At 31.3% G+C, this 72,089-nt stretch overlaps 3 protein-coding genes across 3 annotated transcripts; 2 read left to right on the forward strand and 1 right to left on the reverse strand.

Annotated features, from left to right (window-relative positions):
• Window positions 1-34,631: 34,631 nt before the first annotated feature.
• Window positions 34,632-38,061, reverse strand: LOC139896731 (uncharacterized). Its single transcript, XM_071879371.1, has 7 exons — window positions 37,926-38,061; window positions 36,377-36,468; window positions 36,169-36,248; window positions 35,656-35,711; window positions 35,456-35,568; window positions 35,274-35,332; window positions 34,632-35,125 (listed from the first exon to the last, which is right to left on the reverse strand). Exons 1-7 carry the CDS (start codon window positions 38,041-38,043, stop codon window positions 34,828-34,830), a joined length of 816 nt encoding a protein of 271 aa, XP_071735472.1. The 5' UTR covers window positions 38,044-38,061; the 3' UTR covers window positions 34,632-34,827.
• A 1,585-nt stretch (window positions 38,062-39,646) lies between these two features.
• On the forward strand, window positions 39,647-47,442 carry LOC139896732 (gamma aminobutyrate transaminase 1, mitochondrial-like). The gene is made up of 20 exons (XM_071879372.1): window positions 39,647-39,803; window positions 43,350-43,453; window positions 43,542-43,626; window positions 43,767-43,839; window positions 44,004-44,101; window positions 44,188-44,280; window positions 44,363-44,436; window positions 44,539-44,577; window positions 44,672-44,760; window positions 44,837-44,913; window positions 44,991-45,065; window positions 45,198-45,245; window positions 45,329-45,412; window positions 45,640-45,727; window positions 45,811-45,889; window positions 46,364-46,454; window positions 46,541-46,619; window positions 46,718-46,833; window positions 46,909-47,019; window positions 47,130-47,442. Exons 1-19 carry the CDS (start codon window positions 39,771-39,773, stop codon window positions 46,978-46,980), a joined length of 1,497 nt encoding a protein of 498 aa, XP_071735473.1. The 5' UTR covers window positions 39,647-39,770; the 3' UTR covers window positions 46,981-47,019; window positions 47,130-47,442.
• A 1,563-nt stretch (window positions 47,443-49,005) lies between these two features.
• LOC139896733 (increased DNA methylation 2-like) lies at window positions 49,006-51,713 on the forward strand. Its single transcript, XM_071879373.1, has 3 exons — window positions 49,006-49,095; window positions 50,107-51,129; window positions 51,312-51,713. The coding sequence occupies exons 2-3, from the start codon at window positions 50,112-50,114 to the stop codon at window positions 51,575-51,577; spliced, it is 1,284 nt and encodes a 427-aa protein (XP_071735474.1). The 5' UTR covers window positions 49,006-49,095; window positions 50,107-50,111; the 3' UTR covers window positions 51,578-51,713.
• Window positions 51,714-72,089: the final 20,376 nt, after the last annotated feature.

Consider the following 72,089-nt stretch of genomic DNA (forward strand, 5'->3'; position numbering starts at 1 on the left):
CATTTCCGCAAAGATAGATGCTGTGGAGAGACGAATGGAAAAGATGACTAAGGATATTCACTCAATACGAATTAGTTGTGAGCAGTGTGGAGGACCACATTTGACAAAAGATTGTCTAAGTATTGAATTAACAATGGAACAAAGAGAGAATATTTCATACATAAACCAAAGGCCTGGAAATAATTATCAGAATAATTATCAACCGCCAAGACCGATTTACAATCAAAACCAGAATTATAACCGAAATATTCCATACAACAACCAACAAGGTCCTAGCAATCAACAAGTATCCAATAATACTTATAATCAGCAAAGACCTAATTTTCAAAACAAACCACCACAACAAACCGATGATAAAAAGCCGAATTTAGAAGATATGATGACGAAGCTAGTTGAAACTCAAACGCAGTTTTTCACATCTCAAAAACAAACCAATGAACAAAATGCTCAAGCATTTAGAAATCAACAAGCTTCTATTCAAAATCTGGAACAAGAAGTAAGTAACCTAGCAAGGTTAATAGGTGAAAGAAAACCGGGAAGTTTACCTAGTGATACAAATGCTAACCCCCGGAATGAAACAGCTAAAGCTATTACCACAAGAAGTGGAACAACACTTAAACCACCTGAAATACCTGTAACTTCTGATGAAACTATTCCTACTCCACAAGAACCACAACCTGATAAAGAAAAGGAAAAAGAACCAGTAGTTGAAAAGATTAATGAAGATAACACAGTTAAGGATAAACCTTATGTTAAACCATACCAACCACCACTTCCTTATCCGAGTAAAATGAAGAAAGAAAAACTAGAAGCCGAGCAATCCAAATTCTTGGATATGTTTAAACAGATAAATGTAAATCTTCCTTTCATTGATGTGATTTCAGGAATGCCAAGATATGCTAAATTCTTGAAAGATCTAATCACGAATAGAAAGAAAATGGAAGAACTCTCGGCTGTTACTATGAATGCTAATTGTTCAGCAGTGCTGTTGAATAAGATACCAGAAAAACTATCTGATCCAGGAAGTTTCACAATTCCATGTTTTCTGGGTAGTCTTAGTTCAATAGAAGCATTGGCAGACTTAGGTGCTAGTATAAATCTAATGCCATATTCACTATACACTAAACTAGACCTTGGAGAATTGAAACCAACCAGAATAAGCATACAACTAGCCGACCGATCAATAAAATATCCTAGAGGGATAATGGAGAACATGCTAGTTAAAGTTGGTACTTTAGTATTTCCAGTAGATTTTGTTGTTCTGGACATGGAAGAAGATTCTCAAGTTCCTCTCATATTAGGAAGACCATTCTTAAACACGGCTAAAGCAATGATAGACGTGTTCGGTAAGAAACTGACCCTAAGTATAGAGGATGAGAGTGTTACCTTTTCAGTTGATAGAGCAATGCAACAACCGCAATCTGCAGATGATACATGTTATTATATTCAAACTATAGATGCACATGCAGAATTGTTAGAAGAATTTCCAGAATTGCAAGGAACAGGAGAATGTTCTTTAGGAGAAGGTAATGAACCAATTGATGAAGCTGAAATGTTAGCTACACTTATGGCTAATGGATATGAACCAACAACAGAAGAAATTCAAATGCTAAAAGAAGAAGACAGATATCGATATAAATCATCGATAGAAGAACCTCCGAAATTAGAGTTAAAGCCACTTCCAAACCATTTGGAATATGCTTATTTACATGGTGAATCTGAATTACCTGTAATAATATCGTCTTCTCTTACTGAAAATGAGAAATCACAACTCATTTCTGTGTTGAAAGCTCATAAACCAGCCATTGCATGGAAGATTCATGATATTAAAGGAATAAGTCCTTCGTATTGCACACATAAAATCCTTATGGAAGAAGGTCATAAAACGTATGTGCAACGCCAACGAAGACTAAATCCTAATATGCAAGATGTAGTTAAAAAAGAGATTATTAAGCTGCTAGATGCAGGTTTGATATATCCAATTTCTGATAGTCCATGGGTAAGCCCAGTTCAATGCGTACCTAAGAAGGGTGGTATGACTGTCATTATAAATGAGAAAAATGAGCTTATTCCTACTAGGACTGTAACAGGATGGCGTGTATGTATTGATTATAGAAAATTAAATGACGCCACCAGAAAAGATCACTTTCCCTTACCTTTCATAGATCAAATGTTGAAAAGATTAGCCGGAAATAGTTACTATTGTTTTCTAGATGGATTTTCCGGATATTTTCAAATTCCAATAGCACCCGAAGACCAAGAGAAAACCACATTCACATGCCCTTATGGTACTTTTGCTTACAAACGCATGCCATTTGGACTTTGTAACGCCCCTGCAACCTTTCAAAGGTGCATGATGGCGATTTTTCACGACATGATAGAAGAATGCATGGAAGTATTCATGGATGACTTTTCAGTCTTCGGTGATACATTTAAATCATGTCTAGTTAATCTGGAACGAATGCTAATTAGATGCGAAAAATCAAATCTAGTACTTAATTGGGAGAAATGCCATTTCATGGTTAAAGAAGGCATCGTTCTTGGACATAAAATTTCAAAAGAAGGAATTGAAGTGGATAGAGCTAAAGTAGATGTAATTGCTAAACTTCCACATCCCACCCATGTTAGAGGAGTTAGGAGTTTTCTAGGGCATGCCGGTTTTTACCGACGTTTCATAAAAGATTTTTCTAAAATTGCCACTCCTATGAATAAACTCCTAGAAAAGGATGCGCCATTCATCTTTTCAGATGAGTGTATCAAATCTTTTAATATTCTTAAAGAAAAACTCACTAATGCACCGATCATGATAACACCAAATTGGAATCTACCATTTGAACTAATGTGCGATGCAAGTGATTTTGCAATGGGAGCCATTTTAGGACAAAGGATTGAAAAACGATTTCAACCTATATATTATGCTAGTAAGACATTACAAGGAGCACAAACGAACTATACAACTACTGAAAAAGAACTCCTTGCTATTGTCTTTGCTTTTGACAAATTTCGATCATATCTCGTTCTAGCAAAAACGGTGGTCTATACCGACCATTCTGCTCTTAGATACCTATTTTCAAAACAAGATGCTAAACCAAGATTAATCCGTTGGATCTTACTCTTACAAGAGTTTGATATTGAAATCCGAGATAAAAGAGGAGCAGAAAATCTCGCCGCTGATCATCTTTCTCGTCTTGAAAATCCCGAATTAGAAGTTCTAAATGAATCGGCCATACAAGACAACTTTCCTGATGAATATCTATTGAAGATAGATTATAAAGAAATCCCATGGTTTGCAGACTATGCAAACTACTTAGTTTGTGGATTCCTTGAAAAAGGATTATCGTACCAAAGACGAAAGAAATTCTTCAGTGATATAAAACACTATTTCTGGGAAGATCCACATCTGTTTAAAAGTTGTCCCGATGGAATAATACGCCGATGTGTATTTGAAGATGAAGCTAGTAAAATATTAAACCATTGTCACACAGGACCAACAGGAGGGCATTATGGGCCTCAACTAACAGCAAGAAAAGTTTATGAAGCTGGATTCTATTGGCCTACAATTTACAAAGACGCACACCTTCTTTGCAAATCCTGTGATGCATGTCAAAGGACCGGAAAAATAAGTCAACGTGATGAAATGCCACAAAATGTCATCCAAGTATGTGAAGTATTTGACATTTGGGGTATTGACTTTATGGGTCCATTTCCAAAATCTCATAATAATCTATATATACTCGTAGCCATTGATTATGTATCTAAATGGGCGGAAGCACAAGCTCTCCCAACTAACGATGCACGAGTTGTAGTCAACTTTTTAAAACGTCTTTTTGCAAGGTTTGGAACACCGAAAGCTTTAATAAGTGATCGGGGTACTCATTTCTGTAATAATCAACTTGAGAAAGTTCTTAAAAGATATGGAGTAACTCATAAAATCTCCACCGCATATCATCCACAAACAAGTGGACAAGTTGAAAATACCAACCGAGCTTTAAAACGTATTCTAGAGAAAACCGTAGGATCAAATCCGAAGGAATGGTCCATTAAATTGGAGGATGCACTCTGGGCTTTTAGAACAGCCTACAAAACTCCAATTGGAACCACACCTTTTAGACTTGTTTATGGAAAAGCATGTCATCTTCCAGTAGAAATTGAACACAAAGCATTTTGGGCTTTGAAGACATGTAATCTTGATTTACATGAAGCCGGACGTCTACGATTAAGTCAACTAAATGAATTAGAAGAATTAAGACATGAAGCATACGAAAATTCGTTAATCTATAAAGAAAGAACGAAGAAATGGCATGATAAAAGAATCAGAAGTTCAAAAGAATTTAAAGAAGGAGACAGAGTTCTTCTTTTCAATTCACGATTCAAGCTATTTCCTGGAAAATTGAAATCAAGATGGTCTGGACCATTCATAGTCAAAAGAGTTTTCCCATACGGAACGATAGAATTGATAAATTCAAATGGGATTGAATTTAAAGTTAATGGTCACAGAGTTAAACATTACATACATGGTCCGATGGAAGTCGACAACGAAGTTAATCACAATTTCGACACCACAGCTAACTAAGTGTGGGGAGAATCAAGTCTTTAAAGGATAATATGTATTTCTGTTAGAGTTAGATTGTCTGTTTTCGTGTAGTTCTCGAAAATGGAACACGTATGGTCTTTCCCTAGCAGACCCTAAAGAACTAGTCTTCTCCCCCCATTCTGAATTTTTATTTTTTTTAGGTTTTTACGATATGAAGACTGCCTGTGAACTAAACCATGGTCTAATGCTACACGCTTTGATCACTAAAATAAATAATGACATACTACCGAGCGAATTAGTATCAGTAATCAGAGAAAGAATGGACGGAGTTAGAAAAGGATCCAGATGCGAAGATAATAAGTTACAATTTGGTAAAGGAAAATCAAAATCCGCAGCGAAAAGAAGAGCACGACACCAAGAACGATGTCACAAATGCGGAAAATGGTCACATGGAGGTAAATGTTCAAATAATCAAACCTATTCAAATACCGAATTTGTTACTTTATGCAGAGACGGACCGTTCATATGTTTAGAAGAAAAGACACTGAATGCTCGAGGTTACGCCTATGCAGCCATGGAAAATCAATTAAACCGACTATCTTATGAATGGAATAGATCATATAACTAAGAAATCTACTTCACAGGTATGTCTGTACAGTTTTTATTTTTATTTTTATTTTTAACCTTTTGATAATAAACGCTAATTTGTTCGCTAAAAAGTATTAAATTGGTATTAAATAAAATTAGGTTTGGCGACCGAAATTATTGATATCATTCAAAAATTTATTACATCACTGCGAAATTTAACGTTTATTCTTAAGGTATAAATATCTTTAAACAATCAACCCAAAATATTTCAAAAATTCGTCAAGAGTTAAATTAGGTCTTGGAACCGAAATTACTTTACCGAAAAGAGGGGCGCATATTTTTGATAATATTTGATTGATTAAAGTGGGATAAAAAGACAAAAAGATTTTTAATTTTATTTTTACCATGTTTTTAAAATTAATATTTAAATCTTAAATTAATATTGTAAACTTTGTAAAAACAATATATTTAAAATTGTAAAAATTAATATAAGTTTGGTATGAATTTATAATATGAATTTTAAAATTAAGTTTGGTGTGAATTTTTAATTTTTAAAATATGAAATTTTAATTTTATGCATTTCAAATTTTAAGTTTGGTGTGAATTTTTAATTATTAATTTTTAATTTTGAATTTTATATTTAAGTTGTGTGAATTTAAAAACAAAAATTTACTTTATCTCATTAAGTTAAGAATATGATTTTTAAAATTCGTCGTAAGTTGAAGACTAGGTCTTTGAACCGAAATTGCTTTACCCGAGGGAGGGACGAGAACTTTTATTATCATTATTTTTAATCTTATTGAATTAGAGTATGCCAAAAACATTGAAAAAACCCAAAAATCTTAGCTTTTAAAACAATCGCTACAAAAAGACAAATTTTAAAATTTTGTCGAAGGACGGACTAGGACATCGATCCGAAACGACCTCGTCCTAAATAACAAGGGAAACAAAATTTTAAAATTAATTACTAAATTGTTTTAATAAGTTAATGATTATAAAAATAAAAAAAAAAAAAAAAAGACCAAACTCCGCGAGTCGCGGAGTTTGGAGGGTAAATCCCCGCGACTCGCGGAGGGACCAAAACCCAGAAAAAAAAAATAAAAGAGCTGCACGAACTGATCAGCTCCCACACACAAAAACAACTCGAAAACACTGCGAAAAACCCCGAAAAACCACCCAAAAACACCCCAAAAATCCCAATTTTTAACCGTTAATCACCAAATTTTTTGCTAAAATCATGTTGAGAAGGATGCTATCTAAGAATTACTCAAGAAAAACGGTAAATTTCTACACCTAAACACCATTTAATTCGAAATTAGGTGTTCTTGAGCTATTTTTTTTCCCCAATTTGATTTTAATGCTTTTTAGTGTAATTAGACTTAAATTGTTTATGTATTATGCTTGTATAACCTAGATTGATGCTGTTTAACATGATTAGAAGCCTTAAACTTCAAATTTTGAATAATCTAGGGTTTGTGTTCTTGAGCAAATTTGGGGCTTTTTGATATAAACAGGTTATGGCCGATTTTTGTCATGAATTGTTGCTAAATTGAGTAGTGTAACATGTCTAGGTAGTTAAATGATCCAAACTTTGAGCCTAAACATGATTTTGAGAATTAAAGTGGACTTTTTCAAGTCTAAAATTCATGAACTTGATTTTTGAAAGATAATGCCATTTGAGACTTGTTTGATTGCTAGTAATGATTATTTTGACATGTTATTTGAGTTGAATGCTTATGAACTTGGCAAAAATTTTCGTATATGCTTATTTGAAAAAGTGTAGATTTGATAAAAATGTGAAAATAAGCTTAAGTTTGATATAAATTGATAATGTCATTGTAATTATTTTGATTGATGATTTTGCTGACACTAATGCATATTTGGATGCACAAAATTTGTGTTTGATGTGTTTTGCAGAATGAAAGGGGTGAATCTTCATCCCAAGCCCGCAATGCTCCTGCTGAGAATTTGGAACAACAGGAGGTAGATAACTACTACAAGCAGGATGTACCTCATCCAGTCATGACCTTTTCCGATATGCATTTGGAAGAGTTGCACCCGAACCTGAGATTTGACAGACTTTGGATAGATTATCCAAAATTTCAACGGGGTTTGCATACTCTTCATTCCAAGGTTGTTGAGGTACCGAGGGTCATAGAATGGGGACCCTTAGAAGCTGTAGAATTGGCAGGGCCAATTAGGGAATTACTTGTACAGAGGTATGGTAATTCTTCTTTTAATGACTGGATATGTTTATTCACCATACGCAGACCTGTATATAAAGTATGGTGTGAAGAGTTGTTATGTAGTATAGAATTGAATGATCGGGTAGCTAGTTTAACCGATCGTTCTTTTATTAGATTTTTGTTAGGCGGTTCGATGCGCCACATGTCTTTACTGGACATGGCTCAGGCTTTACGTATATATACGCCTGAGGAGTTAGCGTCTGCCGATTGTAGAGGATTGATACTAAACGGTAGAAAAATAGATGAGAATTTTGATACACACGGTGTGTGGAGTCAAATGACAAGCCATCACCATTTCAAAGGGGGAAACTACTCTTATTTGGATATAGATAGAGCCGAATTAAGAGTAATACATAGGTTTTTAGCTAATTCGATTACACAAAGGGGTAAAAACAAAGAAAAGGTAAATGAACAAGATTTGTTTTACCATATGTGTATTCGAGACCCACAGAGCGCTGTAAGTATACCATATTGTGTGGGTTATTATTTATCAGCTATGGTTCGGGGGATGCGACCACATAGCATAATAGGAGGTGGTATTTTTATTACTTTGATTGGTGAATATCTCGGTGTGGATATAAGTCGGGGGGGATTATTACTAGAAGAGCCGGAACCCCGCGACACTATAGGTTTAAATGTATACCATGGTGCGAAAGTTTTGAAGAGGCGAAATAACGCCGCAGTACGATACCATGGTAGACATCCACAGGTGGAGAGAAACCAGGAGCAAGGTAATGTAGGAGGGGGGAATGAGATGCAAGAAATGCATAGGTTTATAGCTTCTCAGGAATACGAAAATGCTAGACAGAGAGCATTTGAAGATTGGCAAGTTCATCAGAACCAGATCATAGCTCATTGCCAACATATAGGTAGAAACTATATTCCTACACCGAAACCCGTCTTCCCTCCTTGGTCGATAGAGATGCAGCCACCATATCCTACGTATGACCCTGCCGAAGCATTCTATAGCACTTATGGTTATGCCTGGAACCCCTATTGGTACCAATATCATCCTTAGTATACTTATTTTTTTTTATTTTGTAATTTGTAATTATTGATACATTTAATATTTTTGTTAATATTGTAATCATTTTTATAATTATCTAACTTTTATTCTTAGATTTTAATAATTTTTGAACGTGGGGTAATATACCAAACTTCAAAAATATGTATATATGTTTGCAGTTTATCTTATGTACACAACAGGGTAAAACAACGTATTTTCAAAGACTGGCATTAAGTTCAGCAAAAGCAAGTAATTTTGACGACAAGATGCAAAATATATGTTAAATAACAACAAGACGGAATGAACAAATGATGTGCACCATTTATCATTCAGCAAACAAACGCCAATATATTTGGAAACTTTGGTAAAAATTTAATCATTTTCACACAAATCACCCTCAATAATTTAAATTGTTACTGATTTCTTGCAAATGAGGGCATTGCAAGATCTTAAGTGTGGGAAGGGGTTAAATTCTTTCGGATTTTAAAAATTTTTATATTAAACACTTGGTTACCATTAAAAATACTAGTAAAGCAGTAGTTGTATTAGAATCTAGTGCTCTCTGATAAAAAAAGAACAGCCCTAGTCTTATATACTGACTACCCAATTCTAGTAAAAATTTTCAAAATTTTCAATTAAATGAATTCAAAATCATGTTTATACATATTTATGAACGATAAAACTAGGTTTTAACACCGAAATTATTGTTGCCTCGGAAAGGACATAAATTGAGAAACAAACTAAAATGTTAAAATTCATTTAAAATGGAATAGAGGACGATAAAAAGGAAAATAAAAGCCAAGTGTGGGAAAATTTACCAAGTTATCTTAACATATGTCACATATATCTGTAACAAATAACTGAAAATACTTTTGCTTTGGACTAAACTAAACTGTTTTACCCGATGAAAGAAAAGAAAAGATGGATCTACACGATGAATCAATTCCATCATTAAAAGGAAGTAAAGTCTTCCGAAAAAGACACGCGCTTCTTGATTTAGGTCATGAAGTTGTCGTTCAGACCAGCTGTAGGTTGACGAAAAATCTAGAAAAGTCATCACTAAAATCAGCAGGAAATCCACGGACCTCAGCATTAAACAGGGTCGCCAAGTGGTCAGATTTATCCTAACCATGAGAAGGATTTATCTCGTACAATGGGGGGGCACCATGCAAATTAGCTGGATAAGACTAATGAATCAGATCCCCAGAAAGGATAATCTCCTTAAAGATTAAAAATCAGCTTTTAAGACTGATATTACTCAATCCTAGAGATTGACCTTAAAGATTGAGAATTCAAACTCATGGAATTCAATGATATCTAAACTCGAGCTTGAACGAGAAAATATTTTGATCAAAAATTACAAACCGATTTGTTTTCTGAAAACCCTATTTTCAATGCGTTCATTACCATTGAACGTAAAATCCTAGGAATTCACCTGGAATTCATTAGGTCACCTGAACTAAATCGGGTGTCAACCGTAAGAACGGTGGTTGCATAGCATGGTCAAAGACAGGACCTTGTGCCAGACCGAAAAATTATAAGGGTGAGCTTTACTATTGCTCCTACCAAGGATAGTAATTGCGTCCGACACGTTATAGACCATAATCAAAAGCATGTCACGGGACATTGCCTTAAACAGTTGCTTGTTCAACGCTTTCCTTTACAACCGGACGGTAGTTTGCCGAAAGGTAATATACGGGACAAGTAAACTGGACGTGTTGCTTTCCAAATACAAGGTTAGCAAGTGGGTGACACAAAACCGCAAGTTTGAGCTAAAATTTTCAAATCTGAAACCCACCAAACCCACAAAAATACTTTGCAAACACCGGTAAAGGGTTATCCCAGAAAACTTATCTAGGAAAAAAAAACTAGATTTCAAAAGATCAAATGTTTTCATAAAGATCCAATTTCCTTAATGGATCTAAATTTTTATAGTCATGTGGGACTGTAAACCATATCGTTACTACCATTGTTTATACCGCCGTATAGAAATCACTGATGTACAAAGTGTGAAGAATAAAGAAGTGATTCTAGTATTTCAAGACAATATTGCTTGAGGACAAGCAACGCTCAAGTGTGGGAATATTTGATAATGCTAAAAACGAACATATATTTCATAGCATTATTCCTCAAGAAAGACAAGCTTTTAGTTGCAATTGTTCTATTTACAAGAGATATTCGTTTAAATAATAAAAGGTGAAGACAAAAGACAGATTCGACGAATTGAAGACGCAAACGACCAAAAAGCTCAAAAGAACAAAAGACAATCAAAAAGGTTCCAATTATTGATAAGAAACGTCTCGAAATTACAAGAGTACAAGATTCAAAACGCAAAGTACAAAATATAAAATTGTACGCGAGGACGTTCGAAAATCCGGAACCGGGACCAGAGTCAACTCTTAACGCTCGACGCAACGGACTAAAAATTACAAGTTAACTATGTATATAAATATAATATAATATATAATTAATTATATTAATTATATATATATTATATATATATATTAAAAACCGTCGGCAGAGAAAACTCCAAGGACTGAGCTGTAATTTCTATCTCCGCGACTCGCGGAGTTTGGAGAGGCTTTTGCCGCGAGTCGCGGAGCCCCAAATTTCACTTCTGGCTATAAAGCAAACCGAATTCTGATCAAATTTCATATTCTATTTCTCTCATCTCTCAATATATACGATATATATATATATATATATATATATATATATATATATATAATTTATATTTTAATTTTAATTTTAATTATAATTCTAATAATAAGGGTATGTTAGCGAATGTTGTAAGGGTGTAAGTCGAAATTCTGTCCGTGTAACGCTACGCTATTTTTAATCATTGTAAGTTATGTTCAACCTTTTTACATTAATGTCTCGTAGCTAAGTTATTATTATGCTTATTTAAAACGAAGTAATCATGATGTTGGGCTAATTACTAAAATTGGGTAATTGGGCTTTGTACCATAATTGGGGTTTGGACAAAAGAACGACACTTGTGGAAATTAGACTATGGGCTATTAATGGGCTTTATATTTGTTTAATTAAATGAAAGTTTGTTAATGTTAATATAAAGATTTACAATTGGGCGTCCCTATAAATTACCGTATACACTCGATCGGACACGATGGGCGGGGTATTTATATGTACGAATAATCGTTCATTTAACCGGACACGGGAATGAATTAATAGCCACTAAAATAATTAAAACAGGGGTGAAATTACATTCAAGGGTAATTGGTGTAATTGTTAACAAAGTAGTAAAACCTTGGTTTACACGCAGTCGATAACCTGGTGTATTCATTAAACAAAGTATTAAAACCTTGTTACAATTCGAATCCCCAATTAGTTGGAATATTTAACTTCGGGTATAAGGATAATTTGACGAGGACACTCGCACTTTATATTTATGACTGATGGACTGTTATGGACAAAAACCAGACGGACATATTAAATAATCCAGGACAAAGGACAATTAACCCATGGGCATAAAACTAAAATCAACACGTCAAACATCATGATTACGGAAGTTTAAATAAGCATAATTCTTTTATTTCATATTTAATTTCCTTTATTTTATATTTAATTGCACTTCTAATTATCGCACTTTTATTTATTGTTATTTAATCGCACTTTTAATTATCGTACTTTTTAATTATCGCAATTTTATTTTATCGCATTTTTATTATTGGCAATTTCATTATCGTTATTTACTTTACGCTTTAATTTAAGTCTTGTATTTATTTAATATTTTACATTAGGTTTTAACTGCGACTAAAGTTTTAAAATCGACAAACCGGTCATTAAACGGTAAAAACCCCCCTTTATAATAATAATATTACTTATATATATATTTGTATTTTTATAAAAGTAAACTAATATAGCGTTGAGCTTTGTTTAAAGATTTCCCTGTGGAACGAACTGGACTTACTAAAAACTACACTACTGTACGATTAGGTACACTGCCTATAAGTGTTGTAGCAAGGTTTAAGTATATCCATTCTATAAATAAATAAATATCTTGTGTAAAATTGTATCGTATTTAATAGTATTTCCTGCTAAAATTTAATAGTATTTTATACCCCTTAGCTTTAACATCAAATGACGACGATAATAATAATCATTTTTAATAATTATACAAAAATTCAATTGACTATAACTTCTAATCCGTTCATCGAAACCATTCGAGTTCTAAATGAAAAGTTCTTAATTTTTCGCTAGCTTTCCAACGACACGCATATCATATACCTTATCTCAACTGCATATGTAACTAATTCAGGATTCAACATAACCTATCTAATGGTAATATCAAAAGTACAAGCATGCATAATCCTATATACTCGAGCACTAGTCAGGGATACACTATTAGTATGTAAAAATTAAATTATGAGTACTTACATATCAATATTGAGATTCAATATTGCAGGAAAGGTACGTAAACGCAACGGAGATGATAAACACTAGATTGACCTCACAAGCATACCCATGAACCATACCCATCACCTCCATAGCTATAACCCATAATTTCCTTAGCCCTATCCTACTCGCAAAACTCATTTTGAAAACCCATTTTAGACCACTCGAGCAGCATTCCGTCGTAGTATTTTATGTATAATACCATACTACTACTACTAATAATAATAATAATAATAATAATAATAATAATAATAATAATAATAATAATAATAATAATAATAATAATAATAATAATAATAATTAGTGAGCATAAAGATATGTATGTGAGGTTTGTGCAAATTCGCAGAACGAGAACTGAAGTGTATATATATATTATAATATCTAACGTGCAAATAAAAAAAAAAATAATCCACAACTTATTCCCTTTTACCCACGTGGAGATAGCAACATTGCAATTTGACACTTTGTTTCTTTCACTCATGAGAAAAAGATATCAAGCCCGTGACAATTTGTCTAAAATTTTAACCCGTGATTTCACGAACTGATATTTTATACTCCGTACTAATAATTAATAATAAAACTATAATTAAAAATTTCATAATTAAGATAATGCTAAAATATTTATCTTTGTCATGACAGTTGAAAAACGAGTTGTAAAAAGTGTGCCCAGGTCTAAAATACTTTATACTCTTTTAGAAAAACTGACCACCCGAAATGTAATATACAAAATTTACAGTTTATACATCTAAAATATAATTATATTTTAACAAAAAAAATTAAGTTTTAGAATTAGTGACTAACCTCCGTCTCATATATATAATAATTAATAATAATAATAATATATAAAGAGTGATAATTTTGTACGGAGTAATATCTCCTCTTATCTCTATCTCACAACTAAAACTTGAACATTATATATATATATATATATATATATATATATATATATATATATATATATATATATATATATATATATATATATATATATATATATATCTCAATCAACAAAAAAAAAATATCCACTACTTTGGTCCTACTAGACCTCTCAAGTCAGCAAAAGAAGAATTGGTTTAAATTTTAGTTGCCGACACATTTGATTAATTATTATTATATATAAATATATTTAATTTAATTAATTAATTATATATTATATTATATTTACATGCATAGTGGACTTGTAATTTTAGTTCCGATGACTCGTACATTGTCACTCGACTAATGTACCACTTTCGATTTTTCGAACGCATTTTCGTACGTTTAGAAAACTAGCCTTTTACGTTACGCGACGTGTACCCTTATTAATAATTTGACTTACTCATCAATAAATTACCTTATAAAAAATGTAAATTATAAAATTGAGCGTTGTGGTCATTTGCTTCTATAAATCAGTGACTCGTTGTTTATCAAAATATATTATTTTAAATCAGGACGTTTTATGACTAAGTTAAAATATATATATTTTTTTATTTAGAATTGTAAATTTGTACATAATATATATGTTTGAAATATTTATCTAATGATATAATATTTAGTCTTTCAAAACCAATTACATTTCAAAGTTCGTTTTATATAATTTAACTCGTTTTAAATAATAGTAGTTATTTTACCAAATAATGTTTTTAATATGAAAACTAAATAGTTGATAAATAGTTGATTTATCAAGGGACACAAGTTAATCAAAGTAAAGTATACTTTTGAAATTTAAATGGAAATGATTACTAGCTTTTGACTAACTCTTGTTAATGACACTTTTGTAAATCACTTTTACCAAATATTCCGGATACCGTTAAAAAGAAAAAGTTTTCTAAATCAAAGTGGACCTCTCAATAGAGACTCAAAATCATAATTCAATGTATCTGATATTCCAATCTTTTGATATTATCTTTTAATTCCATCGATAATTATATTGAAACAAATACGTTCGTGTAAAGTATTATACATTTAATACTTTATTAATATTCTCAAGTTATAATATATATACATACATATATATATATATATATATATATATATATATATATATATATATATATATATATATATATATATATAACAGTTCGTGAATCGTCGGAATTTGGTCGAGGTTATAATGAATGTATGAACACAGGTTAAAATTCTTGAGATTTAACTTAACAAACTTTGCTTATCGTGTCGGAATAATATAAAGATAAAGTTTAAATTTGGTTGGAAATTTCCGGGTTGTCACATGACTTTTTTTAAAATAAACTTTGACCTAAAAATTCGACTTTGATTTTGAGAATTGAGAGCTAAAACTTTAAAGATAGTTTGAGTAATCGATTCCTAACAAGACTGCGTCATTACATTTTGAAATTTGATTCGTTCTTGAAGCTTTTGAAAAATAAAACTTGAACAGAGGTATGAGCAAGATATATAAAAAAAATTGATTAATTTATCAATGTGCTTCTGTAATTGATGTAAAGGACTAATTTATAGTATGATTGTGTTTGCTAGATACAAAATCATAACCAGTAGATGATTTAAAAAAATATATCACAAGAAATAAACATGGCGACAAGAATTATATATATAAAAAAAATAAAAAAAAATAACACGATTAATAAAAAAAATAAAGGCTGGATCTGATAAATAATTAAAAGAAGATTATCCTTTAATAATGCAGAATTTATAATAAAAAGAAATCTATCGTGATCTGGAAAGAAAAAGCAGATTCCTAATTTTTTTGTTATATGCATTTTTTATTTATTAATATTAATAATAAATATATTAATAATAATAATATTGTTAAAAATACTAATAATAATAATAACATTAATAATTGTAATAATAATTCTTAATATTATTAAGTATAATGTTTAAGAGTAAAATATATTGATAATATTAATAATAATAATACTTTTAATATCATTAATAATAATAATAATATTAACAATGATAATTATTATTAATAATAATAATAATAATAATAATGTTATTATAATAATAAGTTGTATTAATGTAACAACAATAATAATACTAATAATAGTAATATTAGTAATGATAGTACTCTTAATAATAATAATAATAATAATAATACAAATAATAATTATACTTTTAATACTATTAATAGTAATAATATTATTAATGGTAAAAATAATGATAATAATATTGATATGATGATATTAATAATAAAAATGATAATTTTAATTATATTTAATAATAATGATAATAATCATTATAAATGTTAATAATACTATTAATAATAATAATATTATTATTAATAATAATAAGTTGTATTAATAATGTTGATATTAATAATATATTAGTTATTATATTAATGATATTAATAATATCAATAATACTGATGATAATAATGATTAATAATATTGTTTAAAACAATATTAATAATAATACTAATACATAATTATTTTCAAATAATTGTTCGTGAATCGTTGGAATTACATATAAATTAGGTTTAAATTTTGTCGAAAATTTCCGGGTTGTTATAGTACCTACCCGTTAAAAAACTTTCGTCCCGAAATTTAGTTGTTGCCATCAATCGGCGTTGTTCGTACATAGACGAGGATATTTACGTTTTATTTGGTCTTCACGTTCCCAGGTATACTCGGGGCCATGCGTGAATTCCAACGGATCGAATATTGTTCTGTTTCAAGCGTTTAAATCATACGAACCATAAATTCTACAGGTTCTTCGATGAAGTGCATTTTATTATTAATGCGGAGATCATTCAAAATGATGATATTATACAACTCTTTTCAGTAAATTGGATACATAAAATGTGTTATGAATAATATTGAGCTCATTTAAAACTTTGATCGTTTATGCCACAATTTTAGGGCGGACAAAACAGAGAGTAGTTCATGAAAATTATAGTCATGAAATTTGATAGAGATCATCTTTGTTTACAACAAGAATATTGTAATGATTAATATAAGTTGAAAAATAAAGTGTTATCACTATTGAATAATATGGATAAAACGATTCGATTTTAGGAAGAGTATAAACGAAGCTATCGTAAAAGAGTGAATGAGAAAATTAATTGTTCGCCTTAACTTTTGACATAGTCATGATTGATTTTCGAAATTCAAGGAATTAGAGAAATCTTCGAAATCCTTGTAAGATTTGATTCTCCGGTAATTAAGGAAATTTTGAGATTTCTTTGATTAAATGCAGTGAATTGTCTCGATTCCTGTGTTTGAAATTTTGCTATAAATTAGCTTCTTCCATTTTATTATCTTCACCACTTCTATACTTTCTTCCTCAATTCATACTTCCAAAGATTGTGAAAATGCTCCATCCAGTTCTTATCCTGGATATTTTTCTGACTACCGTTTCTGTCATTCTTCTTTTTCATTTACACCCAGAGGAATCTGTTTACTTCTATAATTACCTTGGGGTTATAGTATTTTTAATTCTCCCATATCTTTATGTTGCTATACGCATTGATATACACGGTTTGTAATTTCCGTATTGTTATTGGGCTTTATATTTTCCCTTATATGTCGGAGCTCTTTGCCTTTTTATTCTCTTCTCGACTCTAAGTAAAGCGAGTAATGGTCCATAATTTGTAGGTATGAAGTTTCGAACGAACCTAATGTTCTAAGTAGAAAGGAACATAATATCATGATTTGATTTGTTAAATTACTAGAATTACTGAGGATAGAACTATCAAGAATATATTTTCTTGATATGTTCAGAGGTTAAGTAGAATGTAAGAGTCGTGTAATATGGCAAATGATGATTATAAAGTCTATGAATCATCATCTTCCATTAAAAATTTAGCATGACTTACTGTAATATAATCACGTTGGCCTGACGTCATTATATTATACTAACTCATACTTCAATTCCCAACACTTCTTCAAAACATTTATAATTTAAACTTGAATTTTACAGAATATAGAAACTAATACATTTTCCTTTATGATGTATTAAAGATATCGCAAAGAGACAATTAATTGCGAACAAAAATCGTTATGAAAATATCTTCAGAAATATAGAGGATATTTATAACGACATTTTGGAATTTCTAAGTTCGAAAGTTGATGAAGAAAAATTTTCCGCAAGCTTTTAACATAACTTCGGAGCAAGATATTCTCTAAAGATTTCATCGGATCCAGAATTACCTGGATTCTTTGAATATAGGGTTTAGTCCTTGTATTTGTCCTTGGTCTCCTCCATGGTTAGCTCAATCCGTTTTTCTTTTGAGCTTTTTCAACGTACCATTCTTTATTATCAAACTGTTGGCCCTTAAGACCATCTACAATTTTTCTGTTTCCTCTGCATCTAATGCAGCCATATTTGAATCATCTGTTATCAATCCGAGATGGTTTCAAGAAATTTCATTTTTAGATGATTAAACGCTGATTGTGATCGTCAAGATTCAAAGGATGTTTTCAAGAATTTTGAATTTGAAGTGTTTAAGCGTAAGATGCATCCATCAATGGATCTAACGGTTGATTAAGAAATGTTGTGATTTTCGAAAGTAAGGAATGGTAAGTTCGGTGGTTTGATGTGATAATTCATCATAGAATACGAATGAATATAATTCATGAATGTAGGAAGATAACACTTGCTAAAGCTTTACTTAAATTCCGATATGTCAAAATCAGAATATGTAATTGAATTTGTATGAAAATGGTTGTTCCTTAGTGAACGTATACATATATCATGTGAATGTAAGTAGTATAGTTAACAACTACTGAATCAGAGTGGAAGAATGTACAATGTAACATATTTATATGAGATATGAATATCTCTCGGGTTTTACCTACCCGTTAAAATATTTTCACAATTAACAGTTTGTACAAAAGAGAAGATATACGTTCATATATGTATTCTTCAGATGTAATCATGGTTTTAATAAACTAATATAATATTAAACTCATTTGGTTTGCGGTTGAAACGAGAATAAATAATCTTCAAAACCTTAGAGATTTTATAATTGTCGCGAAATATTTCGCTAATGAAGTAATGAATCAATGCTTAATTGTTCATTGTTATTGATATACCTTGGTATATGATGTTGGTGCTCGTGAAATCCTTGTGAAATTCACAAGACACGAATAATGTTTACTAGAAAGTATCGAGTACATCGAAAATGAAAGTATATAATCAAACATGTGTTTGAATAATACACTTGGTTTATTATGAAATGGAGTTTATTGTGTTGAAGCAGTGATTAACGATTGTTAAGTTATTAACAAAAGATGTACATCATAGCATATTAGTGATATGAATTAACTAAGTAGTACATACTAGTTAAGATTCACACGTAATAGCTTAGTACAAAAAGATTTATTATTGTTCCAAACCACATATATATAAAGTATACATATAATTCTTCAGGAAGAATGAGTCAATACATCTTAACTCATTATTACTAATATTCCTTGGTATTTAGGGGCGTATGATGTTGATGTTTGAGGTACCGATTATGATGTTGAGACGTGGGATGAGGATGTTGTTGTTGGTGAAGCTGGTGCTGTTGTTGATGATGTTGATGGTACTGGTGGTGCTGGTTATGCTGCTGGTGCTCTTAGATTTCGCACCATATTCTCCAGAGCCACTACTCGAGCGCGAAGCTCGTTGACTTCTTCTATTATTCCGGGATGATTGGCGGTTCAGAAAAGTGGATGAATAAGATCTAGAATTTTAGATATTATATATTTGTGACTGGATATCCTGGAAATGAGGTTGAAAATAATGTTCTGAACGGGTTCGCCGGTAAGTGCTTCAGGTTCTTCACCAAGAGGTGAATTCGGATGGTGGAAGGGATCACCTTCTTCTTATCTCCATTGATTAAGTTTACTACGAACCCATCCCCAATTCATCCAAAATAGATGATGACTGATTGGTTCGTTTGTTCCAGTTACGCTGTCTGTAGAGCTCCAGGAATCAAGTGAGAAATCCATGTTATGTGTTTGGAATTAGGGTTTTTGATACGAGTGGGTGTTGAATACTGAATGATATATTCGTCTCCTCGAATAGTATATATGGCAAAAGGATTTCCGTAATTTACGGAGGAAATTTAGGAAAAGTGTTAGACAAAGTCTATTGAGATAGATATGATAAGATATAATAAGATATGATGTGTCTATACTCCAATAATGGCAGTATGACGTATCTAAATGATAAGTATGTAATTGGATAATCTTTTGAGTAAAGATTTTCAATTCGCAATGGCCTATTTAGGTCTAGGGGCTTGAGCTATAGGATCCTTTAAATCGGTAATCCAAACCCTTCCATTCTAGAGTTTCGTAGACGCCATCCGTCAAAAAAGTTCAATGATCAAAAATAACGAGAAATTAAAGATTTAAAGGTAATGAATATGAGTAGTGATTATAATGTCTTTGAGATTCTCAATAACTCAATGACATTTTCTGGTTCGCAAACCGATGCATAAAGGCATAAGGCATATAGGTACGTGATATAACAGGGAGTTATATACGTTTGAGTATGAATAGTAACAAATATAGGAGTTTCTAAATTCATGGATAATATTTCATGTAATACATATATAATACACAAACCATGATAGATGACTTAGGAATGTCAAGAATTTCAGAAATCATAGTGTCGCATATAGATGCGGTGGCGTAATTGGATAATACTTAGGGGAATTAGCAGAGTTCTTAGATTGGCTCGGCATTCTAAGATAAGTAAAGTTCCTAAAATACAGTGTAGCATTTAACAATTAAAGGCAAAAATTTAAGGCACTGTAGTCAAGGAAAGTTGTAGTCCTACATTGCTAAGGTACCTAATTGTATAAGGCACACTTAAAATGTAATCCTGGTTCTCTACAACAGTACTGCTCTGATACCAATCTGTCACACCCCCAAAAAGGGCTTGGGGTATTTGTGACTAATTACATCAAATCACAGTTGTATAAACGAGAACGACTCTATATGAGACGTTATATTGAGTTTTGCAGCGAAAGATAAATAGGTTACATTGTATATAATGAACAACGCATTAAATGTCTTTAATTGATATGATATGTAATGAAGACTCCAAGCATAGCAAGCAATCATCATCAATTTAGCAAGTGTAAGTCTTTCAAATTATCCATGAATGACTTGTTGAAATGTTGCTTTCAATTAGCAAATACACAGCGGAAGCATTATGTAGAACCTGAGAATAAACATGCTAAATAGTGTCAACCAAAAGGTTGGTGAGTTCATAGGTTTATCATAAATAATGATTTCAATAATAGTGTTAGACCACAAGATTTAATAAAGTTGATATAGAAATATCAATATAAAGTGTTGATTGATATAGAAATACTAATCTAAAAGTAATGCTGAGTTTGTAATATCGAGACTAAACAAAAGTTACCCCGTGACACTTGTTATTCGTGTCGTTAAATCATTATTATGTAGTCAAAGACCAACAGCCAACTGACTAGAGACGTCACTCTCAGTAGCGCTACTCAGAATAACTAAGTTTGCATCTTATACCTCAGCAATTAACGATATTACGGTAGGGATTTAGCATGACAAAGCATGTATATAGCATAAAAGTTTGAGTACTTGTGTCTAAATGTAAAACAGTTATAAAAGTTGCGCATGTATTCTCAGCCCAAAAATATATATAAAAAGGGAGCTATGAAAACTCACGATACTGTATTTCATATTTTACGAGTATGATGGCACTGAACAAGTGCAGAGTTGTCCTCGGATTCACGAACCTATATCAAGTATATATATATTAACACATATACTCGTAATCGAATAAATTTGTATATTATTTCAATTGTTATATATTTCTGTATATATATACTTATATATATATATATATATATATATATATATATTCTATATATGAGTATTTGTTTGATAAAATAATATTAATAATGATAATGAATAATGAGTTGTTTTATTTTTAATAAAAATAATAATACTAGTAGTAAAATGATAATGATCATAATAGTGTTTAAATAATAATAATAATAATAGTAAAAATGAAAGTTCTTATAATAATTAAAATGTTATATGTTTACAATAGTAATGATATTAATAATTTTTGTAATATCCATAACAATAATTATAGTAGTAGTAATAATAATAATACTAAGGAATGATGATTTTTATTTAAAATGATAGTTTCAATGAAAACGTAAATTTTTATAATCATGATACTACTAATAATATTCTTAATGATAATATTAGATAAACCGATAGATTTAAAAATAATAATACGTTTAGTATTACTGATGTCGATAATAATACTAATAATAATAAAAACTACAAAAATAATCATTTCATTATTAATGATAAAAATAATAAAAATAATGTTAATTCCATTAAAATGATAGTTTTATTAATAATGAACATAATACTACTAATAATAATTATACTTATGTCAATTTTGATAATAACACTCAGTAATGATAATAATGTTTTGTAATAACAAATAATAATAATAATAACATTACTTGTAATTATGATATGTGATAACTAATAATTTTTCAATAATAATAATTATAATACTTTGTAATATTAACAATAACTAATAATCAATAATAATAATAATAATAACAATAATAATAATAATAATAATGATAATAAATGATTAAATAAATAAATAACTACCTTAGAAAGCTTTTTCCAAAAAGATTGCCCAAGACGGGACTTGAACCCGTGACCTCTCGTTCACCCGACACCCCTCTTAACCATTCGTCCGTTTTAATTTATCTGAATAAATTGATACCGATATATATATATATATATATATATATATATATATATATATATATATATATATATATATATATATATATATATATATATATATATATATATATATATCCTATTCCTGTTTCTTTCTTCTTCTTCCTCAATCAAAATTTTAAATCGACCAATTCATTGATTAAATACAATAAAATGTATTTTGAGTTTGCAAATAGACAGAAGTAATCGTATGTGGGTGTAATGACCCGGAATTTTCCGACCTAATTATACTTATGAGATTAATATTTACATAAATTAAACCATACCAACATGATAAGCAATCCAAATTGTTGAGACTTGTGTTTTTGAAAAGAGTTTTACACAACGTTTGACCGTTCAATATGACCGATGATATCACGAACTATATAACATACGATAATTATACGTTTGTGTATATATATGTATTTGTATATATTTAACATGATCTAAGGATAGTTTAACATCTCATTGTGTACTAATGACAGTGAGTTATAAGTATATTTTGAAACTACTAACTTAAGTTTTCAAAACGATAACTATACGTAACATTCTTTGATATATATACTTATAATCTATAATGCTTATACATGTATCGTATATATAATGTATTTAATCACTTTTTAAGGACTTAAATACATAAAACAATATAAGTATATTCACAAAAGATAGCTATATTTGAATTCTCGTTCCGTTTCCTCAAGATTTCTATACGTATATCTAGGGTATATGTACCCGTATCATACCCAGCTTCTATACGTATTTACTATTGGTATATACACATCAAATCAATATCCTAATCAACATTATTACTGCCCTAGATATGAGGTAACTAGAATTTGTCAAGTAGTATGAATTATTAGTAAGAAAACAAAATTAGGAATCCTTTTCTTTCTTTATAAACTAAAAACGTTTTTATAAATGAACACCATTTCTTCACTCCATTTTCTCATACCTACACCCTCATTTCTCTCTCAAAATACTCCTAAATTCATACTTGATCATCTCCAAGCATTTTCCCCATCATTTAGCTTCAATTACAAGCCTTAAACACCATAAGAAAACTCTTTCAAGAACATATCAAAATAACCACCCATTTGAAGAAGTTTACTTCCAACCTTTTGATCTAACTCCACCACTCTTTGATTCTAAGATTATTTCTTATCTTTTGCAGTAACTTTGTCCAAGTAACTTGAGGTTGTAACCTTGTTCATAATCTTATTCAATTCATATTCATATAGCTATCTTATTTTGTGGTATAAAATTTTAACAACAAGAACATAGTTTGAATGATTTCAAACTTGTTCGCAAACTAAATAGATCCTTCTAACTTGACTTTAAAAACACTTCAAGACCTGTAATATATCATAATGATATGCTAACCTAACAAGATATAACTTGGTTTTACAAAGAACATCTTAAAAACTGAATCTACGTCGTCGGAGTGCAACCGGGGGCTGTTTTGGGTTGGATAATTAAAAACCATCTTGAACTTTGAATTGGAAGTTCATGTTCTGGAAAAATGATATTTCTTATGAATATGTTAACACATAAAAATTTCATGGTTTAACTCAAAGTGTAAGTATTTTTAGAAAAATGATCATTAAATGTTGTTTTTATGATGGAAAATGATCACTTTCATAAGTTTCACCAAAGTTTGACCTATAACCTATGATTTTGAATACAAACTAAGGTATTTTCAGTTCATATTCTTAAAATTTTACTCGATCCAAGGAAGTGACAAGTTGAACCAACAAAAACAGAGTTGTAATGAAGAAACTACGACTAAAACAAGATTGGGTATCCGAAGCTAGTTTAGCTACGAAAATATTTGGAGAAAAAGTAAATTAATCATATCTTTTCTAATTAATATGATATTTTATATATAATTACTTATGATTTGATTTTATATATTTCAGGACCACCCGTAAACAACACGAGAAGATTAATCATAAGACCTTATGATTGTACGCAACACGTCATTTGACAACACGGTACTTTATGTACGCAACACGTCATTTGACAACATGGTACCATGGGTCGAGATTAATTCTGATCAATACGAATACGATGGGGTCTTTATTTATTTTATTTAAGCAACTAATTGTGGACCACTAACATCGGACTGCTAACTACGGACTAAGAAAAATATTAAAAGTATTAAAAGTATATATATATATGTAACGATTACTTAAAAAGAAAATATGTTGATATATTATATATATGGCTAGGTTCGTGATATCTATCGGAGACTAAGTCGAAATAAATACCTTCAAGGCAAAAGTGAGTTTCATTTGCTCCCTTTTTAATTGCTTTTGCAATATATATTTTTGGGCTGAGAATACATGCGCTGCTTTTATAAATGTTTACAAAATAGACACAAGTACTTAAAAATATATTCTACGTTGAGTTGTACCACTGGCATATTTCCCTGTAGCTTGGTAACTACTATTTACATGGGTATTGTAAACGCGAATCCTGTTGATAGATCTATCGGGCCTGACAACCCCAACCGGACTGGACGACCAGTATTCAACGGTTGCACAGTACTTCGTTTTGGTGACTACACTTGGTACGGTGTAGTGAGATTTTATAATAAAGGGAATATACGACGTTGATTAAATGTTAAGTATGGTTACCAAGTGCTCAACCACTTAGAATGCTTTACATACACTTGCGAGTGTATTATGTTTATGATTATGAAATCTTGTGGTCTATTAACATATTGAAATGATTGTTATGATAAACCTATGAACTCACCAACCTTTTGGTTGACACTTTAAAGCATGTTTATTCTCAGGTACGAATTAAGTCTTCCGCTGTGCATTTGCTCAATATAAGGACATTACTTGGAGCCGATCATCGCAATGGGACCAAATGTTGATGACTTCGTCCAGGTGGATTAGGACGGGTCCTTTCAGTTGGTATCAGAGCGGTGGTGGTAGCGAACCAGGTCTTGCATTAGTGTGTCTAACTAGTAGTTGTTAGGATGCATTAATGAGTCTGGACTTCGACCGTGTCTACATGTCAAAAGTTTTGCTTATCATTTCTAGTCGGAAATCATCTGCTTATCATCCTTAGGAAATTACCTGCTTATCATTCATAAGTCTAGACACATTTTACTGCATTTACTGCATTGATAGTGTATAGACGAATTCTTATCTTAGCATATCTGTTATTGCGAACTTTGACTGATATCTTTTCAAAGATTCTCCGTAATTTACGGGATTTTGGTATTATATATACATATGTAAATTATGTATTGAAGAGTACCAAATCTAACTCCTATAATCTATTCCATACCAAAAATTTATTTTCCCCATTATACAAGATGGATTCCGCATCTAGTTCGAATTCTTCAGATTCCGACAGTTATGCCGATATGGATTTCCATTCGGGCTCCGAAAGCAGTGTCACCGGAATGGATCAACCAATTTTCCATCATCTATTCTGGATGAATTGGGGATGGGTTCGTAATATACTAAATCACTGGAGACAAGAAGAAGTTGATCCATTCCATCCACCAAATTGCCCTCTTGGCGATGAACCTGAAGCACTTACCGGTGAACCTATTCGAAACACCATTTTCTCTCTCATTTCTAGAGTATCTCGTCACGATTATATACTATCCCATATTACAAATCTTGTTCATTCGCTCGCTCCAACCACCAATCATCCCGGTGTACTAGCAGAAGTTAACGAACTTCACGCTCGCGTGACGACTTTGGAGAACATGGTGCGAAGGTTGCAAACACCAGCAGTAGCACCAGCAGCATAATCAGCACCACCATCAATAACATCAACAATACCATCATCACCACTAACAAACAACATCCGCATCACACGTCTCGACACCATAATCTGTCCCACAAACATCAACATCATACGCACCACAGATACCAAGGAGTACCAACAATAATGAACGATGAAGTATTGATTCATAACTTCATTGATATTCTGCGAAGAATATGTGGTTTCAAAAAGTTTTAGAGATTTCTTATTCTAGCTCAAACCGAAAAGCAAATGAGATTAATATCATATTAACTCATTAAATTCATGATTTCATCTGAAGAAAATATATATGTATATATGTTTTCATAAAGATTGTAATTAAAAGTTCTTTTGTACAAAATATTAATGGTGAAATTTTTTTTTAACGGGTAGGTAATACCCGAGGAATAATTAGATTTCATCTTAATAAGTTACATTGTACATTCGTCGAAGCTGATTCAACAGTCATTTACTATCCTACTTACAACCACCGATATACGTATCCGTTCACCACAGAATAATCATTTTCATTCAATTTCATATTTGGATTTTGACTTCCCAGAATCCAACAAGTGGCATATGAAGAAAACATATGACAAAATAAAATCTATTAGAAACAAACAAATTAACTATGAAAAATTTTGTTAAGAATCCACGCTAACTGTTCCAGCTAACTGTTCCTAGCTAACTGATTACATTTTATTTATCGCAGTTTATTTATCGCAATTTAATTATCGCACTTTTATTTATCGTCATTTAATTTCTGTAATTATTTTACGCACTTTAAATATCGGGACACGTATACAATGTTTTGACATATCATATCGACGCATCTATATATATTATTTGGAATCACCATAGACACTCTATATGCAGTAATGATCGAGTTCTCTATACAGGGTTGAGGTTGATTCTACAATAATATATATAGTTTGAGTTGTGATCGAGTCTGAGAGGTATACGGGTCACGACACGTATTAATTAATTCGTATATTATATATTAAACTATATATGAATTATTGGACTGTTACTGTGGACTATCGACTGTGGACTAATGACATTGGACAATTAAAATGAATTAAAATATTGATTATAACATATGAAACTAAACATTTCTTCAAGATTGCCACTTGATTTCATCTTAAACCTCATTGTATCTCGACGATTACAATCAGCGTTCAAATCTATCATGAATCTTAAAAACACCTCAATCGAGAGGATAAACCAACCGCACTTCATCTACGGAAGAAAAGATTGATGCATATAGTTATGCACCTAAAAAACTCTCGGAAACTGAGTAAACGTTTGACACGTATCTGTTCTAGTTCCTTTGACATTGTTATTACCGAAGATCGTTTTGCAATCCCTTTCCAAAGTAGCTAATTTTGTCACAGCTCCAGCAAGTCAACTCCGACTTTTCATCCGAAACAACTTTATTATAACTGCGATATATATGCGTACTCTTTATTGTTACTGGGGAACCTTTTATATTCCACAATATTACCATCAGCGATTAATCATTCTAAAAACACAATTCTCCTGAAACTACCTCGGTTTGATAACCGATGACCCAGATCAGTTAACTTTGAAAATGCTGACGAAGCAGCATGTTGTAGATGATCTTAATGGCCAAAAGTTTGATGATAAAGAAAGGAGTGTTAGGAACGCTCGATAGAAAATTTAGTACCGAAAAGCGGATTATGTGAAACTATGAAGAAAGGCGTGGACAAATCACAAAGAATAAGTTTGCCTTCAAAGAATCCAAATGATTCTGTGCCTGCTGAAATCGTTAGCAAACATCTTATTTCTCATTCTAAACCTTCACAGACAAATCTTTTTCATCATCCATTGATATTAGAAATTCTAAGATATTCTCGTATGTTCTATTATAAATATCCTCCATATTTCTGGCGATATTTTTACAACTATTCTTATCTAAGATCATTTATCTCTCCGTAATATCTGCAACATAAAGGAAACTGTGTTAGTTTCTAAATTCTGAAACCTTCGAGTTTAAAATATGAATGTTTTGAAGTAGTGTTGGGAACTGAAGCATGGATTAGTATAATATAATGACACTTGATCAACGTCATTATATTACAGTAACTCATGCTGAGTTTCTAATGAAGCATGATGATTCACAGTACCATCATCATGTGCCATTTACACGACTCTTACATTCTATCTAATCTCTAAACATATCAAGAGAATATTTTTCTGGATGACCCGGTCTTCTCCAGGGTATTCTGGTAATTTAACAAATCAAAATCGTTCTATTACCATTTTCTTCTTAGAGCATTAGCTATGTTCATTATGAATTTCATATCTACGAATTCCGGACCATTACTCGCTTGACTCGAAGTCGGGAAGAGAAAACGAAAGCATGAAGCTCCGAAAAATAATGAAGAATATAAACTTCGATAATAACCTCGAAATTACAAACCGTGTATATCGATGCAGATAGCAATATAGAGACACGGGAGAATTAGAAACACTATAAACACAAGAGTATAGTAGAAGTAAATAGATTCTTCTGGTGGTAGATGAAAAAGAAGAATGACAGATATAAAAGTTAGGAGTATATCAAGAATCAGGACTGGATGGAGCATATTGATGAATGCTTTAAAGTAAGAATCAAGGGAGAAAGAATAGAAGGTGTGAGTCGTGGAAAATAAGGAAACGAAGGGGTGAATTTATAGTGAAATATCCGACAGAGCAATCGAAACAGATTATTGCATATAATCAAAGAAGATCCTGATTTCCTTAATCACCAAAGAACCAAATCTTATTACATAAGATTCTCTTTAAATCCCTTAAATCCCGGAAATCAATCATAACTACGTCATCGATTAAGACGAATATATTTTACTCATCTCACTCTTTTACGATAGTCTCATTTATATTCTTCGCATAATCGAATCGTTTTATCTACATTACTCAATGATGATAAAACTCCATTATCACCTTATATTTGTCATGAAAACCTTCTTATTGTTATCCATAACAACCTCTATCAAATTTCGGGGACGAAATTTCTTTAACGGGTAGGTACTGTAATGACCCGGAATTTTCCGACCTAATTATACTTATGAGATTAATATTTACATAAATTAAACCATACCAACATGATAAGCAATCCAAATTGTTGAGACTTGTGTTTTTGAAAAGAGTTTTACACAACGTTTGACCGTTCAATATGACCGATGATATCACGAACTATATAACATACGATAATTATACGTTTGTGTATATATATGTATTTGTATATATTTAACATGATCTAAGGATGTTTTAACATCCCATTGTGTACTAATGACAGTGAGTTATAAGTATATTTTGAAACTACTAACTTAAGTTTTCAAAACGATAACTATACGTAACATTCTTTGATATATATACTTATAATCTATAATGCTTATACATGTATCGTATATATAATGTATTTAATCACTTTTTAAGGACTTAAATACATAAAACAATATAAGTATATTCACAAAAGATAGCTATATTTGAATTCTCGTTCCGTTTCCTCAAGATTTCTATACGTATATCTAGGGTATATGTACCCGTATCATACCCAGCTTCTATACGTATTTACTATTGGTATATACACATCAAATCAACATCCTAATCAACATTATTACTGCCCTAGATATGAGGTAACTAGAATTTGTCAAGTAGTATGAATTATTAGTAAGAAAACAAAATTAGGAATCCTTTTATTTCTTTATAAACTAAAAACGTTTTTATAAATGAACACCATTTCTTCACTCCATTTTCTCATACCTACACCCTCATTTCTCTCTCAAAATACTCCTAACTTCATACTTGATCATCTCCAAGCATTTTCCCCATCATTTAGCTTCAATTACAAGCCTTAAACACCATAAGAAAACTCTTTCAAGAACATATCAAAATAACCACCCATTTGAAGAAGTTTACTTCCAACCTTTTGATCTAACTCCACCACTCTTTGATTCTAAGATTATTTCTTATCTTTTGCAGTAACTTTGTCCAAGTAACTTGAGGTAGTAACCTTGTTCATAATCTTATTCAATTCATATTCATATAGCTATCTTATTTTGTGGTATAAAATTTTAACAACAAGAACATAGTTTGAATGATTTCAAACTTGTTCGCAAACTAAATAGATCCTTCTAACTTGAATTTTAAAACACTTCAAGACCTGTAATATATCATAATGATATGCTAACCTAACAAGATATAACTTGATTTTACAAAGAACATCTTAAAAACTGAATCTACGTCGTCGGAGTGCAACCGGGGGCTGTTTTGGGTTGGATAATTAAAAACCATCTTGAACTTTGAATTGGAAGTTCATGTTCTGGAAAAATGATATTTCTTATGAATATGTTAACACATAAAAATTTCATGGTTTAACTCAAAGTGTAAGTATTTTTAGAAAAATGATCATTAAATGTTGTTTTTATGATGGAAAATGATCACTTTCATAAGTTTCACCAAAGTTTGACCTATAACCTATGATTTTGAATACAAACTAAGGTATTTTCAGTTCATATTCTTAAAATTTTACTCGATCCAAGGAAGTGGCAAGTTGAACCAACAAAAACAGAGTTGTAATGAAGAAACTACAACTAAAACAAGATTGGGTATCCGAAGCTAGTTTAGCTACGAAAATATTTGGAGAAAAAGTAAATTAATCATATCTTTTCTAATTAATATGATATTTTATATATAATTACTTATGATTTGATTTTATATATTTCAGGACCACCCATAAACAACACGAGAAGATTAATCATAAGACCTTATGATTGTACGCAACACGTCATTTGACAACACGGTACTTTATGTACGCAACACGTCATTTGACAACATGGTACCATGGGTCGAGATTAATTCTGATCAATACGAATACGATGGGGTCTTTATTTATTTTATTTAAGCAACTAATTGTGGACCACTAACATCGGACTGCTAACTACGGACTAAGAAAAATATTAAAAGTATTAAAAGTATATATATATGTAACGATTACTTAAAAAGAAAATATGTTGATATATTATATATATGGTTAGGTTCGTGATATCTATCGGAGACCAAGTCGAATTAAATACCTTCAAGGCAAAAGTAAGTTTCATTTGCTCCCTTTTTAATTGCTTTTGCAATATATATTTTTGGGCTGAGAATACATGCGCTGCTTTTATAAATGTTTACAAAATAGACACAAGTACTTAAAAATATATTCTACGTTGAGTTGTACCACTGGCATATTTCCCTGTAGCTTGGTAACTACTATTTACATGGGTATTGTAAACGCGAATCCTGTTGATAGATCTATCGGGCCTGACAACCCCAACCGGACTGGACGACCAGTATTCAACGGTTGCACAGTACTTCGTTTTGGTGACTACACTTGGTACGGTGTAGTGAGATTTTATAATAAAGGGAATATGCGACGTTGATTAAATGTTAAGTATGGTTACCAAGTGCTCAACCACTTAGAATGCTTTACATACACTTGCGAGTGTATTATGTTTATGATTATGAAATCTTGTGGTCTATTAACATATTGAAATGATTGTTATGATAAACCTATGAACTCACCAACTTTTTGGTTGACACTTTAAAGCATGTTTATTCTCAGGTACGAATTAAGTCTTCCGCTGTGCATTTGCTCAATATAAGGACATTACTTAGAGCCGATCATCGCAATGGGACCAAATGTTGATGACTTCGTCCAGGTGGATTAGGGCGGGTCCTTTCAGTGGGTGTTCTTGATAAAAAAAAAATATAAAAACGAAAAAAATATAAAAAGAAAACAGTCGCTGCTGTCGATGGTTTAAAAAAAAAAAAAAACGTGATTTCGATTTTAAGAACGTTTGGGACCTTGATGTCTAAATGAAACATCTTTTAAATCATCAATATAATGTACTGGAATCATCAATTTATCAAAAATATTTAAAACGAATTCGAATTTTACCAAGAACGAACAGTTGACTTTTTTTAAAATAAACTTTGACCTCAAAATTCGACTTTGATTTTCAGAATTGAGAGCTGAAACCTTGAAGATAGTTTGAGTAATCGATTCCTAACAAGACTGCGTCATTACATTTTGAAATTTGATTCGTTCTTGAAGCTTTTGAAAAATAAAACTTGAACAGAGGTACGAGCAAGATATATAAAAAAAAATTGATTAATTTATCAATGTGCTTCTGTAATTGATGTAAAGGACTAATTTATAGTATGATTGTGTTTGCTAGATACAAAATCATAACCAGTAGATGATTTAAAAAAATATATCACAAGAAATAAACATGGCGACAAGAATTATATATATAAAAAAAATAAAAAAAATAACACGATTAATAAAAAAAATAAAGGCTGGATCTGATAAATAATTAAAAGCAGATTATCCTTTAATAATGTAGAATTTATAATAAAAAGAAATCTATCGTGATCTGGAAAGAAAAAGCAGATTCCTAATTTTTTAGTTATCTGCATTTTTTATTTATTAATATTAATAATAAATATATTAATAATAATAATAATATTGTTAAAAATACTAATAATAATAATAATAATAACATTAATAATTATAATAATAATTCTTAATATTATTAAGTATAATGTTTAAGAGTAAAATATATTGATAATATTAATAATAATAATACTTTTAATATCATTAATAATAATAATAATATTAACAATGATAATTAATAATAATAATAATAATAATAATAATAATAATAATAATAATAATAATAATAATAATAATAATGTTATTATAATAATAAGTTGTATTAATGTAACAACAATAATAATACTAATAATAGTAATATTAGTAATGATAGTACTCTTAATAATAATAATAATAATAATACAAATAATAATTCTACTTTTAATACTATTAATAATAATATTATTATTAATGGTAAAAATAATGACAATAATATTGATATGACGATATTAATAATAAAAATGATAATTTTAATTATATTTAATAATAATGATAATAATCATTATAAATGTTAATAATACTAATAATACTAATAATGATAATATTATTAATAATAAGTTGTATTAATAATGTTGATATTAATAATATATTAGTTATTATATTAATGATATTAATAATATCAATAATACTGATGATAATAATGATTAATAATATTGTTTAAAACAATATTAATAATAATACTAATACATAATTATTTTCAAATAATTGTTCGTGAATCGTTGGAATTACATATAAGTTAGGTTTAAATTTTGTCGAAAATTTCCGGGTTGTTATAAAAGTGAGTAAGAGCACAGGGAGTCGTTCGGTGTTAAATCTCAGTGTTAAATTTAACACTGGATTTAACACTGAGGCCAAAACAGGAGAAATGGTTCAGTGTTAAATCTCAGTGTTAAATCAGTTATAATTTTATTTTTTTATTGATTAGTTATTTATTAATTAATTATTTTTAAAATCAAAAATATATAACATATAAAAGAATTCAACATTTTTTACCAAACAATTCTAGTCCAATTATTATATATTATTTGGCCCATATTTACCTCAATTAAAATATAAAATCAGGCCCAATGAAAAAACCCTAAACCCGTTTATAATTTATACGCCTCTTTTTACTTCTTTTATCTTCTTCATCACATAAACCTTGTTCATCATATAAACCTGCAACTCTTCTTCGTCATATAAACCTACCTGCAACCACAAAAGAAAAGGGAAAGAAAAGTAAAGAAATAGGAAAAGAAAGAAGAAAAAGAAAAAAAAAAAGAAAAAACAAAACAAAACACAGCGTTATGTAGGCGACGGTGGTGCCCAACGGTGGGATTTAACGCTGATTTAACGGCGGGAGGGAGTCGAATTTTCCACCGTCCCCACCGTTAAATTTGTTTAACGGCGAAAAATCCAGGCGACTCCTGGTGCTCTAAGGAACTCGAGTGAGTTTATTCTACTGAATCTATATATATATAGAGAGAGAGAGAGACTGACTATGTGTGAGAGAGATTTGTACTTTCATGGGTTTGACTATGCTTACATATCATAATATCATGGGCTAACCAATATTAGGAGTTGGCCTTTAGCCTTTTGGATTGACATGTGGATTTTATATGACACGGACATGTGCGCGCACGCACGCACTTCTATGTGTAGGATTTACATGTTATCACGATCGGAAGGGCTTACACATCACTGCAGCTTGATATCACTCCGCATAGCGGTCTTCGACTATAGGTTCTTGTTCGTTTTGAATTTTTGGTGAAAAGATAGTTGTCTTGTTTTCATTGGATACGGATACCATATACCGAGTAAAAATAGGCTTCGATATTTTACATCTTTCATGACATGACAGATATTCGAATAGGCGTATCATTAGAGGCATTGGACCATCTATGTAGTTTGTTACATATGTACTAAACACTATATAATCAACAACTAACATGTTTATCGTCTGCATTTACCATTTATGGTACTTAATCTGTCAAAAAGATCAATAACAATTATAAACCACAAACCATCTTCTTCAATATTCATTTCACTCAAAATGTGCTTCATCTGCATTAACCATTCCGGTTTGCTAGTAACATTTAAGTAGTTTCATCAAGATCTTCCTCATAAAATGACAATAGTGGTATTACGGGTTCGCGTTCAACAGGCTCTTCGTCATCCTCCTCGGTAGCTATTTCAGCAATTTTCCATCCTAAATGGCTGACATACACTTTATCATATGCTTCAATATTCAATCCCGAAGCTACAAACATTTCCAGCTCATTCACAAATCGATCAGTTCTGCCTGTTAAAAAAGGCTTTGCAGCATCAGCTACCAAACTCTTGAACACTTCTTGCTTCATTTCAGGCAAAATTTTGGATTCTTTTGACTCATTTCTGCAACACATATTTATAAAGTTGTCACCACGAAACACATTTAGTTTACATTACGTGTCCTACTTATACAGTGTGATAAACAAATAAAGATGTGATTTTGAATTTAAGAGAATACCGAGGAGAATGATATAAATAAAAGGAAATATACCTTCTCCATGAATCGATGACCCCAATAATGTGATGTACAATTATATCAACATCTTTCTCCTAAATAAAAAGTTGTTTTTAATTTGTCAAATTGTTATATCAACTATACCATAATCGTTAAGAACGATATAACACGTATAAGAGATGCACCAAGAGATAACTACTACCAAAAAAGAAGTGAACCTGAATCAAAGCTTGAATTTCCCTGGTGACCCAACTATACAGCCACTGGTTTGGCTGACGATATTTATAGGACTTCCAATATCGTGATACCTTAATATTACCGATTGCGTCACCTGATACGTAAAACTTATAAGTACGTAACACAAAATAAACATTTGACAACGTGAGTAGCGATATGTGTGTGTTCCAAGCAATAATACCTGGGTTAATGTAGTAGCATTGTAATCTATACTTGTGTGCATTCGTAAAGAACGCGCTGCGAGTATAACAAATTAATGATGTAAGCTAACAAAACAACAACAACAACAACAACAACAACAACAACAAAACCCAATACTAGATGAGAGGTGTATGGGGGAGGTGAGATGTAGACAATCTTTCCCCTATCCGAGAATAAAAACAAGTCATTTCTCCACCCAGAGTGAAACACTCTCAAAAGTAGAGAAAGTCATCCCTCTCTCTATTGGCAGATAAAGAGATTGCTTCTGAGTGGACCTCCGGCCAATAAGTAGGAATTTAAAAAAAAAAAAAATAGTAAAATAAAATTGAGACGCCATGAAAATGGTAGAATCAAATTTTCATGGGTTTTAAATCTTGCCTGGAATTCAATTTAGGCTCTGAACGGCGGTCAAGACGCCAATAAATCGACGCTTGTTGTTGACTCAAACAAAACAGTAGAATAAACAGTAGAATAAAAATTAACACCTGCTTACCTATCATCTGTATTCAGATTGATAAGATGTTTTTGAAAAGAAATTCCATCATAACCATGTATAATCGATGAACTTTTTCTCTACAAGATAACCGTAACTCTTTAGTTCACAAAAGACCGATAACACACTTCATGACAAACAAGCTTTCACCAACTAAAACACTTAAATTTCTTAATAAATTGATGTCAGTTGGTTAAGTATGGCAAACCTTACAAAGGGGACATTTTACAACGGATTGTTGACGAGTAAAGTGGTTACTAACTTTCGTCCAATGCAGGATGCAGGTGTAACAGAATTTGTCTGCAAATAATCATCGAGTTAGCACCTATTTACGATATGCACAAACTCATTCAGTGACTACATGAACGACAATAAAATCAGTATAGTTACTCACTAAACGGGTATGCGAACAAAAGTTTTACTATTCGGACTACCCGAAGAACAAGTAGAATTTTCTACTCATATGTACGCGGCCTACCCAAAAGGCCGAAATACTGTTTCCAATCATTTTGCTGCTCAATTCATGATATGATGTTAGTTAATGATACATCTTAGGATCCGTATCAAATAATCTTCAATTTTCTGAGAATATTATCTATTTTAAAAAGAAACCGGGTCCGGCAAGATTAATAAATGGAGCCGACATCGGTAAAAATAGAACACAATCAAGGAAAACGGGATAAAAAGGATTTGCAGACGAGAGGACCAGCACCGTGAGCAGGATGCAGAAAAGAAGAATTTTGGATAAAACACAAACAAGGCGTGTCGGATAGAAAGTATCCGGATAAAGATGCGGGGAAGAAATACTTGGAGAAGAATCTAGGTTGTATTTACACGTAAGCCCTTTTACTTGGGCAATTGTGCATGCTATCCTGTAGCCTGCACACGTGCACCAAATATCTAGGCAATGGCACATGAGGGGAGCGTTTGTGCCACTTCAGCCCATAAAATCTAGATGTTTGTTACGCCAGTTTGTTACACTCACAAATGTGTGCCACGTCAGCCATTCACACAACAAACTTTCCCGCCTGTAAATAAATAGACCCATTTGAAGAGGACTCGACCACGGTAAACTTACTCTGTCAAAATTGCATCTCATATAACAGTTTACTCATATCCCGACTGAATTCCGGTCGTCACCGGAGTTCATTCATCTCAGGTATTAATTACTCAATCTCATTGAGTGGATTCATTCGAGCGATTGTTTTACGCCCTCGAGAATCCAAACTCCGATCAGGTTTGCACGAATGTCGGAGTTAAAACAATGGATCAATCCTATTTTTCCTAAAAATAAGCACTCAAACCTATGACTATCTGTTTTCATAATTAAACATCTATTTTAGGTTCGATCATTAGTAAGCTTGAACTATCTCGAGAGAGATTCTCGAGAAATATTTTAGTGATATTTGAACCTTAAATACTTCACCATCCTGTAAATTATAGAGGCGTCTTCACCACATGTTCAAAGTGTACAACCGAAAATGGCTTAAATTTTAGAGGGCCCCAAATTTTGAGAAATAATAACACATAACACATTTATTTATATATAGTAGCGGAAAATTATTAAAACAAAGATTTTAAACTATAATTAGTCAGTTACACCAAATAAACACTCGATTTGAGCATCAATTTGAGTAACAATTTCTGTGTGAAAATACAGATTTGATCTGAAACACGTACTCGTTGGGTGCGGTTGTTATGTTTGAGTAATACTCAGTAAATTACAGTAATAAGATAATAATGAGAATGAAACGTACGGAAACATTGATCCAGGTAAGATTCGGATTGTTGAAGAAAGGGGGAGAGGCAAATGGGGCAAGTATCGGATACGGGCCTACCGCAGCTGCTGCTGCTACTCTCCTCTTTTGGCTCCATTTTTTGCTTTTATTTCTGGGGTATTTGTAAAGAAGAGGTGATCTGATACTTGACATGAAAAAAAAAATAACCAAACACCGGGTCGAACTAACCGTTTAGCTCACGAATTGAACCATATACCACCAAGGGTACAGTTCGTCATACAGTGGTTTGTATTATTTTTAAACAGGCTTGTTTAAGTCGGTGACCAGTACGTACATGTGGAACCACTCACCCGATTAGATCCGGACCTCATGCAAGGAAAGAAACTCACAACACCTATTTGAATTAGGACACGTATTTCGAGTTGGAAAAACTCCTGGTGAGATTCGAACCCGTGTCACGTCCTTTAAATCTCATGCTCAAAAATGAATGGTATCGTTGAGCTATAACCTCATTGGTATAGTGTTTGTGTTATCTTATTCGTATTTTGATCAAACATATTCTTGCAGCTAAGGCTAATATGTGTTGGAGTGCAAAAAGTGAGGAGTTTGTGGACATTCGAATTTAACTCTCCGGTGTAAGAACTATTTATAACTTCAAGAGAGTGGTTAAATGTGTGTCCACCATCATCGAATAAGTCGGTATAACGACCCTTAGTGGTTCATCAGAAATTAAGAACGTATGTTTGTTAATCGTGTAAGGAATCATGGAGAAGAAGGTCGTAGCGACGAGTAGCGTAAACAGGGAAATCGTAGGGACATGAAGGCACGTGGCATGACCTTATCAAGGGAGTCCGTATTGCAGTAGTGATTCTAGCATAAAAACTCAAATGGTTTTTATACAATTTGAGTGGTACTTTGTATTTTTTTTTCTCTCAAAATATGAATATTGATTTCAAAAAATCATTAATTTTTTATAATTTATGGAATCCTATCTATTTATTTAGTGGTGTGATATCAAATTTTAGTAGTAGTATTTTGTGTAAAGAAATAAAAAAGTACTGTGTCCATGGACCCCATAGCTATCAATGTAAACTCGGCCATTTTCGTATTGGGTGCCTTTTTTCTAGGACAATGCATTTATAGGGGAATATCTAGTATTAGGTTAAGCACGATTTAAGCCTCTTGGGCCAAGCCCAATTAACACCATACACGATTAAGTCCTCAGTTCGGTATGATAACTTTGTCAAGTATCATATTGAACTCGACATTGCGTTGGGACAAGAACAGGTGCACGGAAAAGCAGTGCAGATAGATGTGTGTGTGCAAACATCTGAAACAATGTGTTCGTCAAGTATCATTTCTCGCACGGCCCGGGGAACCAAATCTCTACATGCATATTATAATCGATTAAACGATATACTGCGGGTTGCCTCTATTAATGAAACAATATTTAAGATAGAGAACAAAATTATATCCCACGATATCCTGTGTAGGATTGTTCATCCCTTTCATGATTCGTTTTTTATTTTTATATAATTTCTCAGTTTATTACTAAAAAAAATTAAGTAGCCAAAATATGTAACAGCATGAGAGCATGACTTTAGGATAAGTACTGATCACCTATCTGGTCGACGCTTTTATGCCCCACAAACCTCATAATTTAATTTTTAATTTAATTCAATATTCATCATTCATTATTTAAGTTTTAAGATATTATTAAAATTGAATTTTATTTTATTTTAAGCGTCTATCGTCGTCAACTGGTTGAGTCATCGATTCATCAATCCTTTTAACAGAAAAACACCACACTCTTCTACTCCTCTCTGTTTGCCCTCATTTTTGAGTTTTGATAATAGCAGAAAAATGAACAGTCTCGTGCGAAGAGCTTCATCACAGGTCAGTTAATCTGCGTATTGTTTCTAAATTGATTTATGATTAATGACTTTTTAGCTTAATTATTCCATCACTTGCTAGATTTAAATTTTGTGTTTGCTTTCAGTTACGCTGATCCTATCAATTAATTATTATTGTTAATTTACGTTTCCGCTTTGCGGATCCTGTTTTATTCGCTGATTGTGGTCCATAAAGTTGATGATGATTCAAAACTTTAATTAAACTGTTGTGCACGTGCTAAATGAATGTACAGGTGGAGGCTGGTGTACTTTAGTTTGTTACAAGTTGTGACCAAAATGATTCTGTTCTAGTGATAGGTGTGAGTTTTATGTTTAGAAGGATAAAAAATTTAATAGATTTAATGTTTGTAGAAGTTGTGCATTAATTTAATTTAATGTATTTTAAAAGCTTAACTGAAAATGGAGAAACAGAATGGATAATAAAGATTCTGGAAAAACATAAGGAATTTTCATCATAAGATTCATATTTGGAGCATATCTACTTTTTTCTTATTTAAATTGCCGATTTGTTGTTTTTACGTCAAGTATCTTTTTCATCTTATCGGATAAATTGTTAGGATGCAACTTTATCTGGATATTATTATCATTTCTTTATAGTTTTTGGCGAAATGTGAAATGTGAACTCAAGGATATGCTTTTGATGATGAAAATATTAATAATCATATACATCATCTCAATAATATCGATTGAGGCCATAATGATTTTGGTACAGTTTGTAACATAATAGGTCAATTTGCCTACTTTGGTTATCACGAAATATCTATTACTCCATGTGATTGTCTGCCATTTGAAGTGTAGACAAATTTGGGGGTGTGGATGCTGTTTATAAAGATCAAATTCCTACTTCTTAGAATGTGTGATGAGTTTTGTACCCTAGAACTTGCAGAATTGTGTACATTTAGTTCTAACTGTATACTAGTCAATTAGGTGTTTTATGCTCGGTATGTAAGAAAGTCTTTACACAACAGAGACTTTTTGTCAAACATGTATGTTTTCGTATTAATTTTGGTCCACGAGGTTTCATCATCCAATGTGATGACACATAAGAAATTTTCATCGAATATATTTAGCTTGATTACAGTTTCCTAGGGTTTTGATTGGGTTCCGTTATTTGACCTAATATTTTGTTCTAGGGTTTTAAAATTCGCCTTGTTGTCATCTCTCTCTATTTCCCCAAATTCTCTGCATCTCATATCATATAATCAGTATAATTTTTATCTTTAAGAGTAATCGTGTATCATGGTGTCCAAGAAGAAGAAAAAGTACCAAGATATAACGATAACGGCGACTGCTACTAGGGTTTTGCGAAACCGATCGGTTAGTCGTGGAACAGCGGATGCGGCTTCTAAAAGTGGAGAAGTGTCTTCATCTGATTCTGATGGGGATCGTTCATCTCAGATTATGGATGATGTCGTACGTTCCAATCTGATGGTAGATGAAGTTGATCAGCCAAATAAGAATGAGGGAGATGTGCCAATTGATCAACCTGGGAAGGATAATCGTGATTCAGAGGGGATGGTTCTGAAAACCTATAGTTCTAGAAAGAGGAAGGGTAAAGTGAACCAGCTGATTGATGTTGGGGATGGTCCGTCTAAAGAAAAGAAGAGTGCTCAGTTTGTTCCTTATGCTGGTGATTCTTCTATTCCTGCTAATGAAAAAATACTCCCTGAAGTAATTAAAAAACGCAAGGGTAACAGGAAGAAAGGTGGGTATGGTAAGAATTCTGCTGTAACTGATCATTCTATTGATGATATTGTAGTTAGTAACGATGATATTATTGCTAAATCTATTGGTGAAACAATTGCTGTTGCTAAACCGACTGTTTCTGCTAGTCCTGTTGTATTCTTTAAGAGTTCAAAAGATGGTAGTTATAATGAGGTTGATGTAAACCTAGTGGCTGCTGCTGAGAATGCTGTTAAGTTATTTAAGAATGATGGTTTTAGAGAGTCAATTGTTGTTCCTGATGATTTCTCCCAATTTACATTGGGTGGCAATGTAACATTAATGAATACGCAGGATAATAATAGTGGTGATAAAGATAATGTTGTTTCCGGGATTAAATCTACAACAATGGAAGGGGTAGAGACTAGTGATGGGCAAGACAATACAAATACTAAAACCCCAAGACCATGGGTAAATCCAAACATCACTTTTGCTGACTTCTTAAAACAAAACAAAGATGAAGAAGAATTAAAAATGGAGTTCATTCCTCCTGTTTTAATGTCTAATGGTCAAAAGAGAGTAGTTTTCACCGCTGAGGAGGTTAAGAAGGGCGGTAGTGCATTTTCTCTTCAATTATATGGGTATTTTATTGGAACTTCTATGGATTATAGGGTTGTTAATGCCCATCTAAGGAGAATGTGGCGGAGGTATGACCTTAAAGAAATCGTCAAAACAGCTGCAGGATTTTATTTATGCAAATTTAAAAATGAAAAGGGTATGAAGGAGGTTCTTGAGAGTGGTCCATGGTTAGTTAATAATGTTCCTTTTTTCGTGAATCAGTGGGAACCTGGGGTTTGGCTTGAAAAAATTGAACCTGAAAAAGTTCCAATTTGGATTTGCATTCACAATATACCCATTGAACTATGGAGTGGCAGAAGTATAGGTAAACTTGTTAGTGGTATTGGTAGGCCTATGTTGATGGACAAAGTTACTTCAGAGAGATGTTTGAGTAAAAGTGGAAGACTAGGTTTTGCTAGAGTTTTAACTGAAGTCAATGCAGCTGATGACCTTCCTAGCTTTGTCGAATTTTCCTATCCTGTGATTGGTTCTTTTCCAGCCAAAGTGGGTAAACTTGAGGTGACTTATCAATGGAAACCGCCTTTATGCACTCATTGCAAAGTGTTTGGGCACTCTTTTAATACTTGTAAAATTAGGCCTAAAACAGAAGATGAAGTATCTGCACAAGTGTTAAAAGACGCTTTGAAAATCAACAATGATGGTGAAACAGTTGATTTAAATAACCAGTGTGTTGAGGACGGCTTTAAAGTTGTTGGTAAGAAAGGAAGGGTATTTCATAAGTTGAATTTTGATAATAATAAAAGTCAATGGCAGTCAACAGAAGCAAAAGGTATCAAGCAAAATGCAGTTAAGAATAATTATGGTATTAAAGACAATATTGTTGTGGAGGAAACAGATTGGAATGTGGAGTCCCAGAAAAGTCGAAATCATAATGTTTTAAGAAAAAGAGATAAAGGGAAGGACATTGATGGTGAAGGTAATAATAAGACATATTCCAAAGATAGAATTGAAACAAACAATCCTTTTTATGTATTAGTAGATGATGAGGGTAATGGTGATTGATGTTAAGTTTGATAATACTGCTCCGAAATTAGGGTATTCTACATCTTGTTAGTTTCTTACTTTATATCTAGTATAGGTCCTCGAGTTTCGCTCAAATTAGTGTTGCTCATGTTGTAATCCTCTTTGTATCATTTCCTTATCAATAAAATTATCTTGCTTTTCAAAAAAAAAATATTTAGCTTGATTACTACACCTCTAATATCTTAAGAACGTGTGTAATATATAGATCCGTACATACACTAAAAATGTTGGAGGTTCTAGAATGTCCACGGCAAGGTGGACTAGTACAGAAGCAGTAAAGAATGATGATTCGACATCTGATCGTAATGGGTACGTTATATTTATACATCTTTGTAACTAACGTTACTGTAAATTGATATGTTGACTTTAATGGACTAACATATCAATTTGATTGCAGGTTTAAGGGACATGGCATGTTGGCCCCTTTCACGGCTGGATGGCAATCTAGTGATTTACATCCGTTGGTAATAGAGAAGTCAGAGGTAAATATTATACGTCAAAATACTTATGGCTATCGAAATTGTGGCTAGCAAATTGTTACAGTAACGTTCAGTCAAAGTTGTTTATGCATAATGCTAATTGTTTCTTTTTCCTTTTCTTTTTTGTGTTTCTGTTTTGATAGGGTTCGTATGTCTATGATACCAATGGGAAGAAGTATCTTGATTCTCTTGCTGGTCTATGGTGTACAGCTTTAGGTAGGCTTCTATTCAATTATGCAAACCTGATAATATAATCATTTCCTTATCTTAAATAAATATGTAACTTGCAAGTTCGCCGTGTTTGCTATGATACAGTTTTTTTTAAGTAATATTAGATATATAGTAAAATATATAATTTTATATAAAATTCATAATTTCAGGGGGGAGTGAACCTCGTCTTGTAGCTGCTGCAACCAAACAGCTAAATACTTTACCCTTCTACCACTCCTTTTGGAACCGTACCACAAAACCGTCTCTGGTATGAAAAATCATGTATGGAAACATATATGTTACAATATATTCATGTGACTGTTAAAGCCTTTGCCTTTTCTTCGTTTCATATAGGATCTCGCAAAAGAACTTTTGAAAATGTTTACAGCCAGTAAAATGGATAAAGTGTTTTTCACTAACAGTGGCTCTGAAGCTAATGACTCTCAGGTTCGCTTATTTCCATTTCTATAGACATGGGTAATTTTTAAACGAACTTTTAATCTGTATCATTTTTTATTCAATCATGTAGGTGAAATTGGTATGGTATTATAACAACGCACTTGGAAGGCCAGAAAAGAAGAAGTTCATTGCTAGATCTAAATCGTAATAGTTTATCTCATGTCATCATACTTGTATTGTTTCCATTGCATGCATTTCTAAAGCTTTTTATCACTCTATTCTAATTAAATTTTATATATTCTACAGATACCACGGGTCAACTCTCATATCAGCTAGTCTTTCTGGGTATATACTTTAAAATTTTAGTTATTATCTACCTCAAAAGTTCCATTTTTGTGAAAATTTGTTATTATTTACCTCACATGTATGACTTTTTCAGCCTTCCAGCATTGCATCAGAAGTTTGATCTGCCTACTCCATTTGTATTGCATACCGATTGTCCCCATTATTGGCGGTTTCATCTTCCAGGTTCGCTTATTAATTTATTCACCGTTTATCTGTTATCAACATTCCAAAAAATAATAAGTGTAAATTTTGGCGGTAGGTGAAACCGAGGATCAGTTCTCAACCAGGTTAGCAACCAATTTGGAAAACCTGATCATCAAAGAGGGCCCAGAGACGGTATTACATAAAGATATTCATGATCGTAAAAATTGTAGTGATTGTTGTGGATGACAGTTTTGGTTTGTGTGTTTCAGATTGCTGCATTTATTGCTGAACCAGTAATGGGAGCTGGAGGCGTGATACCACCACCCGAAGGTTATTTTGAGAAGGTTGTATTAATCATAAGAATATTGTGCTTTGTCTTTTATATAAAAATTTTTATTTTTATATCATAGAATGCTATATTTTTTATCCAAATGATAAGAAGTTAGTAATATCTGGTCTTATTAACCGTTATGCAGATCCAGGCTGTTGTTAAAAAATACGATATTCTATTCATTGCAGATGAGGTACTACTGTAGTTCATCACATTGTTAAGAATTGACATCTTGTATATGCTATTTTTTCCTAATCAATTTGCACGTTTTTATAGGTAATCTGTGCGTTTGGAAGGCTTGGAACTATGTTTGGATGTGATAAGTATAATATTAAGCCTGATCTTGTCTCCCTAGCCAAGGTAAATTCCTCAAACACTCACCATAGCCTGATCTTGTCATACTGATAATATATTACTAAATATATAAATAAAATTTAATTTTGGTCAGAAAACTGTGTCTCTGCATCTGCTCTGACCCATTTTGACATGTTAACCAACCGAAACATTTTGCCACCTTTAATTTTGACGATTGGAATTTCAGAAAGATAAAACTAAAAGTTTATTAATATTTGGATCTGAGAATTCAGGCGCTTTCCTCCGCGTATGTGCCCATTGGAGCTGTTCTTGTTAGCTCCAAAGTTGCAGAAGTCATATCTTCTCAGAGCAATAAACTAGGTAAACTCTTAAAAGGCGGTCTATTTTATTGGTGATTTTCATCGGGATCAGAAATTATATTTACTAACATTTATATATGTTAGGTGCACTTAGTCATGGATTTACCTATTCTGGACATCCTGTATCGTGTGCTGTTGCATTGGAGGCACTCAAAATATACCAGTAAGTTGCTTGCATCATGTTAACTCTGGCGTTGCAAAATTTAGGTTGTAACTGAAAAATATCTATTGTACAATGATGAAAACGGCGAACCCACAGTCTATACACCTAAGTAAATATGAGAAGAAAAATATATGATGAATATGGGTCGAATTGGGTTTCACTGAGTTAACTTTCGAATTTCTTTGGTTTTAGTTGTAGTGAGTAAGAAAACCTATGTCATGATAATTGCATAAGTCTTTAAATGGTACAATTTAGGATGTATGCTTAAGTATTACAATTTGGGTAGCTTTTGACACGCTTTACCCATTTTACTTTTAGCTATATATTTTCAGCTTACCCATCAGACCTATAAGGGATATAATGTTAACCCAAGTCAACCATTTCATAAGAAATTGGGTCAAAAACATCATCTCTATTAAGCACTACTAGTTATCTGATGGGCCTAAACTTTGAAGCCGTTATGTGTATTTCCAGGGAGAGAAACATTGTTGAGCAAGTGAATAAGGTGGCCCCGAAGTTTCAAGATGGGTTAAAAGCCTTTTCATCAAGTCCTATTATTGGAGAGGTACTTGTAACCGTATATAACCATTCAATGTTGTTTGTTTGTTGTATACACCTCATGTAGTTACCAGACAATTATTAATCTTGTAGATACGTGGAACGGGTTTGATTTTAGCTACAGAATTTGCCGATAACAAGTCCCGTGACACCCCCTTTCCTTCTGAATGGGGTAAGCATGCTTCATTCGTATATTTATTAGTATTTGCTGTTTTGGATGAACATATAAAATCAACAAACTTATCCAATTATACAAATATTTGAATTTAGGTATAGGCGCATATTTTGGAGCACAATGCGAGAAAAACGGGATGTTGGTGCGGGTTTCTGGTGACAACATAATGATGTCTCCACCCTTTATAATTACACCTGAAGAAATTGACGAGGTGTGTTTCCATATATGTGTGTATATATACAATTATGTATATAGTTATAAAGTGCTTGTTTGTTGATTGTTGTAGTTGATAAGCATCTATGAGAAAGCGTTGAAGGCAACTGAACTGAGGGTCGAGGAATTGAAATCTCAGCATTAAGTAGCAGTTTACCTACTGAAAATTTCAATGCTTAATGCTGTAAGTATGCTAATATTCTGAAACTTTAATAGATTATTTTCACATTTAATTGTTAAAAATTGATTATTGATTATTTTAAATATGTAATTCTTAAAACTTGTGTCTAATAGGAAGCTACTCAAACCATAATGGAAAAAGACTAGGATGAAGCCAAGCTGATCTCAATGCAGTTGAATATACTTGATCCTTGTGGTTAGGGTACATTTTTGATTGTAACTATAAACTGTCTTTAGTTCGTTCTGTGCTTAAAACAATTAAACCGCACACTTGTGTAAATGATGTAGAAGCGTACCCACAGTTGAGTTGACACTTTGGTATGTTTCATTTTTATTTTTCTTGTTTATAAATAAATAAAAATAATAAATGATTCTAGTACAAGCTAAATGAATCTTGTGGTTATAAAACTATATTTTGCCTACTTCATTTTGACGTGCTTGATCTCTAGAAATGTTCTGTAATCCAAGTTGAGTGACTTTAGGTTGTTTATTGCTCATCACTCGTAAAGGTGCATGGATGATCAACCAGTAAAAGTTTACATGCGCACACTAAAATAAGGTTGCATTATCTTTATTTGTATACATGATACATGATTACAAAATATATATCCCATGCACATTTATGGGGTGTTTGCTATGCGTTTTGAAATTGGCAATGCATCATTCGATTAATAAAAATAGATCATTTGGAATAAATTGGGTTGCATGAGATGGCGCCTGAACGTTCATTTTCTTTACGGTAGAATTATATTAGGAGTAAAAGCGTAATAAGGAGCTAACCTATGTTTAGTCGTTAATTTTTATTACCACAGAACCTTGTGTTAGTGCAAGCTATGCATTGGTAAACATAAGAGCCTAAGAAGTTTCGTCTATTTAGATCATCATTAGATTATTTAAGAGGGTGAATATTTTTATTTAAATGTATAAGATATAAGTTATTTGGTATTTTTATCATATTCCAATTCTTTTAATTGATTACTTCCCATCGAAAAATATTCTGGAAAATGTTCTGCCAACAAAATGAGACATATGTACTTATATTTTCTCAAGTATCGATCAAATTTACATGACATTGTAATGTTTAGACTTGTGTTAAATGACGCTAATGACAAACAACAAAAAACAAAAGAAAATGTCACACTTGGGCATGTAGATGAAAGAATCATAAAAGAATAATGTGTATACTCCAAAGTGATCTATAAACACTTATGTGAAAGTGAAATGAACATATTAGGAACTTAGAACCATCAACCATCTAACGCATCTTGTTTTGATCCCTAAATGCTACCTAAGTGCAACATCACCATTAAGCTCATAATCTATCAAAAAACGTTAAGTTCATGTTGAAAATATTGTATAGAAAGAATGACAATACATATAATATTTGGATATACACTTATGAATTGATGAATTACGACCTTATTACATGAAATCGACAATCAAATCAACAAATCAAATAATATAAAGTGACGATCTTTATTCCTCTCCTAAATTCTAAAATCTAAACTTTATTATTAAAAGAAAAATAGAATAAATTCTTTTAAAAAGAAAAATATTTGTCAATCTTTTCCAGTTAGTCGCTAGTGTATCCGTTAATTTTTTTAAGGTCCTCTCGTTGGATCCCAACGTATATATACCTATAGTATGATTAATTTTATATTGATATTTATTATATTGATATTATGTTGATTATTAATATTAATATTAACTAATACTAATATTAATATATTATTATTATTATTATCATCATATATCATATTATATTATGATTATTATGTTTTTATAATATTATAGTTATTATAATATAATTATAAGTATAATTATAAAAATAAATCATTATTTATTAACTAATAATAGATAATTGATTATTAGTTTATTATTTATTTTATTAATTACTCATTTATTATTATTATATTTTTATTTTTCAAAGTATAGAAACAAAATGAAATATAAAGAACTGTTTTTGTTTATTCCCCTACTAGCCGGCGACATGAGTGTTCAACTACCGGAGCTCACCACCATCTAACCCCCACACTCAAACCCTAATTAATTTCATTATTTCATCCCTTTCTTCCAAAAGGTAAGTAGTAATCACCCCTATTTTACACTTTCAATTTTCCATGAATTCCTTTCAATGTGAATTACAATTTCATATGTACGTTTTATAAGCAATCAGATTCACATTATTGACATGCATTCATATTTTATCCTAGTATATGTATTTATTTTCTCTTATATCAGTATTTATGTAACAATTTCATATGCTACTTGTTTGGAATTCAATGTAATCAATACACATTCTGGTTATATAATTCGTTAAATTTGAGTTCATATTACATATTTTAATTATATTAAAAATATAGTAGAATTTTTTCACAAATTCGGTTATATATTAATTAAATTGTGTATACCTTACTAGGGAATTGAACTTAGTGTTAATTATTGACAGAATTCATTCTAATTTTATATTTGGTAACTAAGAGTTTTGATATCCTTGAGGTGATAAACAAGATCAAATGAATTTATGTCTTACGCTTTTTTTTAAACAGGGGTTAGGAGTCACTGACTGGTCTGAACGCCATGTCAGAACCCGCCCACCCGATCATTTCCTTGGTACAAACATTACAGTCCTACCACCCCTCAGCACGAAACCCCCACGTCGAATCCATACGGGCATCGTGTGTGGTAAAACCCCTCGGGTGAGGTCAAACGCAAGATGTCCGCAACCTCCAAGGCCCATGAAATGCGCGGGTAACCTCAAGAGAAATATTATGCAGCTCATGGGGATCGAACCTTGACCTCCCGTCAGCTCCTTGAGTTTAAATTTTATGTCACACTTATGGAACATTAATCAAGTATTTGGCTGTTTAATAATGTTATGCTTATGGAACCATTATCGCATATATATATAAACATAAGCCGTCAAGATAAGTGTTTGTTGTGTATGGTTATAAGCCTAAGCTACATTAACCACGGATTAAATATCATGTTGATTCTAGTGATGGGTTTGCTTGTCATCATCACAACTTACATAAGAGAAACTTGCATGTATATTAGTAAACTTGTCATTTCAATGTGATTTAATCTGCAGTACAAATGGAGGGCCCACTTCAAGTTACAGAGTATCTTATCGATGTGGAATCAGATACCGAAGCCAGATCAAGTGAAAGAACGCCTACAGACGATCAATTTTTCCTGTTGTATTTCATCATGGGTGCCTATTTTGGACCAGATCTTAAAGGAGAAACACAAAAGTCGGTTTTCCAAAGACGTGCAGAGGGCCTTCCTCCTTATACATTAGAAAACCTATCCGGTTCTTGCATAAAAACAGTAGAAGTTGAAAAGGTTTACTACTACGTACTTCGAAAAGCCGATCAATCCGTTATATTAAAATTACCGTATCTACAACAATTTTTTCACGGTAATCTTTCGACATCGGTTAAAAACTCAACTTCACCTTTCCCACAATTTGACGATCTTTTTCCACCCCACTTGCATCCTCATACAATATTCAAAGGTCAATACGAAGCCGTTAACAACATTATATTTATCAGTGACCCAAAAACCCTGTATATCGGACCAGAGTATCTTGAAAGGTTTAAGAGGTTGAGTAAACTAGACGATGTCTGTTTGGATAAAGATGACGCCAGGTGTCATACAACTGTAGATGGAAAAGTTTTGTATAATATAGATGTGCAGGAGGTTGAATATAATAATGATGTTAGACCCACATCTTCTAATGGGCTCGAACAAGAAATGGCAGCCAATGGTGGACCTTATATTCATACCCCACCTATACATGGAAAAAAAACTCCAATATCTGGTTGTGTGACGAATTATGGTACACCGACTTTATGTGGTTCGGGCGATTGTTTGTCGACTGGATTGAAAACGCGTAACCTAACTGAACTTGGGTCAGATATGATATTTGTTCCTGATCCACCGAGTAGGGAAGATTGGGTTAATATCTTGAATGCTACTAAAAACGGGTGTGGATTGACAGGAAGTGCGACAATGGGTCACGTTGGTCCAAGTATTGGAAATATTGACATTGGAGAATGTGAAGACGCGTACCTATTTCGTGTCGCTCTTCCTGGAGTTAAAAGGGATGAAAGTACGTTTTTTCGTATTTACTTGTTTATTTTTTTTATTACTATGGTTTTAGATGTAACCTTTCCGTATACACCATTAATATTTGAACTGATGCAGTGTACATGAAGTCTTTAACTTTATCTGTAATCTTTTTCAATCTGTGCTTATATTTACTGCTGCTAAACACCAATTTTGTGGTTGTAGGAGAATTCAGTTGTGAGGTCGAAGATGATGGTAAAGTATCTATAAGAGGAGTAACGGTGACTGGTGAGAAAACAGTTTGTCGATTCGATCAAGTATTTGAGATGCAGTCTCAGAAACTTTGTCCACCTGGCCACTTCTCCGTGTCATTTAAGCTACCGGGTCCGGTTGACCCGCAAGAATTTTCTGGGAATTTTGGGACTGATGGGATTCTGGAGGGAATAGTGATGAAGAAAGCGCGTAATAATAAGGTGAAAAGATCATTATGATCCTTTAGGTTGATGCGTTTTACTGGTATGTTTTGTACTGCATCATGCTTTTTTATTAGGGCTCAGTGTTTGCTTCTAGTTAAGTATGTTGACTAGTTATGATGATCAGGTTAGGTCTTCGTTTGACATCTTAAACGTCATGTAATCATCCCATAAAATTATATTTCCGGAGTATAAAAGTTGTTAGTATATTAGTGTGTATGTCATTTATTTGAAAAGGTTGAATAATTTATGATATCATAATCACCCTGGTTGTAATTGACTGAATATAACCACACGACTAAAGGAATATGATGATGCTGCTGCTATGCCTTTGCCGATACACATACTAACATACATATACACTATGCATATATCTAACAACCTTTGCGAGAATGAATAACTCGCTGAGCAACTGATTCAGCATTAGATGACTTTGAAAACACAGGGATTACAACGACTACGTTATATATATGTCCAGACATTTTGCGGTTAGACACGGTTTCCATTGTTAGACCCATCCAAAACACAAAACCTAATCTGCAGATGTCTCCATACAGATATTAAACAGTAGTTCTACAACATTAACAAATCAGTATGCTTCATTGGCAAGGACATATGAAAATGAACATATATCTAACCATCTAACCAACATCATCATAAGAAAACCGAAAAAGTAAAGAAGATTAACAGTGAAACATAGTATATTCTCAAAATCAAACAAAAGTACACTTGAAGAATTACAATCATAGCCGGACTAATATCTCACTACTCGGGCAAATTGACATTGTTTTAATTGGTTTTCTAACAAAACCCATGGTAGTTATACCCTCACTGCAAAACAGCAACAAAACTGTGAAAAAGCATTGCATCAAAATAGCCATCTACAACTACAGTATCAACTATGAACTATAAACAATAAAGAAACAGTCTTTTCATTTGATCCTCATATATCCAGCAATCCCTATTTTCTTAAAACCCTTAAACAACTTCTTAAACTCATCTTTTTTGTTTACCAATAATCCAACAATAGCACCACCACTGCAAAACCCTAAAACCCATTCAGGGACACACCCATTGCGAATCAAAACCAAAAACATTGATAAACACATTGCACCTAATACCAAAACATCATTCTTCAATCCTAATTTCATATTCATATTCATATTCATATCTCGCCCCAAAATTAACCCAAAAAACCCTAACACAGCCAAAACCCCTAAGACCCAAAATTGTGACTTTTTACCAGCTCTCCTTTTCCTCCCACCACCACCGCCGTTAAATCCTCCCCACCGAAATCCATTCCAACCGCCGCCGGAACCACTACCACCACCGACACCAACACCGTCGCCTAATTCTCGGATTACAAAATTAAACGGCTCTGGTAACACGTAATGAAGATTCGAAGCTGCAAAATTGAAGAATTGAATTAGGGTTTTTCGTGATCGTTGAGATCCTAGAAAACCTTTGCTGGTTGATCTGTTTCTGGCGCATGTGATTGTGGATTTACGGGGATGGAATATGTTTAATTGTAGATTGGGGTGACGGATTTTAAAGGAAATAACGTTTGTTTGTGAAATTGGATTGAATGTGTACGGATTTGGGGGAAGAAATTGATGAGAGCGTAACATTGTGGTGGTACTCATGATTTTGTTGTTGGAGTCAGTGAACGGCTATTTGAGAGAAAATGGAACCATTTGTGGCCTGTGTTCAAAGTTAAGGTGAAATTCGAAACTAGCTGACCGCCAGTTACACACATGCTTTTCGTGGTTGTAAATTTTATACAGTAGTAGTTTTTTTTTTTTTTTTTTGGTATAATATATGTTTTTTAATCCAATTATTCTGATCTTAAATAATTGAAATTGTTGGACCATATAATTATTTTTAGACTAAATTACCAAAATCGTCCCTGTGTTTATCAGATTTAATCATTTTAGTTTCTAATTTTACAAAGCTGCAGTTTTCATCCTTAATTCCATAAAAACATCTCAAAATAGTCACTCATACTAACTTTTATACTAACTTTTGTTAACTTTCCATTAAATATACAACATGTGCCATACACGTGACCATCCACCCTTTATTTTAAAAGATTTCTAGCTCCAAATTGACATAAATGTAATGGATCCAGATGACCCATTTCTACCCATACTCATTTTGACCAGTTGCCTGACCCACATTGTGCTAAAAATTATGGAAGATCAAGCCAACTGTCAACCATCTCAAAATTTTTGGATGTGTATGTTACGTCTTCGTGCCAGATCACCTACGAAGCAAATTTGATAAGAAGGCAATCCGATGCATTTTTGTCGGTTATGATGAATCAAGAAAAGGATGGAGATGTTGTGATCCAAATACTGGAAAATGTCATAATTCAAGAAATGTGGTATTTGATGAATCTTCTTCATGGTGGTCACCTCAAAAGATAGAGCTTCCAGAATCTCATAGATTAGAAGAAGGTCCAGAAGAAAAAAAAAGAACCTAAAGAGCCGATATTGGATCCAATAAAAGAAGGAGAAGGGTCGCACTCTAAGGAAAAGAGTCCATGGAAAACTGGTGTACATCAATCTATATCCGAGGAGGTTCGTCCAAGCCAAAAGGAAGTCGAGGAGCATGCACAAGAATTAAGAAGATCAACAAGGCCGAGACAACCTAATCCAAGGTATGCCAATGCTGCTCATGTGGATGAATCAATACCTATTGAGCCTTCTACTTATGAAGAAGCAGCGTAAAGTCGAGAATGGCAAAAGGCGATGGAAGAAGAAATTAATGCACTAAAAGAAAACCAGACATGGAGTTTAGTTCCAAAGCCAAAAGATGTAAAACCAATATCTTGTAAATGGGTTTACAAGGTGAAGACTCGATCAGATGGATCCATTGAAAGGTATAAAGTTCGACTCGTTGCTAGAGGTTTTTCTCAACAATATGGGCTGGATTATGAAGAAACGTTTAGTCCAGTGGCGAAGATCACAACAATTCAAGCTCTACTAGCTTTAGCCGCTAGCAAATCTTGGAAGTTATGGCAGATGGATGTCAAGAATGCTTTATTACATGGAGAACTTGACAAAAACATTTATATGGATCAACCAAGAGGCTTTGAGAACAAGATCCATCCTGACCATGTCTGCAAATTAAAGAAAGCACTATACGACTTGAAGCAGGCTCCAAGAGCTTGGTACGGGAAGATTGGTGAGTTCTTGGTACAAAGTGGTTTTACAGTTTCTCCTTCAGATTCTAGTTTATTTGTGAAACAAGATCAAGGAAAACTAGCCATAGTCCTAGTATATGTGGATGACTTAATCATCACGGGAGATCACTATGAGGAGATCCAAAGAACAAGAGAGAATCTGTCTATCAGATTTCATATGAAGGAGCTTGAAGAACTCAAACATTTTCTTGGACTCGAAATAGAGCAGAAAAGAGAAGGATTATTTCTGGGACAACAGAAATATGCGCGAGATCTTTTACAAAAGTATGGAATGCTTAATTGCAAACCTATCTCAACTCCGATGGATCCGAATACAAAACTACGAGCAGATGAAGGAAAAAGTCTTCAAGATGTTACCATGTATCGAAAGTTGGTCGGAAGTCTTATTTATCTCACACGAAGCCTGCCAGACATATCTTATGCAGTTAGAGTGGTTAGTCGATACATGAGCAATCCAAAGAAGCCTCACCTTGATGTTGTACGACGCATCTTAAGGTATGTTAAAGGCAGTATTAACTTTGGTATTTTATACAAGAAAACAAAAGAATGTCATGTGACTAGATATTATGACGCCGATTACGCTGGAGACTATGATACACGATGGTCAACAACTGGATACATGTTTAGTCTTGGATCGGGAGTAATATCATGGTGCAGCAAGAGACAACCAACTTGAAAGGACCCATTCATATCAATTATAAACGATTCACAATAGTTGATTACATCGCGAGGTTTTGACCTCTATATGATACATTTTACAAACATTGTATTCGTTTTTAAAAGACAAACTTTCATTTCAACGAAAGTTGATAGGCATGCATACCATTTCATAATATATCAAACTATAAGTGACATAATAATCTTGTTGAACTTAATGACTCGAATGCAACGTCTTTTGAAATATGTCATGAATGACTCCAAGTAATATCTTTAAAATGAGCAATTGCACAGCGGAAGACTTCTTTCATACCTGAGAATAAGCATGCTTTAAAGTGTCAACCAAAAGGTTGGTGAGTTCATAAGTTTATCATAATCGATCATTATCATCATTTTAATAGACCACAAGATTTTCATTTCCATTTCTCAAAAATATACGTCCCATGCATAGAGACAAAAATCATTCATATGGATTGAACACCTGGTAACCGACATTAACAAGATGCATATAATAATATCCCCTATCATTCCGGGACATCCATCGGACATGATAAAACAACATCGAAGTACTAAAGCATCCGCTACAACGGATGGGGTTTGTTAGGCCCAATAGATCTATCTTTAGGATTCGCGTCAATTAGTAGACTGGTTTACTAATTCTTAGGTTACCAAGCAAAAAGGGGCATATTCGGCTTCGATCATTCAATCATAGAATGTAGTTTCAATTACTTGTGTCTATTTCGTCAAACATTTATAAAAGTTGCGCATGTATTCTCAGCCCAAAAATATAAAGGGTAAAAAGGCAAATGAAACTCACAATACTGTATTTTGTAGTAAAAATACATATGACGACATTGAACAAGTGTAGGGTTGGCCTTGGATTCACGAACCTATATCATTTGTATATATATTAATACGTATCATCGTAATCAAGCAAGTTTATATATATTTAGTTATGTATTAAGATTAATATTTATATATAATTTTATTAATACTTATTATATATTATAATGTTTATTTGATATATAATTTAGTTGACGTTACATCAATATAACTAATATTATATCTTAATATCAAATAATATTAGTATACTTATGAACTAAATATATTCTTTATATAAATTTCTTTTGTTTACAAACATAATATTTATAATAATACTATAATAAGTATAATAATAGTAATAAAATTTTTAATACTAATAATAATAATAATGATAATAATAACGATATTTATTATAATAATAATTCTACTAGTAATAATAATAATAATAATAATATTAATATTAATAATAATTATAATAACGATCATAACAATAATACTTAGTAATAATAATAATAACGATTAAGGTTTATGACTATAATTTATAGTATCCTTTTTATCATGTTTATTTCTTAATACCAATATTGTTCTTAATACTTAATATCTTAATCATGTCATTAAGCGTAATAATAATCATATTACTCTTATATAGATCACAAAAATGTTCATGAGCGTATTAAGTTCATATCTATACTTATCAATACAATGTAATTATATTCCTTTTATCATATTTTATCTAATCATAAACATAATCATAATAATATTAATAATAATAATAATAATAATAATAATAATAATACTCATACCTAATAATAGTAATAATAATAATGTTTATAATACTTGTAACAATAATTTTAATACTAATTATAATGCTAGTGACAATACGAACAATAATAATAATAATAATAATAATAATAATAATAATAATAATAATAATAATAATAATAATAATAATAATAATAATAATAATAATAATAATTGAAATAAAAGTAGTAAAATAATACCCTTTATAGAAGCTTTTTGTAAAAAGAATTGCCCCGGACCGAACTCGAACCCATGACCTCCCGCTTAACCCGAAACACTCATAACCATTCCCCCGTTTTCCTTTTTCCTGAATTATACCGATTTTATTTATATTTAACCTCGCTTTTCATTTTTCCCTTTCATCTTTACACATCAAATCGGCTAGAAACTAATACTAGCATCAAATTAGAGTTTGAATTTTTTATTATTGAATCTTAATTAGAAATCACTTGTAATGTGATTCTAACTGATAGGCACGAAAAAAAAATAAAAAAAAAAGAAAACAGCACAGGAGCTGTTGTCGTCGAACAAAAGGAAACATAAAAAAAAATATAATTTTGAAATTGGAACGTTTTGAGACCCTGATATCTTCTTGAAATATTTTCCAAATGATCATTAGAACACACTAGTATCATCAATTGAACCTGAATTATAACAGATTCGTTTGAAGACAATTGTTTGACTTTTTAAAACCAAAATTTTGACTCGAAAAATCACAATCTGTTTAATGAATTGGAACCTCGAATTTTGCATATAGTTTGAGTATGAGATTCCTAACAATACTGCATTTAAGGATTTTGAATTACAATTCGAATTTGAGTATTTGCTTTTTCAAAGTTCAAGAACATAAACTAAAAATCAAATTTCGAATTCTAGATTGTTTTAGATAAAACTTATAACATGAAAAAGGTTTTAACTCAGTGTTATAAACTTTCTGTATCCTCAATTAAACTTAAAACATAAATATGAATTCGAATTTTACCATGAACTATTCAGTTGACTTTTTAATTTAGAATTTTGACTCCAAAATTCGAATTCAATTCGACGAATTGAAGTCTAAATCTTTTCAGATAGTTTAAGTAAATGCTTTCAAACAACTCTGTATTACTAGATTTTAAAATTTGTTACGAAATCGAGTGTTGAAAATCTTGACTCAAGAACAGAGTGTTTTGAACTGTTATATTTTTCTCAGTTTTAAATTCCCACACACACAGCCATTGATATTTTATGATTGATAATTAATAGTGAAACTCGAGTGATTTTTCCTGAAGTGAAGAAAAAACGATTAATATATATCAGATATGGATTGACATATTATCACAAGTATACATAAAGATATCAAATAAAATAAAGACTTGAAAGTGATTGTAAACAGATTTTGTTTTCATTATATGACTAAATCGACCATTGATAAAAGGGAAAAATAGGGACAGCTGAAAAAGGTTTTTTAAAAAATTACCTTTAATTTAACTGATTTTATAATTTAAATATTAATTAATATTAATACTTAATAAATATAAATGTATTAATAATAATAATAATAGTTTTAATATTAGTAATAAGAATGAAATAAAAAAAATATTAATGATAATAATAATATTATTAAGGATACTAATAATAATGTTAATTGTAATAATATTAATATTATTAATGATAATAATATTATTAATAATAATAATATATTAATTTATATAAATCAAATTCAATAATATTAATAACACTAGTATTGACATTAATATTAAAAGTAATAACAATATTATAACAACTATATATATAGTTAACTTTAATATATTAGTATTACATTTTATTAATTATGTAATATAATTATATAATATACACACATAATAACTTATATTAAGTGTTAAAGTTTTATACACTTTATCATATATTACAATAAACATATAATCATCAATTATATAAGAATCATATATATATATATATATATATATATATATATATATATATATATTCATTTGAACAACCTTATTATCTTGTATTTTATTTTAATTAGTTATTATTATTTCAAATTATTATATACACCTACATTTATATATTTATAAATATAAATATATATTTGTATTTATTTTCAATCAATTGTTCGTGAATCGTCGGCAAAGTCGAAAGGTAATTGAATGTATAAAAGTAGTTCAAAATTTTTGATATTCAACTTATAGCCTTTCCTTATCGTGTCGAAATCATATTAAGATTAAGTTTAAATTTGGTCGAAAATTTATGGGTTGTCACATTACCTATCCGTTAAAGAAATTTCGTCCCGAAATTTGATTAGGATGGTCATGGCTGACTATAAATATGTTTTCATGACGCATACGAGTTGAAAATTAAAGTTTTATCATCATCGAGCAATATAGATAAAACAATTTAATTTTTGTGAAGAGTACGGGTGAAACTATCACAAAAGAGTGAAATGAGTAAATGCAGGTTCGTTTTAACTGATGACGTAGTCATGGTTGATTTTCTGGAATTTACGGGAAAAGATAGAACTATCAAGATAATATGTTCTTGATATATTTAGAGATTAGATAGAATGTAAGAATCATGTAACATGGCACATGATGACATTATAATTTGTGAATCATCACGTTCCATTAGAAACTCATCATGACTTACTGTAATATAATCACGTTAATCAAGTGTCATTATATTATACTAACTCATGCATCAATTTCCAACACTACTTTAAAATCATTCATAATTTAAATTCTAATTTTTCAGAATTTAGAAACTGAAACAGTTTCCTTTCTGATGTAATACTGATATCGCGAAGAGATAAATGATTTCAGATAAGAATAGTTATGAAAATTGAAATGCCCCGTCCTAATCCATCTGGACGAAGTCTTCAATAGTTGGTCCCATTGCGAGGTTCTAACCTCTATATGCCATAAACGACTCCATGTAATATGAACAAATGCACATCAGAAGATTTCTTTCATACCTGAGAATAAACATGCTTTAAAGTGTCAACCAAAAGGTTGGTGAGTTCATAAGTTTATCATAAAACAATAAAAATTCATCATTTTGATAGACCACAAGATTTAAATCCTGCATGGTACAAATGGGCCCGAATCCTATACCCACTTGTAATGTACATGCGATATCTTTTAAATACAGTACACCTTTCTCGTGTACGAAAATCATCTTTCATAAATCTTAGTAACCGTACACATATCTTGTGCACAAAAATAACATACACATAACCTGTGTATAAAATCATTCTCTCGATACATAACATTCACTTTTCATTGCTTTCATAGCTTGGCTTGGTAACCGACCTTAACATATAATGCGCATAATAATATCCCCAAAACAGAACATCTCGTCTGTATAATAATCATATAAACTTCGAAGTACTAAACACCACGCCCACTAGCCCTTTCGTCTAGTGAACATTCTGGGTGGGGGTGTTAAACCCGGTAGCTACCTTTATGATTCGCGTCAATTAGGCGTGCACTAATTCTCAAAATTAGTGATGTTCCCTAATTCTTAGGTCACCAAGCAATAATAATCAGGGGAAAAATATTCATATCAATTGTGGCAATTATCACGTCCATATAATTCAATGGTGGCAATTATCACGTCCACATAATTCATTCGAGGAATGTTTTGCTTGTGTCTATCTCATCAAACATTTATAAAAGCATTTCATGTATTCGCAGTTCAAAATATATTTCAAAAGCATTTAATAAAGCAGTCATAAAAATAGCACATGTATTCTCAGTCCCAAAAATGTAAAGAGTAAAAGGGAGCAAATGAAACTCACAATATTGTATTTTGTAGTAAAAATACATATGACGTCATTTAACAAGTGTAGGGTTGACCTCAGATTCACGAACCTATAACATTTATATATATATTAACACATATAATTGAAGTCGAATAACTTTATATATTATTATTAATATAACTGTTAGTTTTAGTAATTCATGTGTTTCATTATTAACTTAAATATATTTACTTTATATACTTTAAATAAATAAAAAATGTAGTTTTATTAAATATAACTAACTTTTATAATAATAACATTAATAGTAATATTGATGATAAAAATAATATAGTTGTAATAATAATAATGGTAAAAGTGATAATAATGATAGTAATAATACTAAAAATGATAAAGATATTAATAATAATATTAATACTAATAATAATAATGATAAAATAATAATAATGATCCTAAAAATATTAATTTTAATAATAATGATAGTAATGATAAGAATAATAATGATAAGTAAATAAATAAATAACTACCTCAATGGAGTAATCCTAAAAAAATGCTCAAGTCCAGGTTTGAACCCGCGACCTCTTGGTTACCCAAAATACTACTAACCATTGAACTGTTTTGATCTTTCTGATAATATTTGGATCGTAAATATTTTTAACCCATTACATAACGACATCATCATCAATTAATTATCATCATAGCTCTAACCATATCATCATCATATTTGCGTTTTACTATCATTATAACGAATGATCGTCATCATCATCTGATAATATTACCATGATAATCTTCATCACTAATAACATCGTTATAATCATAACCATAATCCTTCTCAATAGTCGATCTTAATCATAATCATGATTTAGCATTTTATCGACCCTTCAATATATCTACATCATCATCTTAATCTATTACCTCATCTTCGATATAGTCGACTTCCAACGGCAAAATTGTGAAGACCCGTCCTAATCCATCCGGACGAAGTCCATATCGATTACAAACGATTCACAACAGTTGATTACATCGCGAGGTAATTGACCTCTATATGATAAATTTTACAAACATTGCATTCGTTTTTAAAAGACAAACTTTCGTTACATCGACAGTTGACAGGCATGTAAAGCATTTCATAATATATCCAAATATAATTAACTTAATAATAATCTTGATGAACTCAACGACTCGAATGCAACATCTTTTGAAATATGTCATGAATGACTCCAAGTAATATCTCTAATATGAGCAAATGCACAGCGAAAGATTTCTTTCGTACCTGAGACTAAACATGCTTTAAAGTGTCAACCAAAAGGTTGGTGAGTTCATTAGTTTATCATAAAGAATCATTTCATAATTTTAATAGACCACAAGATTTCATACTTCCATTTCTCATAATCATACGTCCCATGCATAGAGACAAAAAAATCATTCATATGGATTGAACACCTGGTAACCGACATTCACAATATGCATATAAGAATATCCCCATCATTCCGGGATCCTCCTTCGGACATGATATAAATTTCGAAGTACTAAAGCATCCGGTACTTTGGATGGGGCTTGTTGAGCCCGATAGATCTATCTTTAGAGTTCGCGTCAATTAGGGTTTCTGTTCCCTAATTCTTAGATTACCAGACTATATAGGGTGATATTCGATTTGATAATCCAACCATATAATGTAGTTTCGGTTACTTGTGTCTATTTCGTAAAACAGTTATAAAAGCAGCGCATGTATTCTCAGTCCCAAAAATGTAAAGAGTAAAAGGGAATCAAATGAACTCACCCAATGTATTTTGTAGTAAAAATACATATGACGACATTAAACAACTGAACAATGCAGGGTTGGCCTTGGATTCATGAACCTATATTATTCATATATATATATATATTAAAACATATACTGGAAAGCACATAATTTCATTTATTAATATATGTTATTTATGTAATTTTAGTTATATAATATTCATACTAAACTTCATTTAAAAATCATATATTTATATTATATCTTAACTTTTGTGTTATATATGTTTATTTTGTGTATATATATATATATATATATATATATATATCTAAAATGATTATTGTAGTTATAATAGTATCTATATATATTTTGTATTATATTAAAAATACTTAATTTGTTATATATAGTCATATATAATGACAATATGTTTTTCATATACATATATGGAATATCAATATATTAGTAGTATATATATAATAGGTGTGTTTTTGTGTACAAAATATTTGTTGGTCAAAAATGATATTTTTGATATTAATATTTTACTAGTGTAAATAATAATAACTTTATTAATAATGAAAATATTAATAATAATAATGATATTTGTTAATAATGATACTCATGTTATTAATAATCAATATAATCCTAATAACTATAACAATGACAATAATACTAATACTAATAATCCTAATATGATTTTAATACTAATATTAATGGAAATAAAATAAAAAAAGAAATTATTATTTTCATACTAATAAAGATAACAATAATCATAATTTTAATGATAATAATAATAATTATAATTGTATTTATAATTATTATAATAATAAAAGGTATCTAATATTTATAAGTAACACTAATAATAATGATAACTACAATACATAGTAATAATACTAATAATTAATAATAACAATAATAATCATAACATTAATAACATAATAATAATGAAAATGATAGTAAAAATAATAATACTAATTAATATGTGACTACCTTCAAGGAAATGAGTCTTTAAAAAAAACTGCCTTGAACCAGGCTCGAACCACTGACCCTTCGCTAACCCGACACCCTCCTAAACCATTCGGCTATCGCCTCATTTCTGTTTATATCCTTCTCACCATTTATTATAACCCGTATGTTCACAACCATAATCTTCTTCAATCCCAAATCGACAGAGACCCAAATTAATTCACACAATGCTTGCAGGCTTAAGTTATGATTTAGATTTGAAACATAAACGTATTGGTGATTTTTAAATTAACAGAAGCGAAGAAAAAAAAATTCAAGAACAGCAGTAGGTGTTCGTTCAGAAAAAAATAAATAAATTAAGAACTCAAAATCGATTTTGAAACTAGAGGCTGTTACAGGTTATGATTATAACATGAAAAATGTTCCAAATAGATAATAGAAACTATCTGCATTATCAATTAACCTTAAATTAAAACAGAAAACTCGAATTTTGCTGATGAACAATCTTTGACTTTTTATTTCCAAACCTTTGACTTCGAAATTACAACTCGATAAACGGAATTGGAAGATGAAACTTTCCAGATAGTTTTAATAAAGGATTTTTAACTGAATTGCATTTATAGATTTTTAGAAATCATTCAGAATCGAGCTTTTGAAATTTTTGGGTTGAAAAACAGGGGGTGTCGGTTTTTATTAATATTAACAGATAAGTTTCACCAATTTGCAATAAGTGTTAGATATAATGTAAAGTGAAAAGTATACTACAGCATCAAGATCCATTCATAGTTTGTTTTATAGCTCAGATTATCGACAAGAAAAATATTCGGTCAAAGATATATATATAAAAAATATTATAAAGCCATTTATAAATTCAACTGATTTTGTATTGTTTTGTGAATTGGGATTCGATGTTAAACAGATTTTGGGATAGAAACAAAGTTGACAGCAAGTTGAGAGATACATCAAACAGAATTTGGATGCTTTATTAACTTTACATATATATATATATATATATAATATATATCATTAATATTAATAATTATTAATTATAATTATATAGATAATAATAATAATACTTTTTAATATCCTTAAAAAAAATTATAATAATCATATTAATAAAATAATACTATTAATATTAATGATAATAATAAAAATAATAAAAGTCATGAAAATGATAATTTTAAATGAAAATAATAATTCTTAATAATAATAATACTTATTAATAATTATTATGTTAATAATAATAATCATAATGTTATTTATGAGATATCACTAATAATACACATAAGACTAATGATAATAATATTAATCATAATAACTAAAATTACAACTTTACTACTGGTTATAATAATAATAATAATGATGTTAACAACGATGACAATATTATTAGTAATTTTAATAACTCAAATGTATCGAATCTCATATAATGGGTTTTAATAATATTATTAATATTGAATATAAATATATAACAACTATACTGGTAATTACATTTAATATAATATCCAATATTATATTGTATGATAACATATATTTAATATTTATATATTACAACTAATTATAAATTATATATTTGTATATATTCATTTTAATAGTAACTTAATCATTTTATTTAACATTTTTACATTGTAAATTCCAATTAATTAAAGTGTATTTTATTAATTCAATTTATTATATATATACACTTCTATTTATATTTATATATATTTACATTTATACATATAAGTATATTTAATTATATACAATTGTTCGTGAATCGTCGGAAATAGTCAAAGGTCAAATGTATTCATGAACACAGTTCAAAGGTTTTGAGACTTCAACATTACAGACTTTGCTTATCGTATCGAAACCATATAAGATTCAAGTTTGAATTTGGTCGGAAATTTCCGGGTCATCACAGTACCTACCCGTTAAAGAAATTTCGTCCCGAAATTTGAGTGAGGTCATCATGTCTAACAATAAATATGTTTTCCTGACGAATATTAGCTGATATATAGATAAAACGACTCGATTATGTGAAGCGTACGAGTGAAACTATCACTAAATAGTGAAATGAAAATGACAAGTTTCATCATAATTTTTGACTAGTCGTGGTTGAATTTAGAAAATAGGATGCGTCTTAACTATTGACGTTGTCTTGGTTGAATTCCGGAATTCAAGGGATTTAAAGAAAATCTCCGAAATCTAAAAGATTTGATTCTTCGGCGAATAAGGAATTTAAGATCTTTATAATTAAATACGGTGATTTGCCTCGATTACACTGTCTGATATTTCCATTATAAATTAAGCTCTTCCGTTCCATTATTTTCCGCCACTCTCATTTTCTATACCTTAATTCATATTTCCAAATAATCAGTCAATATGCTTAATCCAGTTTTAATTCTGGATATAATTCTGACTTTCATATCAATCATTCTCCTTTTTCATCTACCCCCGGAGGAATCTATTCACTTCTACTATTACCTTGGGGTTATAGTATTCCTAATTCTCCCGTGTCTTTATATTGCTATACGCATTGATATACACGGTTTGTAATTTTTGTGTTGTTATTGGGTTCTATATCTTCCCTTATATTTCGAAGCTCTTTGCCTTTTTATTCTCTTCTCGACCACTAGTAAAGCGAGTAATGGTCCAGAATTCGTATGTATGGAGTTTTGATTGATCATAATGTTCTAAGCAGGAAGGATCGTAGTAGCACGATTTGATTTGGTAATTTATCAGAATCACTGAGGATAGAACTATCAAAAATATATTTTTCTTGATATGTTCGGAGGTTAATTAGAATGAAAGAGTTATGTAACATGACACATGATAAAGGTATGATATGTGATCCTTTATCACGTCCCATTAGAAACTCAGCATGACTTACTATAATATAATCACGTTGGTCGGGCGTTATTATATTATACTAACACATGCTTCAATTCCCAGCATTCCTCCACAATTCATTCATAATTTATACTTAGATTTTACAGAAGTTTTCAATATAATGGAATACAGAAAACACGAAGAGGTAGATAATTTCGGACAAGAATATTTATGAAAATATCATCAGAAATATCGAAGATATTTATGATGATATTCTGGAATTTCTAAGTTCGAAGGTTGATGAAGAAAAATTTTCCGCAAGATTTTAACAAGACTTCGGAGCAAAATATTCTCTAAAGATTTCATCGGATCCAGAATTACTTGGATTCTTTGAATATAGGGTTTGGTCCTTGTATTTGTCCTTGGTCTCCTTCATGGTTAGCTTAATCCGTTTTTCAGTACCAAATTTTCTATTGAGCATTCCCAACACTCCATTCCTTATCATCAACTCTTGGCCATTTAAGCCATTTATAATTTTACTGTTTCCTCTGCATTTAATGCAGCCATATCTGAATCGTTGGTTATCAATCCGAGGTGGGTTCAAGAGAATTGTATTTTTAGATGATTAAACGCTGATGGTAATACGGTGGAATATAAAAGGTTCTCCGGTAACAATAAAAGAGCATACATATAAATCAAGGTGGTAATAAGGTTGTTTTGAACGAAAATTCGAAGTTGACTTGCTGGAGCTGTGACAAAATTTGCTACTTTGAAAGAAATTACCAAGTTATTTTGGGTAATAATAACACTAAAGGACTTAGCACAGATACATGTTAAACATTTACCCAGGTTCCGAGTGTTTTCAGGTGCATAACTATTTGCATAAATTTTTTTCTTCCGTAGATGAAGTGCGTTTGGTTTATCCTCTTGATTGAGGTGTTTTCAAGAATCATGAAAGGTTTGATCGCAGATTGTAATCGTTAAGATACAAATGAGGTTTAAGATGAAATCAAGTGGCAAACTTGAAGAATTGTTTAGTTTCATATGTTATAATCAATATTTTTATTCATTTTAATTGTCCAATGTTGGTAGTCCCCAATTGATAGTCCACAGTTAACAATTCAATAATTCATATATAGTTTAATATGTAATATTCAAATTAATTAATTAATATATATCGTAACCCGTGTACATGTCTCAGACTCGATCACAACTCAAAGTATATATATTATTTTAGAATCAACCGCAACTCTGTATAGTGAACTCTAGCATTACAGCATATAGAGTGTCTATGGTTATTCCAAATAATATATATATATATATATATATATATATATATATATATATATATATATATATATATATATATATATATGCGTCGATATGATATGTCAAAACCTTGTATACGTGTCCCGACATTTAAAGTGCATAAAATTAAATAACAGAAATTAAATAACGGTAAATAAAATTGCGATAAATTAAATGTAATCAGTTAGCTAGGAACAGTTAGCTAGGAACAGTTAGCGTGGATTCTTAACAAAATTTTTCTCGTAGTTAATTTGTTTGTTTCTAACAAATTTTATTTTGTCCAGTGTTTTCTTCATTATGCCACTTGTTGGATTCTGATAAGTCAAAATCCAAATATGAAATTGAATGAAAATGGTTATTCTGTGATGAACGGATTCGTATATCTGTGGATGTATGTAGGATAGTAAATGACTGTTGAATCAGATTCACAGAATGTACCGTGTAACTGATTAATGTGCAATCTAAATATTCCTCGGGTATTACCTACCCGTTAAAATATTTTCACCATTAACAGTTTGTACAAAAGAATTTTTAAATTACAATCTTTATGAAAATATACTTGCATATATATTTCCTTCAGATGCAATCATGGATTTAATGAGTTAATATGATATTAAACTCATATGATTTTCAGTTTGAGCTAGAATAAGTAATCTCTAAAACTATTAGGAACCACATATTCTTCGCAGAATATTTCTTCAATGAAGTTATGGATCAATACTTCATCGTTCATTATTGTTGGTATTCCTTGGTATCTATGGTGCCTAAGAATTGGTGTTTATGATGTTGATGTTCGAGGTACAGAATGAGATGTTGAAGCGTGTGATGTTGAAACTTAGGTTGTTGGTGCCCGTGATGTTGCTGAAGCTGGTACGTTTTACACCATATTTTTCAAGACTACAACTCGGGCGCGAAGTTCGTTGACTTCTTATATTATTCCGCGATGATTGTCGGTCGGAATGAGCAGATGAATAAGGTTTTGAATTTGAGATAGTATATAATCATGGCGAGATATTCGGGTAATGAGGGCGAAAATAGTGTTTCAGATTGGTTCGCCGGTGAATGCTTCAGGTTCTTCGCCAAGAGTGCAGGTTGTTGGGTGGAAGGGATCGCCTTCTTCTCGTCTCCATTGGTTAAGTCGACTACGAACCCATCAAAGGAATTGGGGATGGATGATTGGTTGATTCATTCTGGTGACACTGCTTACGGAGCTTAGGTGAAACTCTATATCGGAATAGCTGTCGAAATCCGAGGAATTCGAACTGGTTGAGGGATTCGTCTCGTACGATCAGATGAAAGATTTTCGGTAAGAAATAGATTATAGGATATAGATTAGTACCGTGAAATACATAATTTACATATGCATATATAATACTAAAATCCCATAAGTTACGGAGGAATCTACGGAAGCTGTCAGGAAAAGTCTATAGTAACAGATACGCTAAGATATGAATTTTGTCTATACACTATCGATGCACTAAATGCAGTAAGACGTGTCTAGACTTAAGATGATAAGCAAATGATTCCCTAAGAATGATAAGCAGGTAATTTTCGACACGAAATGATAAGCAAAACTTTTGACATGCAGACACGGTCGAAGTCCAGACCTATTAATATATCCTAACAACTACTAGGTCGAAGTCCAGACTCATTAATGCATCCTAACAACTACTAGTTAGACACACTAATGCAAGACCTGGTTCGCTAAGACCACCGCTCTGATACCAACTGAAATGCCCCGTCCTAATCCATCTGGACAAAGTCTTCAATAGTTGGTCCCATTGTGAGGTTCTGACCTCTATATGCCATAAACGACTCCATGTAATATGAACAAATGCACAGCGAAAGATTTCTTTCATACCTGAGAATAAACATGCTTTAAAGTGTCAACCAAAAGGTTGGTGAGTTCATAAGTTTATCATAAAACAATAAAAATTCATCATTTTGATAGACCACAAGATTTAAATCCTGCATGGTACAAATGGGCCCGAATCCTATACCCACCTGTAATGTACATGCGATATCTTTTAAATACAGTACACCTTTCTCGTGTACGAAAATCATCTTTCATAAATCTTAGTAACCGTACACATATCTTGTGCAAAAAAATAACATACACATAACCTGTGTATAAAATCATTCTCTCGATACATAACATTCACTTTTCATTGCTTTCATAGCTTGGCTTGGTAACCGACCTTAACATATAATGCGCATAATAATATCCCCAAAATAGAACATCTCATCTGTATAATAATCATATAAACTTCGAAGTACTAAACACCACGCCCACTAGCCCTTCCGTCTAGTGAACATTCTGGGTGGGGGTGTTAAACCCGGTAGCTACCTTTAGGATTCGCGTCAATTAGGCGTGCACTAATTCTCAAAATTAGTGATGTTCCCTAATTCTTAGGTTACCAAGCAATAATAATCAGGGGAAAAATATTCATATCAATTGTGGCAATTATCACGTCCACATAATTCAATGGTGACAATTATCACGTCCACTTAGTTCATTCGAGGAATGTTTTGCTTGTGTCTATCTCGTCAAACATTTATAAAAGCATTTCATGTATTCGCAGTTCAAAATATATTTCAAAAGCATTTAATAAAGCAGTCGTAAAAATAGCGCATGTATTCTCAGTCCCAAAAATGTAAAGAGTAAAAGGGAGCAAATGAAACTCACAATATTGTATTTTGTAGTAAAAATACATATGACGTCATTTAGCAAGTGTAGGGTTGACCTCAGATTCATGAACCTATAACATTTATATATATATTAACACATATAATTGAAGTCGAATAACTTTATATATTATTATTAATATAACTGTTAGTTTTAGTAATTCATGTGTTTCATTATTAACTTAAATATATTTACTTTATATACTTTAAATAAATAAAAAATGTAGTTTTATTAAATATAACTAACTTTTATAATAATAACATTAATAGTAATATTGATGATAAAAATAATATAGTTGTAATAATAATAATAATGGTAAAAGTGATAATAATGATAGTAATAATACTAAAAATGATAAAGATATTAATAATAATGTTAATACTAATAATAATAATGATAAAATAATAATAATGATCCTAAAAATATTAATTTTAATAATAATGATAATAATGATAAGAATAATAATGATAAGTAAATAAATAAATAACTACCTCAATGGAGTAATCCTAAAAAAAATGCTCAAATCCGGGTTTGAACCCGCGACCTCTTGGTTACCCAAAACACTACTAACCATTGAACTGTTTTGATCTTTCTGATAATATTTGGATCGTAAATATTTTTAACCCATTACATAACGACATCATCATCAATTAATTATCATCATAGCTCTAACCATATCATCATCATATTTGCGTTTTACTATCATTATAACGAATGATCGTCATCATCATCTGATAATATTACCATGATCATCTTCATCACTAATAACATCGTTATAATCATAACCATAATCATTCTCAATAGTCGATCATAATCATAATCATGATTTAGCATTTTATCGACCCTTCAATATATCTACATCATCATATTAATCTATTACCTCATCTTCGATATAGTCGACTTCCAACGGAAAAATAAACAGAAATAAATGACGTTCGAGCATGTCTGTTCAAAACAAAAGGAACAAGCATAGCAGGCCTTGGGTTTGCTAAAAAAAAATTAATGCTATTGGGTTTCTTGTCGGCCCAACAGGAAGAACTGGAACATACCGGCCCAATTTATATCAAAAGCAAACTATGTACATCCAATTAACTTAGATAACCCAGCAGCAGCTCGATTCAAAAACAAATTTGCTGACCCCAATTGCATTATTTAGTAATTTAAAAGAAATATCTTGGTTGTCTTCTGGTTCCTTTAATTTCGACAGCCACCACTAACCATAATAAAAATATTTCAACATCTTGTTAAATCAACCCATTATCAAATATAGAGTAATTTGGAAGTGGGTCTCGGTTCCTTTGTCTTTTCTTTTTAAACCGATGCACACCAGTGGGGTTTTTATTTGTTGAACCTAAATGAAAGAAAAGTATTACTAACTAATTGTGATAATAATAACTTGGCGGTAGTAGCAACAGAAAGGAACACGCAGGTACATGTATACCCTACCTCATACCATCCTTTCGGTAAAAAAAATGAGAAAACTCCAACATCGTGTGTCCGCTACTTCTTTGTATCTAGTCCCACCAATAGTTCGGTATTCTTGACTAAACATAATAATTGTCACTAAAGTGGACATGGGGTTCATGGTATTGGTCACTAGCTTCATGTTGCAAGTAGTATTAGGATTCAAGAAAAGGAATAAATCACGCATGCTCAACTTACTTTATCATCATTCTTTTTTTTACAAAAAAATAAAATAAAAGAAACGTCCCCTTTAGTAGTCTTGGTCGGCCATGATAGAAAGATCATGCAAAATTAGCTTTGATTTATCACTTTATTTGTATACTGTTCATCTATTATACAACG

This window comes from Rutidosis leptorrhynchoides, chromosome 3 (genome assembly GCF_046630445.1).
Source record: "Rutidosis leptorrhynchoides isolate AG116_Rl617_1_P2 chromosome 3, CSIRO_AGI_Rlap_v1, whole genome shotgun sequence".
NCBI lineage: Eukaryota > Viridiplantae > Streptophyta > Magnoliopsida > Asterales > Asteraceae > Rutidosis > Rutidosis leptorrhynchoides.

Coding starts and splice junctions, on each gene's coding strand:
- LOC139896731 (XM_071879371.1), bottom strand. CDS start 38,043: ATGGAGCCAAAAGAGGAGAGTAGCAGCAGCAGCTGCGGTAGGCCCGTA. Junction 36,249..36,376: donor TAAAATGTCCCCTTTGTAAG/GTTTGCCATACT, acceptor GTTATCTTGTAG/AGAAAAAGTTCATCGATTAT. Junction 35,126..35,273: donor GTCATCGATTCATGGAGAAG/GTATATTTCCTT, acceptor TATGTGTTGCAG/AAATGAGTCAAAAGAATCCA.
- LOC139896732 (XM_071879372.1), top strand. CDS start 39,771: ATGAACAGTCTCGTGCGAAGAGCTTCATCACAG. Junction 43,840..44,003: donor TCTATGGTGTACAGCTTTAG/GTAGGCTTCTAT, acceptor TCATAATTTCAG/GGGGGAGTGAACCTCGTCTT. Junction 44,761..44,836: donor TTGGCGGTTTCATCTTCCAG/GTTCGCTTATTA, acceptor TTTTGGCGGTAG/GTGAAACCGAGGATCAGTTC.
- LOC139896733 (XM_071879373.1), top strand. CDS start 50,112: ATGGAGGGCCCACTTCAAGTTACAGAGTATCTTATCGATGTGGAATCA. Junction 51,130..51,311: donor TGGAGTTAAAAGGGATGAAA/GTACGTTTTTTC, acceptor TTGTGGTTGTAG/GAGAATTCAGTTGTGAGGTC.